Raw genomic sequence first — 56,146 nt, forward strand, 5'->3', positions numbered from 1 at the left:
TTTCAACCTTGGAAATAATCTCTTTACGCATGCTTACCAAAAAGAGAATAATGAATTTATCTCATTAAATATATATTTCCTGGGAAGGGGTCTGGTTAAATGACCTACAACCTGGCAACTTCTCTATATATTACTATGAGATTACTTTATAGTTCCAGGATGCTTGTTAATAAAGCTCCTAAATCATTTTGAAAAGGGAGGGAGAACTATTTACCTTCAGATTAATGAGAGAAACTTAATAAGGACTTCTTTCCCTTATCCAACAAAAATGAAAGAATTTCTTTTCCCTTAAAATGTCACTCCAAGGAAAGGTGGCCTCTTAACCCTTTGGGAAATTATTTCTTGGCCTCTAATAAGCACACTGTTTGCTGACAGCCAATTGTGGAGTTTTAAAGAAAATTGTTCACTAGAAGTAAAGCTGAATTTTACGTCCAAAATGTAGCCTGTGGAAAAAAATGATCCCTGCTGCTGTGGCAGCTCCAGACTTTGCTGCAGAGCAACACAGTGAAAGAGACAAGAGTCTGGGCTCAATTCTCCGGGTAGGCAAATAGCACATCTATTCATTCAAACCACTCTGGTACAATTCTGTCTCCTGCAAAACACAGCCAGTGCTGTAAGAACTGAGGACAGTGATTCGAGCTTGCTGTTTATAACAGGATCTGTAAAAGGAATCTTTGTTATACAATTAAATTGCCACATAACACAAAAACTTTAAATTTGGAGTAGAGTTGACCCTTGAACAACATGAGGGTTAGGGATGCCAACATCCCTCACACAGTCAAAAATCCACATATAATTTTTGACTCCCCCCAAAACTTAACTACTAATAACCTACTGTTGACTGGAAGCTTTACCAGTAACATAAAGTCAATTAACACACATTTTGTATGTTTTATGTATTATATACTTTATTCTTATAATACAGGAAACTAGAGGGGAAAAAATTATAAAGAAAACCATAAGAGAAAATATACTTCAAGTTATTTACTGAAAAAAATCTAAATCTAAGTGGACCCGAGCAGTTCAAACTCGTGTTGTTCAAGGGTCAACTGTGCATGTGGTCTTGCTGTTCATCCATCTTAACTACTCTTCCTTTGCAACTATCAATTCACTTAAGTTACTGATCACACTGTATACCCTGGAAATTTGCTAGAAGTAACGCATCACTGCAAAAAATTTTAAAGATTTGAGAAAGTATATGCATGGAGTGCAACATCATAAGAGTAGTCTTTATTTTATCTAATGATCCTTTCTAAAACAACTGGGAAGTTGGAGTGGAGACATATGGCTTTTGATTATATTTATGCAAACACTTCTTTTTAAAAGCACCATTAACGAATAAACTTTCAGCATCGGAAATATTTACTAACAACTAAACACTGGTTACATTCTTAATACAAAACAATCTTTGACATAACTACAAACATGTATATACTTCGAATATTGGCAAATTGCTTTGAAATGCAATTCTCAGCAAGTTTTTGGTAATTTATTCACAGTTCAGGATTAGAATCATTGGACTTAGATGGCATATGGAAGAAATGACTAATTGGCTCAGTTAACTGAACACTCATTTTAAAGAACAGAAAACGAAAACAAGCAAGGATGATCTAAAATTTCCACTCACCAGAAATATAAACAAATACCAAAAGTTTTAAACAAAAATTCAATCACAGAACAGCTAAAAGCTAACAGGATCATTTCTGTATTCATTCTGAAAACTAGTAAGAAAGATAATACAAGAATTTCCTAAAATGTTCTCATAAGCCATTATTTGTGGTATATTCTATAACACGGAGATCAAGCTATTACAGACCTACAAGTGAATGGCATAACCTTACAGTCTTGCTAGTTAACTATGATTTTACTTAAACCCTAAATATTATTGGTTTGAAGCTAATAATATCAGTCCTATTGGTTGCCAAGTCACAGATCTAAAGATGTGGTCAAATTAATCAAGCTAGGGAAATACTGATATATTTAACAATCTTTAAATATTGTGGGAGAAGACCGATTTAAGGGTTAAAACTTCTACACTTAAGCCTCTAACACTAAAAACAAAGTAAGTAATCTGAAATATGCTTTAATGGGGAAAACACTATCTGGTATTTTGGCATACAAAATATGTGGATGTAAGACTAAAACATCTTTCTTTACCATTGCTTTCAACCTCTTTGGCCTTCACAGATTCATTGGTGAGGTATAAATTTTTTCAACACTTTTCAATGATATTCTGCTTCTTTGGAAAACCACTTGAGTTGTAGCATGCCACAGCTAACATTAATATTTCCCTTTTATTATTACTGTATATCCTAATTTTTAAAAAAAGAGAAAAAAAATTACCCAAAGAACTTTGTTTGTGAAAGCAAATTTTTCAGTTGGTTTTCACTCTTTGAAGAGTTAATAGAAATAAGTGTCTACACCTGAAACTAACATAATATTGTATGTCAACTGTAACTGAAAAATAAAAACTATTAAAAAATAAAACATAAAATAAATTTTAAGTGTCAAAGGAATTAGTATCAAGGAGCAAAAAAGGATCCCTTCTTCTCATCCTAATTAACTCCAGCCAAAGGACCCATATTCAAAGGAATAAGACAATACCATCTCAGAAACGACTAAGATCTGGAGAGAATCTGTATTAGCTCCCTTACCCAACAGCCTCATCTACACATTGCCCTGTGTCAGTTCCTTTTTGAGTAGTACTAGGCTTATTTTTTACTTTGCATTTAATGGATGTCATTCCTTTGAAGACCACGGATACATAGACCTATAGCCTGTGATAATAGCTTACTCTATTAAGTATGTTTCACCTCTTATAAACGTGATACACCTGAAAACTTGGACCATCATTTAAGTGAACAAAATCCACTCACAACATTTAACTACCCAGCTCAACTCCATTTCCTACTCTCATCCTGTGCCTTCCTTTCAATGATCCCGGTCTTCACTAGTGATGACAAGTCCATGGGGGAGAAGTGAGCTTTGCTTTAAACAAGATGTATTTGTTAGTCCCTAGCAGTTACTTGCCCATAATAGGTTGTTGACATAGTTATAACAAATTAAAAAGTTAACATTAAGTTTTCTCCTATCATTTATTCCAATAACTTAGGTGATTAAAGAAAGTAATAATCATTGACTGGGCCACATGTGAAATGCTACACATGGCCTGGGGTAAGGAATTCTCCATTATATATGAGTAAATTTAAACTTTAAATGTACTACATGGAGAAACTTTTATATGAAGAATTCTTTTTGTAGAATATCTTCCTTGAAAACCAGATTTTCTTATCCTACATTACATTAGTTTATACTAGGCATGAACACTTATTAGCAGTTTGCCTCGCTATCGTATCCTTTCTTATGTTCATAATTCATAAAAGAATTTAAATATCACTATATTAAATAGGGTAGGAAGCAAGAAGAAGGGGTATGGAGAAGAAACCATGTTTGGAAAGTATCGTTTCTTTTTTTTTTTTACCACTGACCTTTGATATTTGGTTTAAAATTTATTCTAGCTTGAAGTGTGTGTTTGGCAGAGGAAGAGAGAGATTATGAAAATTAATGATTGATTTCGCATATAAGTTTTCATTTAGAATGCTGACTCAAACTTTAGATCATTAAGAAATGCTACAAACCCATACAAATCATGTGCATAAAATGCTAATATCACATAAGAAATGATACCGTATATACACTAAAACTGGCAGGCCTACACAAAATAATCTTAGAAACACTTAAATATAGCTATAGTAGCTATACATATGATGTGAAGAATAACCCAATTTTACTTTTAAAAACAATCAGGTTTCTAGTCTCCATTTATGAGTCCTTCCAATTACTTCACAATTCTTACCTTCATTTTTGAAAGAGAAGGACTTAACCAAAACATAAACACGCTGTCCTGTCCTATAACCCCCAAGATTTAGCCAAAAAAGCCCCTTGAAGAAATCACAATTTTTTAAGTATCGAATTCATAGTCTACTCTAAATATTTTCAATTATTAATTTCCACATATGACACTAACCAGCTGAAGGCACCTCAATATCACTTTATTTATATCTTCTTCCTAAATTTCAGGGTAGAACACAGAAAATACAAAGAGAAAAATACTTAGGAAGTAATACAGGCATACCTCGTTTTATTGCACTTCATTTTATTATGCTTCACAGGTGTTGTTTTTTTTTTTTACAAATTGAAGGCAAGACCCTCCACAAGCAAAAAGATCACTACTCGCTTTATTGCAATATTCACTTTATTACGGAGGTCTGAAACCCAACCCGCAATATCCCCAAGGTATGCCTGTACTAAATTTGATGCAATCCTTCATTAATTTCAGTGTAAAGCATATTGCTTTTTCTAAGCCTAGCCCACGATATACATTTAGAATCAAATGATTAGTCAAAAGACTTAAAAATCTTCAAACAATTACAAAGAGCTTCCAAACTGGCACAAAGATACTAGTTTTATACAACAAGGCAATGAAGGGAAGTTAAAATTAACTGCAAGAAAATCTTTGGGACAAATTAGAGAGAATTCTGAATATATAATTATTGATTTGAGATATATGATGGCAACTCTGTGTGAAGATTTCAAAGAACAAGATAAAATATGCCATTCAGCAGCAGTCATTAAAAAAACTATAGACTCAGGGAAATAAAAACCACTTTTAGGAGACGAAAAACAAAAAGCAGGATTATCCAACATGTATGTGTCCTGTCTTAAAATTTAAAATCATATTGTCAGTTGTCCACAGCAATTCAAATTTAAAGTCTATGCTATAAAATTGTACAAATGTTTTGTTAAGGGCTTGAGAAAATTAATGCACTACTATACTATTTAGCTTCCTAAGCTACCTTGACCTACAGGTAACAAGCAACAAGTTTAAGAGACTAAGGTTAATCTAACTTAGGTAGAAATTCCACCAAGAAACGTTTTCAGTTTTTAAGTACACAAACAAATTTCAAAATAAATCATAGCATCTTCTCTTTATATATAACTTAACAAAATCTTAATGAAATGTCTAAGTACATTGCTACTGGCTTTAGATCTTTTATTGGTCTAAATGAATAGAAGTATGTAGTAAAACGAATACCAATTACTTTTAAAACACACAATCCAGATTGGACTGGAGGGTCCAGAAATCCAGCACCTAGCATCCTTTAAAGAAAATGAGAGCAAAATCTGCTTCTGATACTGATTTGAATATAGAGTCCATTTTTTAAACTGCCCCACAAATTACCCGAAAAATATGAGGTAATTTCACAAAAATCACAAGTTGAGTGGATTAATTATAACTGATATATAAATAAGGATTTACTTAAAAAAAAAAAAGGCTTAAAGGAGTGATATTTTAAATCAAGGTTTTAAATACAAAAGGTATCTTATGTAGCTTAATCGCGCAGTTTCAGATGTTCCTTATTCTACAGTTACAGATTTGGCAAGATTCCGGGGGAAATCGACCTGCAAAAAGAGAGCGAGATTAAAGAGATTATACAGATTGCAGGGAGAGGGGTTCCTATAAGCAAATTATTTTTGTTTATAAAAACAGAAAACGTGTTCCTTAATCACTTTTATCACAGACTACAAAGAATTAGATTAGAAAATACAGACCCATAATGTGTCTTGAAAAGACCTGAAATCAGTTAGGAAAAAGAATTCTAAAGGAGGCAGTTTAGCACACGAAGAGCTCCCACAGTCCTCTTTAAAGGTGGCAGCCCTCTGCAGGGACAGTAGAAATGTAGAAAAACAGGATGTTTTGGTTGTCATAGTGACTGGGGGACTAGGAATTCTAAAAGTCCTGCAATGTGTGACATAGTCCCAAAGAATTGCCAATAGTTACCCCATTAGGAAACAGAAAGAAAACAGGTGGAGGGTCCCCAAGGAGGTCATCTCCAACAAAGGGGGTCATCGCCAAGGTTCTTTTAAATTCTATGGGTAAGAGTTACAACGTAACCTACAAATCCAGCCATCCAAAGATAACAGGCGACAGATATATATCTGATGGATTTCTCGAATGCTATTGGTAAATATTTAGAAGGAAAACTATCAGAATGTACCCAGGTAAAAAGCCGGCCCAAGATTTCTGCAGTTGTATTCACTTACATCATAGCCTCTCAGCACAGCAAGGTGGAAAGCCAACAGTTGTAAAGGGATCACGCTGAGAATGCCCTGCAAGCAGTCCACTGAGTGGGGCACCTTGATTGTTCTTTTCGTGTTCTTAATGGTCTCGGTATCTTCCTTATCACAAATGACCACTGGGCGTCCCTGGAAAAGAAAAACACGCACAGAATCACTGGTAAGCAAAGGCAGGGCTGTAGCAAATTTTGCACGCCACAATTCACATATGGCCTCAACTGACACCGACTTATTTAAACTCACAACCCTAAGTCAAATTGATCTCACTTATAGTTGGGGAAACAAGAGGCTTTGTGGAAGTCAGTAATTTGTTTGCTCACACAACTAAGAAATATCAGGCTCAGTACAGATGCTCCTTGACTAACCATGAGGTTATGTCTTGATAAACCATCGTAAATTAAAATTATTACATGCTGAAAATGCATTTAATACCTACCCTACCATGCATCGTAGCTTAGCCTAGCCTACCTTAAACATGCTCAGAATACACATTTGTTTACAATTAGGCAAAACCATCCAACACAAAGCCTATTTCACAATAAAGTGTTGAATATCTTGTGTAATTTCTTATGCGTATTGCTTTCACACCATTGTTAAGTTGAAAAATTTTAAGTCAAACCCATTGTTAAGTCAGGAACCATTTGTACTTGAATCCAGGTCTGCCTGCCTTCCAAGTTCATAACTACTATGTTATGACTAGAGATTAACATCTTTTGGAATTTATAAAGAAGGACAAATGATCTGAAGAAAACTCAATTAAGCACAGCACATCAAGTATTAATGTAAAATCTAGTTGTTGTTGTTTTTTAATTATTATTTATGCCTATAGCACCTGGTCTTCCTAGGTGGTCTCCCATCCAAGTACTAAACAAGCTCAACCCTGCTTAGCTTCTGAGATCAGACACGGGTCTTGGTCAGGGTGGCATGGCCGTAGACCATGGACCATGGCTCCACTGGGGCATGAACCCAGGACCTTCTGCGTGTAAAGCAGACATGTTAACTGCTATACTATGGAACCACGTCCCAAAATCTAGTTCTTCTTAATATACAGCTGAAACTTACTGGATTTCATTAACCAATGTCACCATTAAAAAAAAAAAATTTAAAAAAATAAAATAAAATCTAATTCCTCTTGAAATATACATTTAAGAATATTAAATTAAAAGGGTGACTCATACACTAATTGAAGAGGACAAGATTTGGAGACCAAGACCTGTTTTAGCCTTGGTTCTGCCTATTAGAGATCTACAAGCTGGGTCCTGTTGAAACTCTTGAGAATCTCAACTTCCACACATGTAAAATTAAACATGTTTTGTAAGTTACCTCCTGGGCACTGATCTATCACTTTAAATGTTACAAAGTGCAAATAAGCTTTAGTGACCCACATCTCAGACTCCTGAGGTGTCCTCACAGCCGCCTCTGACTTACCTGCCTAGCAACCACCTGCTGAAGAGCATTCTGACACTTGGCATAAGTGTGATCTCTCATGATGATCATGATGACGGGCATCAATTTATCCACCAAAGCCAGAGGACCGTGTTTCAATTCACCAGCGAGGATGCCTTCAGAGTGCATGTAAGTGATTTCTTTGATTTTCTAATAGGAAATAACTAGATTAGTTTTCAGTCTACTTTTCAAAAACCCATTCTTATCTGATGGCTGAAGCCGCTATCTCTATCCAAAAGTATTAAAGGACCACTGATCTGTAAATATAGTTAACATGCTAACAGATCATTATATCAATAAAAACAAGCTGCTGGAAATTTTAAAACTCCACAAGGACTTTTTCAGGATTTTAGATTATTGTGAACATACTCATATTTCTTTGTAACTATTCTATTTGCTTCATGTTTGACTTGAATTAAATTCCACACCTAAAGAACTTAGTCTCTATTTTACTCATATTTGGATAACAAATTAATCCAAGTTACTTGCTAAACCCAAATTATCATGCTAAATTGTACTCTTCTTGATTTTTACTTTTGTTATCGATTAAATGTTATACTTCCTCAAGTAAACAAATCAAAATGCATAAAAACAAAGACACTTTAAAAAGTTCCACCTATTTCATTAAATCTACAAGTGTGACTACGTGCCAGGTCCATAAATCAACAGACTGAAATTATAAGTGAGAAGACTTACTAGTGCCCCTTCAAGACAAGTAGCATAGTGGTAGCCACGTCCCATTATCAAGACCGACTTCTGATGATAAAGTTCTGTTGCCAGTTTCTGAATTTCATCATCCATGCTCAGTACCTCCTTTATCAAATCTGTTAAGAAATAACATTAACAAAATCTATGAAAAAAAGACAATAAACTGAACCAATATAATAACAATAACATATTGGTAGAAACCAACAAATGTGTTTCTATTCTTTTGTGATATCAGTGAGGGATTTTTAAATATAAAAGTGCGAAAGAAAGATTTGTTGACTAAACAGCTACAAGCCATAGCTTCAAGAATAAGAAGAGAATTTCACCCCCTACTGAAGCCCTTAGACAACAAAAGGATAGTATGAGACTATCTTTGTACCAGGCAGTCGCTTCAACCCGAGCAGGATCTCTTTGCGTCTCTCTTGCATGGAGATCCTATCATCACACATCATAAGGGCAAACATCACTAGGGATACAAACTGGCTGGTGTAAGCCTGAAACGCCACAAAAAAGCAGAATTAGTTGCAGCTGCATTTTAAGAACATGGAATTTTTCATTTAAAAAAATAAAAGATGAAAATTCAAAATCCCCATTGGTTTTATAGGTACATATTATCCATTAAAACAAACAAACAAACAGCATTAGAAACAGTAAATGTGAACCAGTTTTTAGGAAAACTGTCATTGTTCTTTTCTGAATTTGAACAAATGACTTAATTTTTATTTCCAGATACAAAATAAAAGTTCCTTACAGTGCACTGGATGCTTATGAAATCTCTAATACCCTTGAGAAAAGAAGATATGCTAAAGGAAGTGAGAGGAGAGGGAATCTGCGTGTAACCAAATTGTTTTTGATATAAGTCAAAAGCAAGGGTTTAAAGTGTTCTCCTTAACATAGGTGCATTACTTTATTGAATTTTTTAAAAAATTGCTCTTTGATTTTTTTTCATTTTTGCTTATTGCCTTTTCTTCACTCCCACTTTTTTTTTTTTTTTTTTACAAAGTTTGGCTAATTTTTTTTTAAGTTCAACTGTATAAAAGTAAATAAAAATAAGAATAATCCTCAATCTTATAGAAATAACTACATTAATAACATGCTATTAATAACATCTGTGAATGCTGCCTTCTAATCTTTATTGTTTTATTTTATATTAAGCAAATTATTCGATTTTATAACTTGCTTTTATTTTCAATTAACATAACAAATACTTGCCCAAGACAGAATACTTTCTTATTTACTAATGTGTAATCTTTTTGCATCTCTTTAGGGCTCAAATGGCCCATCTGTTAAAGGTACACAGTACTTACAAGGAAATCATGAGAATTAAATAAGTGTAAAGCATTCAGCATAATGTCTGACATATAGACAAAAAACAAACTTTTTATTGATGAAAGCTGGAACTAAAAGACCCAGGTAGTTCAAAAATCAAAGATCTTCCTATAGAATTGTGACTATTTTAAAACTTGTAGTCATGCTGCCAAGACTACTTTCATTCTCATTAGCTGTATGTGAATGTAAGATATGACTGTTTTGTCACATTCTGTAAAATACTGAGAATTCTCCTTTTAACAATTTTTCACCATTTAACTGCTGGACAATGGACTCCTATTACTACTTTACCATACGTATCTTAAATCTGAAAAATTACAATTTTATTCATACTTGTTAGCTATTTGTGTCTTCTGAGAATAAACTTCACTGTTCACTTGTTTTTCAACTTGGGCTTTTTTTTTTTTTTTTTTTTTTTTTTAGTTGGCTTTAAGAAGGTGTTTACTGTTACATTTTAAATACTTTCTCCCAGTTTGGTTAACCTTTTATAATGTTCATTGACACAGAAATTTTATTTTTTTAACTTCTATATATTAAGTTTAAACAGTTCTTCCATCCAACATCAATTAAGTATTATTAAATTTTCTTATGTTGTTTTCACTGTTCCTTCTTATTTGACTTTATCTTATCTTTACATTTTTCTTTTTAGTCCATCTGAAATTTTGGTCCAAGGTGTTAACTTTTTTTTTTTTTTTTTTTTTTTTTTGGTAAATATCTAATTTTCTCTTCATTTCACCCCACCCTTTCTCTACTGGTTTGTGACATTTTCCATAGTTTAAGTGCTTTGATGTACTAGAGTTTTGTTGCAAGACTACTGATTCTGTCCCACAGAATCTGTCGTTTCTTTACAAAACTATCTTCCCATCCAGAAATATGGTATTTCATCAATTTGTGTTAGAAATTTAAAAGTCTATGAAGTCATTTAGTTACCATCTCTTCAACAAATATTTATGGAGCACCTTACACATTTCTTGGTAAAGTTATTTTAAAGTATTTTTTTGTAGCTATTGAAAAGAGAACCCTCCTCCAATCACACATACACATATCTTTTCTAAGTAGCCACTGGCAGTTCATAGAGAAATATTTTTGTATATATTTTATATAAAGCACGTTATATAAAGTCTTATTCATTCTAAGTAGTCTGTACTTGATATTCTTAAGCTCTACTGGTAGTCAATAAAAACAATTGCAATTAAGGAGAATTCTGTTTCTTCCTTTCCCATTGTTTTACTTATTTCTTCCTATTAAAGTAGATGGAACTTCTAGACCTGGATAGCAAATACGTTTCATAGAGAGCCAATTCTAACTCACTTGTTGTCACAGTGAAATATCATGTTGAGATAGATTCTAAGGCCAACTTTTTTGCTTCAGAGTAATACAAATAAAATCGTAGGAAGTTTCCAGAAGAACAGCTAAGGCCCTCCAAGATGAAGGTCTTGAAGCTTTCTGTTTTGCAGTTCACTTATTTTTCTCTATTATTTGCCTCCTTCTGCTTTATTAAATTGCTAAACTTTTCTAGTATTTTAAGTTAAATACTTAATTCATTTTCTTTTTGAAGATAAAGTATTTAATGCCATGAATTTACCTTTAATTAATTACTTTGGCCACACTAAATTTTCACCCATATTGTTCACTGTCATTGTTTTTTCTAGTTCTTTTTAAATAGTGGTTCTGATATCTTTTTAACTCATCTATTATTTAGAGGAATGCTTTTATGTTTCAGGCGTTTAAGGTTTTTATTCACACTTTTATTATTAAATCACTAGGATTATTATGGTGTGGTCAGCTACAGTGTTGTGTATGATTTGAACTTCAGGAAATTCTGGGGGTTTTTGTGGATTATACGCTGATTCTCTATTACTCTTCTCTGGATAAGGGATCACTTCATTGGTTAATATTTTCCTGTCATAATGTGAATAATGAGCCTCCTGTATAATAAAATCACAGTCTGCCAATGCTCCTTACCTTTCCAATAGTTAAAGATTTCCGCATTTCTCTTACTGCACTGCCCTGCTATCAGCTACTCAGGCATTCCCTGCCACTTACCTGTCCCTGTGCACCTACGTGTTCTACCCACAGATCGGAATTTTTTTTCCCACAGCACTGAGGTAGATTTGAGTCTCTTGCCTCAGGTCTAATGAGCACATCTATATTCTAAATTCCAGTCCCTCTTAGTTTACTTTTCAATAAACTGATTAATCACAAAATATACTAACAGGACAGAGGGAGTAATCCAGTACATTGGACCCCTGAGATACTTAAACTGTTTCCAATACAAACTGATGACATAATGAATATTCCAGTTTCTCCAGCCCATAACTCAAAATCTTATTCTACAGAGTAATGTTTCTCTATTTGGACTTAAAACATCTTAAAACTGGTTTTCAAGTACGAAGATTAAACAGTAACTTTAATGCAGATATTTTCCCACTGCATTCCTATTACAGCTTAATTTCAACTTCATGTTTTTCATTTCATCGATATGTACCAGAAAAACAATTATAAGAAAAATAAGTTCTACTTCATATTTTGAATTTACTGAGGTTTGAAAGAATGTACCAGAAAAATGTTGACTCTGAATTTTTAAACTTGGTTTTACTTTTTATTCAGCCAAAAATAAAGTTATATTGGTTTATTTTTAAAAATCAACAAAAGTCGGTACTTTGGTAAAATTCTACGCACCTGTAATAACATAAAAATTGCTGAACCTGCACATGTATACCCATCAATTCCTCCGAAAATGTCAAATTGACTATGGTCTGATATTTTGAAAAAGTTAGTAATATCTCTCTAACCCTGACAGTTTTTCAGGCACATTGGGAATTTGCAATCAAGACTATAGAATTCTTGTGCTAGCTCCATCACAGGGTCCAGTGACCTGGATCAATAATAAATTTCTTTGATCACCCATTAACATATAAACTTATATTTACCATTAAGAAATGGTCTATGACTAAACATCCCAAAACTTTTTCAGATTGTCCCAAGTTGCTGAAGAAAACAAATTTTCTTTAGAATCCAAGAATAATTAAAGACAAAATTACTATACTTACTATAATTTTTAAAGGAGTCATTTTTTTAAAGAAATTAAAGTATGTATTTATAAAAAGATTCTTATTTTCTTATGCAAGATGTAACCATTGGGGAAAACTGGGTGAAGAATATATGGAATTCTCTAACTATCTCTGCGACTTCCTATAAATCTGTAGTTATTTCAAAATAAAAAGGGACTTTAAAAAAAAAGTACTCATACAAACAACATGTATAAACCTCAAAAACCTCATGTTAAATGGAAGAAGTCAGACACAAAAGACATATATTACACAATTCCGTTTTTAAGAAATTTCTGGAAAATGATATAACAAGAGAAGACAATAGAAACTGCCTGAGGCTGAATAGTAGGTGTGAGGATTGAATGTAAAGGGACACAGAAACTTTTTCAGGTGAGGAAGTCTTATAAAACTGGATTGTGCTGACAGTTACACAGCCAAATTTACTAAAACTATACACTTAAAAACTGATGTTATAGTATGAAAATTATACTTCAATAAAACTATAGATAAAAAGGAAAATGGTAAAATCTAGGTGATGGGTAGATGGGTATTAATGTAAAATTCTTTTAACTCTGCTGTATGATTGAAAATTATCGTAATAAAATGTTGAGCAAAATTAAAGTTTTCATAAACTATAGAATTAGAAATAAAAAAAGTTGTATTTCTCCTAGCAAGTGACAGTTCAAGAAAGATTTGATAAAAAGCTAAGTCGACAGCGTCCATTCTGTTGATGGATGTACTTATACCATGCTGAAGCCCTTGCTTCACAATGCATTGTGAACAATCCCCGAACCAAACTGTCTTCTGGACACTTCCAAGAATCCACAAGCTGCTGCTTAGGGTGGCTGGTTATTTATTCAGGCATAGAATGGAAACCCAAGCACAAACATCTTACATGTTTTAATTACCACATGGAGAAAATTCAGGTTTCAGCTTTCTGTAAATTACAATGTTAGCAATATCAAAGTAATCAGGAAACAAAAGCCTCACTCAGAGTTTTTACATAAGAATTACAAACTTCCCACACAAAAAAATTCTCTATGAGGGTCTTTAAAAGGAAAAAAAACTCAAACGTGATTATGTGCAAGTTGACATCATTTTCCAAGCACCTTTAATTAGAGTCAAGTCCACCAATACCTAGGCATCTTATCAGGATATCAGCAAGAAATATTAAACTTAAGCAGAAAAACAGACAACCAAAATTTTATAAAGAGTAATACATTTGTGAAAAACACCTTTGTATCTATACAACTTTCTAAGATTCCTATTTTTATTATTATATCTATGCATACCTCAATTTCAAAGAACAAAGTAGTCTCACTAGACCTAAAAATAAATGAAGCTGCTTTTAAATCTCCACTGATGAAACAGATATTGTCCTATAATACTAACTTTTATCCTTTTAAATGGCCAAATTCTACACTAAAGGTGTATACCTCTTTATAAACTTTCAAAGGCAGTATATATATTTTGATTTATTTATTAGAAATCATGATGATGTAAATAAAAATGTCGAAAATTATTAGAATTAAACTGAATGTTTCAAATTTGTTATTTTTCTAAATCTCTACTATATGTAATAAAAAAAAGGGAATGTTATACTTACCATGTAGCAGGAAGGAGGAGTGCAAGTGATGGAGGGGAGTCATCAAAATGGACTTATGTTATATACATTTGTCCCTTTTATATTCTTAAAATGGGGGGAAGGGAGGGGTTAACGAGTGTTATCTATTATTGATCCTTAAATCTTACAATAATTACAACGACTAGTAAACTATGTGGGTTCCATAAGTGCTGACAAATGAAGTACAAGATAGAGATTAGTCTGTTTTCACCAACACTGTGATTCAGTAATCACATGAGCACCAAGCCAAGAATTTACCTTTGTGCTGGCCACGCCAATCTCGGGCCCAGCATTAATGTGAACTCCACAGTCAGTCTCCCTTGATATGGAACTGCCCACTGTGTTTGTGATCCCCACAGTTAAAGCTCCTCTCTCCTTGCAGTACCGGAGACCCATCAGGGTATCTGCTGTCTCACCTGTGTAAAAAGGAAGACACAGAGCGGTTAACATATTCTGTTTCTTAGATGCAGAAACAGCAACTCGACTATACTTTGAACGATATCATTTGTTTCAAATAAAATTTAAAACACACACAACGATCAATAAAACTCTAATGGAATCTTACTTTTTAGGATCATTTCTTTCTCATTGAAAATTCAGTTCTTTGAGTGTAAAGCATTTTAATTTTACTAATTCACAAAGAATTACATAATATCAAAATAAATTTCTATTTGTCAAGTCATCTGCAATACCATTTTATCTCTAAGTACCAGTGTTTGCCAAGATATTATTAGAAAAAATGACTTTAATTTCCTTCAAGTCTTTAAAATTAGCATACCTGACTGACTAATGAAAAAGCAAACATCATCTCGAAAAACTGGCGTGTTTCTATCCAGGAAATCGCTGGCTAGTTCCACCATAACAGGCAACTCAGTCAGCTCTTCAAGAACTTGACGTGTCTGCAGAGAAGAGATGACCTGGTCAAACAACGTTACTTTAGAATCTCTTTTCCACTGGTCTTCTTTGGACTCAATATATAGTTTTCACTTTTTCTGATTATAAAAACGATACCCATTCATTGTTAGAAAATATAAAAATATAAAGTATAAAAAATAATCAAAACCCAACTTCCCAGGAGATAAGCGCTGTCAAAACTTTAATACAAGACTCTTTAGACAGATATCAATATATGTACTATTATAAGCAAATAACCCACGCATATCAAATACTTTCAGAAGCTAAGTGGGAAAAGGACTGTTCTGATTTAGCTTGTTTCTTATCTGTAACTTCCCAATTCCTAACCTTCAAATGGCAATTCATATAATAACAAATCAGTGAGATTTCAAATAAGTAATAACAGATATATAAATACCCAGGGAAAAATTAAACACTTCAAAATACTATGTATTCATAAATAGTACTGTTCCAAAACACAGTCAATACGTTTTAAAAATTTCATTTAAGAAAACTCACTACTTGCAAATTCTGTAGTATGAAAAGTAAAGTAAGGACTAGTGTGCTTCTGCTCAAAGGGCACCCCAACGTTCATCTTACTAAATTTCCATTCTAAATAAATTCCTTTTACTCTAAACATCAGAAAATTTAAAAATGGTAGAATAATTAACTTTTAGGCAGCAAAAATTTTAAGCTCTACAAGTTGCATAGATTTAGTTATTGCAATAACTGTGGAGACAACCTGCTTCTCGAGGCAAGTGGCCCTGCCATTCTGTACCCCCATCCCTGTATTCCTCCTTTGCAGGAGCGAACAACTGCCAAGGTTTCCTTACTTTATATCTCTTTAACTCTCCTGCCACAAATGTAAAATGAATTGTTTTGTTTTAAAACTTTGGTTTGGCACTTTTTAACAACATTATAACATCATGTATGGAAAGTCTTCAAAGATAAAATGTTTCTATTTTTAACTAACCTTTTCTAGTGGTGTATTTTATTTACTAATTATACATAAATAAGTTACTGACACTAAAATGCTAAATGTTTTCCCTCAAACAAATTTAAACCAAACTCCACTCCCACCAGTTTATAATACATTCCTCTCAAATTATGTTCTTCAAAATAAAAATAATATACCCCAACAAAGTAATCTCAAGATATATCTACCCTAATGAATGGCTTGTTCTTTCAGTGGAAGCAACTCTTTTTATATAGAACAACATAGTTTCACCATAAGAGACTAATTTAATGTTAAATTCCAGTGCATGCCACTGCAAAAATCCAGAGACAATAAACATTTTGAAATGCAAGCTATACTTAGAATGATTCGGGATACAGAGTTAATATTAAAAATGCAGCTATGAAAATGTGTCATTCAAGTTTGACTACCTACAAAAGAAACAAAACAAAAACCTAGATAGAATACAATTAATGACATTATTTAATATGATAAACCACAAGGGAATCTGTAATGTTTGTTAACTATAGTAGTCTTGGCATCTACCAAAACAAACAAACAAACCACCATATATCTACTCAAATTTCAAAATTAGAAAATTTAACAGAGCATATAACTTCTGCCCCAAAGTTCAGGCTTACATGAGATAAAACATTTAATCAATTTTTTTATTTCTGAATAAAGAGCTCTTTCAGTAATATATCTAAACACCAAATTAGCCAATCCCTTAATTTACACTAATGTCTTTAATTCATTCTTTTTTTCCATGCTCAAAACCATCACTTTTTATTCTCTTCAATACTACTGAAAAGACTTTCCTTTTCAGTAATTTTTGTTGGCAGGAGTTGCTTCAAAAAAGAGTAAAGCTGGCTGCTGAGATGTAAGGGCTGGGTGACCAGCTAGTTTCACTCACTAGTTAAATGAATGGCTTCCACAAGTGCGGATAATATATATTTATGATGCAACAAATAAAAAATTACTATGACATGAACTTTGGGAATCATCCTAAAAGTAGCCACTGAATGTTTAAGGGCCTTCTGTACTTGTGGGGTTGAAATCAGCAGCACATAAACCATCTCTTCACAAGAAAACTATACATAGACCTGATTTACTGAACTATGAGACCGTTACATTCCTATGCTTCTGCACTGACAACAAATACACATCTCTGATACAGAATTTCAGCTTCCAAAATAATAATTTAAAAAAAGAAGTCTGGCAAATGTGTCTACCAAGTAAAATCCTGATGAGGTTAACACATGGTACCAGCCAGCTGTCTGGGGCAAGTGGACAACGAGAAGCAAAACACAGTGACTGCTCTTGTAGAGGTGGGTATGTGCCCTGGACAACAAGGCCAGGATGGTACAAACTTTCCCACTCTTTGGCTTTCAGGAAGCCAGCTGCAGGCAGTCTACCTATAGCTATCTAAGGGCCTTTCTAAAGCAGACCTTCCATTAATAAATAATTCCAAACAGCTGTTAAAATTTCTCCCCTCAACCTTCTTGATTTTTGTCATGGCAACATGAAAAAATAACATGTTTTCACAGAGGATAGTTTTATATGGTACATTACTGGAGTACTACTTGTCTGCAGATACCTTCTAATATCCAACATAACACAATTAAAAGTTTAAGAAGGCACTTACTGCGACACCAGCATGATAACTTGTTCCACAAGCAATAAGAATCAGACGCCTGCACCTCTGGATCTCCTTAATGTGATCCTTCAAACCGCCCAAATTCACTTGAAATAGAAGTTCACGTATATAATTATTTAGGAAAGAACCATATGAAATAGACAACAATCACTTTTCATGAGTGTCCACCACCAATCTGGGAAACAACACTGCTGTTTTAAAGAATTCGTATTCCTCTCAGGAAGCATACTTCTCTATATTTTTGTAAAGAAAACTAAATAAGTCACAACTTAACTGGTCTCCCCAAACTTGCAATGAACCCTCCCCACATTCTCACACAATTATAGTATTTATCATACTCTAACTTGTTTGGTCATTCTTACAATCATTTCTTTAGAGTAAAAGTTACAGAACAGGTCAGGAAGTGCTGCTGTCTGGAGGTGGGGAAGGCGTTGACTACAAAGGGCACAGGAGCTGTTAGGGTGACAGAACTGTGCTACGTCTCCATTGCTGTGAGGTTAGCATTATGACTGTGTTGTGTCAGTTTGGTGAAACTCACTGAATTATACATTAAGACTAGCGAATTTTATTAGATCTAATTATATCTCGATAAGTCTTCTTGGGGAAAAACTGTCCTAGTTATGTTCATTTCCCCTGTGGTACCCAGGACAGTGCTCTGAACACAATATAAACCCACCCTCTACTCAGGCTTCCCCATCGCAGTAAACGCCTTTCCCATTCCCCTAACGTCAAAGGGGCCTCTAATTCCCATCCCTCCTCCATGTTCACTCCATGACCAAGTCCTGGGAGCTCTACCTTCAAAGCATGCCTCTGATCCCATCACCCTGGTCCAGCACCTCAACCCTGGCTGAGACCAACGTTCTCCTAACTATTCTCTCTTCTATTCTCCACCTCCTAGAGCCTGTTCTCCACACACAGCCAGAATGACTTTATAGAGTGATTCTTTAAAAACATGAATCTGATCTCAAAACCCTCTAATGAGTCTGTCCTTCATCTGCTCTGTCTCTATAGCTATGTAAGTTTTCTTCTAAGGGCGCCTTGTCTGTGGACCTTCTACATAAAGCTAGCTTTCTACCTGTGAGAAATTTTCATTCAACATTCATTCAATTATTGAACTACTATTTCTTGAGCATCCACCAAGTGAATATATGGTCTGAGGCACACTGTGGCTACCAGAGCTCTCAGACAGTTCAGTCTGGCTGAGAAGTCGAATGTGCACACCGGTACAGCATTCTCCTGCATCCAACCCACCATCAGCCTTGTCTACTTTGTCCCTGTTCTTCATCTCTCCACCCTTTTTTCTACCTTAATCGGCTATAACATGAAACCAAGGTATATGTTTTTGCTTTCTTTTTGAATAATTTTAAGTTCTTCCTTTTAAATTTCAGTACTGAGAGGGCATATATTTCTCTATATTAAAAAACTTAGAATTGATCTACCATATGATCCAGCAATCCCTCTAGTGAGTATTTACCCCAAAGACTTGAAAACCCATATCCGAAAAGATATTTACACACCGATCTTCACAGCAGCATTATTTACAATGGTCAGAACATAGAAGTAACCCAAGCGTCCTATGATAGATGACTGGACAAAGAAGCTGTGGTACATATATACAATGGAATATTACTTGGCTATAAGAAGAGATGAAATATTGCCATATGCGACAACATGGATGGAACTCGAGATCATCATGCTAAGTGAAATAAGCCAGACAGAAAAAGTTGAAAAATCACATGATAACACTTATATGTGGGATATAAACCTAAAAGCAACAAATGAACAGAACAAACAAACAGAGTCTCATGGACATGGACTACAGACTAGTGGTTACCAGCAGGTAGGGGGTTGGGAAGGAAAGGGGAGATAGATGGACGGGGTAAAGGGGGTCAAATATGTGGTGAGAGAGAGAAGTCTAACTACGGGAGGTGAACACACAGTGTAAATATATATGCCTTACTGTTGAAGTGTACAGCTGAAATTTATTGGATTTCATTAACCAATGTCACCATAAAAAAAATTAATTAATTTTCAAAAAATTAGTAAAGTGGAAAATAAAATAACAAAACCTTCACTGGCTTCCCAAATAACTTAGAACAGAATCCAAACCCCTTATTACAGCCTTTGAGTGTCCGCATGCCCTGTCCTTGCTTAACCTTGACATAATCTCCTAGCACTTCCCCTCTCACCCAAGCCACTCCAGTCAAACTGGCCTTCTGTCGGTTCCTGCACTACATCAAGCCTGTTTACGTACCTCTTGCCCAGGATGTTCTTCCACAGACCCTGGCATGTATTGAAAAGGTTTGGGAAGAAAGGAGCAACAACAGTAAGAGGTTGAGTCAGGGCTGTGCAAAAGCAAATCAATTTGGCGATGACTCGGTATAAAAGCAGACTATCAGAGAGATTTGCATTTCATACGATGACCAAGAATGGCAGGGAGGTAAGACAGTGAGATTAGCTGGTCACAAGTGTTTCCCTAAAATTAGTCCTAGGAAATCCCCTGCCAGCTGAGGGAAACCTGAGGTAGTTCTGGAAAATGTTGCCCAAGGTTGAAACTGACGATGCTTTGGAGAGAAGCCTAATTCTGATAGGTCAGGCCACAACTACAGGAAGCAACAAAAGTGCCTGGAGGACAGCAGCAGGGATGAAGCACACTAGGAACACCACTGAACACAGGAAGCTGGTCTGGCTCCGTAAATGACCAGTGACGTGACTTTTGGCAAGACACTCCAACTGACAGAACCTCAATTTCCTTAACAACAAAGAAAGACAACAGCTACCCTGTTTATATTACAAAATTTCTACAAGGAACATATTACATAGATAAAAGTGCTTTTTAAAATCATGACTTCTCAAAGCTTGTCTAATCTTCTTCCCTTATAAATCTTTCAACTGATTCGATTTCTATAAAAACCATAAATGGTATTTACTGCTATTCTCCCAGTTCCTTCAGCTCGACTATCTTCAACAACGCTCCTCTCCCCACAGATGTAGGTCCTGGTTCACACTGCTCCTGCTTATCTCCTGGTCCCCACTACCCTCTCCCTCCGCGTCACTTTACCTCAGACATGACAACATCCTAACCGGCGACTGCATCTCAACCACTCACTCCTCCAATGCTGGAGGACTGGTATCCAGTTCACCACAGTAAAGTTATGATCACCCCTAACTTCTAAGTTTCTCTCCTAAGTTTCCTAAAAGCTCTGCACTTTCTACAAAAAGAGGTATCCCAGCCACCCCCACCACATTAGAATGCATTCATGGCCCTCCCTGACAGCTCTTCTCACCTTCTTTCCCAGACTTACTGTTCTTTACTCTTCTTCAAGTACTAGGAGAGGTAGACAAACTAGGCTATGTATTACATCATAAAGAGTTTGCTGGTTTTCCACTATATCCCCTTAGCTAATACTATTCTATCCCACTTCAATGGCTCCATCTCACCTTCATCTATTTAAATCTGCCAAATCCCTTAAACTCACAACTGCCCACTTTGAGCAGCCTTCCTGATCCCAAAGCCCCTGCCCACAAACAGGTTCATTCTTTACCTTCTCTGAATTCAATATTAATCTTTAAACATTTCAACATTAAACTGCGTTTCTAATGCCGTATTTTACTTGTGCTTAATAATATATTTGCTCTCCTTCTAGATTACAAGAACCTCAAGGAGGATACCGTATCAGAAATAACTCCCCTTTAGTCCCTGATACATTTGGCATGGTGCTCTGCACACAGATGTTCAATTCATAATTCAACCTCCAACAAATCTCTCCTGCTGAAAGGGAGTCTGATGCTGCTCAGAAAAGAACAAGATCTAAAGACACCATTTATTCAGAGAAATCATTCTCTATCCATTAGCAGGACTTGGTGTGAAGAAGACACTTAATATTATACTTACGAAACACAGGTTCAGAAAAAGATTTTTGCATACCTGCTAATATTACTCAAAAACTAATTCCTAAAACTGAGAAGCTTAGCCCAAAGCTACTTTGTTAAACTGTTTATTAAACTTGTCATAATAAAGTGCTTTAAAAACCTAACTTAGCAATGTTATGAGCATCTTATAACCACAGGCTGTCGATCTTAAACACATCTCGGCAAGGTGCACAAATCCCTGCGACACAGATCCAGAGAGAATTTCCAGAAATAAGAGCAGAGTTGCACTCTCACCTCTACCTTAAACACACAGCAAGGTAGAGGTTATCCCATAAGGCATCGGGCAAACACCTGGAAAAACCTCTGGGGAAGTTCAGACCTTTACTCATTTATAAGCTGAGAGAGAAAACCCAGATAGGCTAAGCAGAGACACGTAAGTTTCCCAGACAGGGGACCAGGTCTCTCCTTAGAATTCAGTGCACAGGACAGTCTCTGGTACACAGCAGGTGCCAAACGAAGGCTTGCTGAACTGAAAAGAAGTTAAATGTTTTTAATAGTACACTGAAGGACTTTTTTCTCCCAGGAAAAATCAACTTAATATACCTGTAACTGACAATAATTTTCAAATGTGACTTTCTAGTCATTTTTTATATTTTTTAGAATCACTTTATTGAGATGTCACATCTCATTAAATTCACCCTTTAAAAATGTAGAATCAGTGTTTTTTAGTGTATTCAGAGTTGTACAACCATTACCACCATCTAATTTTAGAACATTTTCATCACCCCTCCCGAAAAACCCCAAATCCGCTAGCAGTCACTCTCCTTCCCCCCTCCCTCCTCAGCTCCCTGCAGCCATTAGTTATTATTCACTTTTTCTTAATCATGGTGAAATATACATAACATAAAATTAACATTTTAATTGTTTTTAAGTGTACAAGTCAGTGGCATTGAACATATTCGCACGGTTGTGCAATTATTACCACCATCCATCTCCAGAACCTTTTCATCTTCCCAAAATGAAACTCTACACTCATCAAATAATAACTTCCCATCCCTCCCCTCTCCTTGGTGTCTGGTAACCACTGATCTACCTTTTGTCTCTATGAATCTGATTATTCTAAGTACACCTCGTATCAGCGGAATAATACACGAAGGACTTTCTGACCTCACTGATGGCCAGAGCTGCTCTATAAGGCTATCAAGGACAATGAACTTTCAGGCTGTCTATGTCAACCCCACAGGAGACTTTAAAATAATAAAATAATTCACAGGTAATTACCAGTATAATCATCAAAGTTGACTCTTCCTCTCATTGTGTTCACAACTGACTCTGGCTGCTCAAAAATTTCCTTCTGCATAAATGAACTGAAGTTGCCTAAAATAATATAAATTATATCATTAAAACAAAAATAAACCAAAGAATAAGAAATTTGTACAAAACTAAAAGTCTACCTCCTTTAACATAATCTTAAAGATTAAGAAACAAAAGGTCATGCAATAGGGAACAATATTCATATATGGCATTTTACCCTATATGAAGAAAAATGAGTAAAGAGGAAAAAATCACAGTTATAAACTTCATACTTGAAATATGCAGTTACAGCAAAACAGAGGAGTGGACAAGCGTAAGTTTTGGAGCCAGATCTAGGGTCAATAAAGATTTTATTCTTTACGAGCTAAGTGGCTCTGGGGAAATTTCTTAACGTGTAAAATAAAAACAGCGGCTGCCTCCTAGCATTGCAGTGTGGGTCCATATAGCAAAGACTTGACATATGGCAGCTACAAGATAAATGTTAGCTTTTATCCCCACCACAACCCCACCAGAAAGGAGAAAAACCATAATCTCAATAATCATAATGGTTAAGAGCAGCCAACAATATGCAGGGCTCACTAAGTGAGTTAGGTGCTGATCAAGAGCCCTCCATACATGAGCTCTCTTAATCCCCAAAGCGACCTAATGAGGTAGTGTCCTATTACCCCCATTTTATATATGAGAAAACTGGAGCACAGAGAAAATAAGAGAGGAATGAAGAATAGAAGAGAAACTATGTTTATAAAGTATCTTAAAAATATCAAATACTATTTAAATAATCACTCTTTTTTTAATGTTAGCAACAACAAACCATGAATTAGTGTGAAAGAGAACTATTGTAAAACTAGCAGATAACTTCTCCAGAGAATCATCCCTTTTCCTAGGGTTATCCCTTCATTTATCATGCGGAAGATTTCGCTCGGCACTGTGTTATCAGATTTCTACAACAGAACAGGAAGCAGAATGTATCCTTTCCATTAAGAACACCAAGCTATAACATGACAAAAACTTTTACCCTTCATGATCTGCTGGAGCTCCATCTGGAGGGTTTGCACAGCTCTTCCAGGGTGATCTCCCGCAGTTCGTTTAATTCGATGGATAGAAAGACGGCCGTCCACCACTGCTGCTACATCATCGTCTTCAAGAAAGATGACACGATTGGTGTGTTCTATGACAGCACTGTAAAACATTCAAGGAGATGTTACCATCTATAGTCAAGGATTATTATTACAAATAAAACTATCATTAGGACACAAGGACCAAATTTAAATACGAACTCTATCACCCTGCAATATCACTGATGGCTTTCTGATTATTGATGCCATTCCCTACAAGGGAGTAAGGCTGCGAGTGGTTAAATCACAAAGAAAGCATGGTTGTTTCTTCCTCATTCTATCCATCACCAAGTCCTCCAATTTTAACTCCTAAATTATTTCTCAAAGCTTCCATGTCCACAAAGGACCACAAACCAGTTCAAGCTACCATCAGCTCTTGTCTGGACTACTACAGAAAACTCCTAACTTGTCCGCCCACACTCCCTCTAATCTCCCTCATCCATCCTGTTTCTACCCAAATGGATATCAAAAGGCAACTCTAATCAAGATTTCTCCCTCATCCAAAAAACCACCTGACAGCTTCCCCTTGGCTCTTAGGAAAACAAAATGCCCTACCATGATCTCCTATTACCCCCTGTAGCCTTATCTGCCACAAAACTTCCTCTCTCTACTCCAGCCATGTTCTCGCCCATTCCAAGTGCTCACAGGCTGATCTATCTGCATAGAATGAATATTCTTTCCTCTACCTCCTCACCTAATTAACTCCTAATATCTCCTTAACTCTCACATCAGACATCATTCTCTTAAAGAAATTTACCCATAGGAAAGTGAGTCACTGTTACAAGCATTCTATAGCTCTTATCACAGCTGGAATTCTACATTTGTGTGACTATTGATTAAAATTTGTCTCCTCCATTAAATAAGAGCTCCTTAAGGACAAATAATGGTTTTATTTTAACTCAACATTATCTCCTGAACCCAGCATACGGCTTTGTAAGGGTGTTCAATATGAATGCATGAGTGAATGAAAAAAGACTGAGATGCTTCTGCAATTTCCAGTTTAAGTTATAACTATTAACTCTGTAATAAACCTACTTAATGATGGCAATGACACATCTGAGCACTGACTATACATCTTACACACCTGTAAAAATCTGAAAACACTAAAGCTTGTTTTCCTACTAATATATTCCTTGCAGTTCTAAACTGTATCACTTTTCAATTTTAGATCCCCTTACTTTCATACACAATGAATGACTCAAATACTTGTTGGCAATTTGAGTGATTCCATTTTATTCTCATTACTATTAGTATTTCATTAATATATACATCTATGCATCCCACTGCATTTTCTCTCAGAATCCCTTAGTCTAGTATTAATTCCTTTATAAAAGTGATTATGTTGCCAATTTCTTCTGAACTGAAAAAGTAAGTGTCTACACAGGGCAAAAAGTACAACAGTTTAGCAACTACACTATCATCAGTAGGATACTAAGCCATTCTACTCTCCAATTTAAAATATCTCCTCCCTCCGAAACCTAAGACTCCTAAAGGAAGAGGAAAAAAAAAAATACAAAAGCTATTTTTATGACAGATACTGCAGAAATACAAAGGATCATTCAAGAATACTATGAAAAAACTATATAACACCAAATTTAATGACCTAAAAGAAATGGACCAGTACTTAGAAAAATACAACCTTCCTTAAATGAATCGAGAAGAACTAATACACCAATCAGCAGTATGGAAATTGAAGCAATCATCAAAAACCTACCAAAAAGTAAAAGTCCAGGACCAGATGGCTTCACCAGTGAATTCTACTAAACATTCAAAAGATTTAATACCTATTCTCCTCAAACTCTTCCAAAGAATCGAAGAATAGGCAATACTCCCCAACTCATTTTATGAGTTCAATATTAATCTGATACCAAAACCTGGTAAAAATAACACACACACACACACACACACACACACACACACACACACACAAACTATAGAATAATAACTCTCATGAACACAGATGCAAAAATCCTAAATAAAATACTAGCAAAGTGGAAAAGCGACATATTAAAAAGATTATACACCACAATCAAGTGGGCTTCATCCCAGAGGCACAGGGATGGTTCAACATATGCAAATCAATTAATGTGATAAATCGCATAAATTGAAAAATAAGAATCGACAAGATACAGGATCCATTTATGATCAAAACACTTAACAAAATTGGTATAGAAAGAAAGTAGCTTAACATAATAAAGGCCATATATGACAAACCCTCGGCCAACATTATACTTAATGGTAAAAAACTAAAAACCTTCCAAGATCAGGAACAAGACAAGGCTGTCCACTATCGTCACTGTTATTCAATATAACACTGGAGGTCCAAGCGAGTACAATGAGACAAAAGAAAGACATAAAAGGCATCCAAATAGAAAACGAAGAAGTCAAACTGTCACTACTTGCGGATGACATGATTCTCCATACAGAAAAACCCTAAAGACTCCACAAGTACACTACTAGAAACAATAAGCAAATATAGTAAAGTTTCTGGATACAAAATCAATATTCAAAAATCCATAGCATACCTACACTCTAATAATGAAGTGTCAGAAAAAAAAGTGGGAAAAATAATTCCTTTGCAATTTCACCAAAAAGAATAAAATACCTAGGAATAAATGTAATGAAACATGTGAAAGACCTTTATAGTGAAAACTATAAGACCCTATTAAAAGAAATCGAAGAAGATACAAAGAAATGGAAAGATATTCCGTGTTCTTGGATTGGAAGAATCAACACAGTTAAAATGACCATATTACCTAAAGCATTATACAGATTTAATGAAATCCCAATCAAAATCCCATTGGCATTTTTTTAAAAAAAAGAACAAAAAAATCATCATATTTGTAGGGAAGCACAGAAGACCCCAAACTGTCAGAGCCATCCTGAGAAAAAAAGAACAAAGCTGGAGGTTTCACTCTGCCTGACTTCAAATTATACTACAAGGCTACAGTAATCAAAACGGCATGGTAGTGGCAGAAAAACAGACACACAGACCAATGGAACAGAATTGAGAGTCCAGAAGTAAACCCATATTTATATGGGCTAGTAATTTTTGACAAAAAAAGCCAAAAACATACAGTGGAGAAAGGAAAGCCTCTTTAATAAATGGTGCTGGGAAAACTGGAAAGCCACCTGCAAAACAATGAAACTAGACTGTTGTCTATCACCACACACCAAAATTAATTCAAAATGAATAAGGACCTGAATATAAGACCTAAAACAATAAAATGCATAGAAGAAAACATAGGAACTAAACTCAAAGACCTTGGACTTAAAGAGGATTTTATGAATTTGACCTCAAAGGCAAGGGAAGTAAAAGCCAAAATAAATGAATGGGACTGTATCAAACTAAAAAGTTTCTGCTCAGCAAAAAAAAAAAAAAAAAAAGAAAAGAAAAGTCAATAAGGTAAAGAGAACCATCTGAATGGGAAAATATATTTGCAAGCAACGCTTCTGATAAGGGTCTAATATACAAAATATACAAACAACTCATACAACTCAGTAACAAAAAAAACAAACAACAATCCAATAAAAAAATGGGCAGAGGACCTGAACAGACTCTTCTCCCTAGAGGACATACAAATGGCCAAGAAATATTTGAAAAAATGCTCAACATCGCTAGCTATTAGGGCAATGCAAATCGAAACCACAATGAGCTACCATCTCAAACCTGTTAGAAGAGCTATAATCATCAGGACAAGTAATGACAAGTGCTGGAGAGAATGTGGAGAAAAAGGAACCCTCATACACTTCTGATGGGACTGCAAATTGTTACAGCCACTATGGCAAACAGTATGGAGGTTCCTCAAAAAACTAAGAATTGCTCTACCACATGACCCAGCAATTCCTCTACTGGGTATTTACTCCAAAGATCCCATATCCAAAAAGATACTTGCACACCGATGTTCAGAGCAGCATTATTCACAGTGGCCAGGACATCGAAGCAACCAAAGTGTCCTATTATAGATGACTGGATAAAGAAGCTGTGGTACATATATACAATGAAATATTACTCAGCTATAAAAAGAGATGAAATATTGTCATCTGCGACAACATAGATGGACCTCGAGATAATCATGCTAAGCAAAATAACTCAGACAGAAAAAGGTGAAAATCGCATGATATCACTTATATGTGGGATATAAACCTAAAAGCAACAAATGAACAGGACAAACAGAGACTCATTGACATGGACTATAGACTAGTGGTTACCAGCGGGTAGGGGGTGGGGGAAGAGGGGGAAGGCAGACAGGGTAAAGGGGGTCAAATATTTGGTGAGAGAAATCTAACTATGGGAGGTGAACACATAGTGCAAACATATATATGCCTTACTATTAAAGTGTACAGCTGAAACTTATTGGATTTCATTAACCAATGTCACCATAAAAATAAATAAACTAATAATTAAAAAACAATACAAAAGTTCAGAGTAAATACATTGGAACGAGTCTCAAGGACTATGATCTGTTCTTTGTAAACTGACCTATGTGCTTTGAATTTAGAGAAAAAGTACTCTTAGAACTCCATCCCCAGTCACCTTCACTTCTTTAATTAACAAAGTCCTATACAACATGACTAGATTTATACAAAATGAATTTTGGTTTTCTGTAGCATAAGAAGTTGTACTCTTTGAAATAATTAAAGAAGCTCACCTTGCATCAGAAGCAAAGTAATACTCCACCGCTTTTTCTTCCACAGGGAAAAGGCAAGTTGTGCTGTCCACACGAGAGAGATTGCAGCTTCCTTTCTTATCTTTGCCTAGAGCACAGAGTTAACAGAATCGGCAAACATGTAGAAAACCATGGCCAATATATAAATATACACAATTTTCTACAAAATCAACAAGAAAAAACATAGCGACACAAAAATAATTTCAGTAATTTTTAAATGCCAGGTAGATCACTTTATTTCCATGCATTTAGCCAACAAGAACAGACAAAAAGTGAAGAGTGAAATGGCAACTATCAAAGAGACTGTGGCAGATAACAGGGCTACATTATTAATATTTTTAATGTTATATTTCTTTTCCAGGTGGAAGGCAAATAATTCGTGAATCACTTTTTAATCAAAAGTATGTATAACCTAATCTTAATTCAACTATACAAAACTTGTCTGAATACCTAAACTTATCATAAAAATTAAATTTAAAATATCAAAATTGTGCAATGAAAAATAAAATGATTAATGCATAGTGATTTTTATTATCAAATAACAAAATTTCTCTAGATTTTAACAGTAAATCAGCATAACAGATCAAGATGTAGTCTATAGTAATTGTAATTTAAAAACAAAACAAAGGTACTTATAACTCTATACACAGTATATCATATGTGGCACCTACTAATAAGGAATGAAAATATTACAAACCCACAACCTTTACTTCCTTAAAATTTAGTTTTCTAATATTCCTTTTAAGTCAAACAAATTATAGTCCTTTTGCAATTATAATATTCCGTTAATTCTGGCACTTTATAATTCTCTCACCTCTACTTAATTCATCAAATAGCTGATGTTTTTTTTCCTTTCTGGTCAAACACAACTAAAGTCAACACTGGAAAGCATACTAAAGTTTGACAAATTAGCCAAATACAAGAGGGAAAAATCTACTACTAATTGAAGACCATATAAACATCATAGAGACCAAAAAAAAAAAAAAAAAAAAAAAAAGCACTTTTCTCCAAGATCAAGACATAGGAGACCTTAAAACCTATGGACACCATGGCCAGAGAATACCATAAATATACTTGTAAAAACTTATATTGTGTCAATCCTCTAAAACGCATATGTTTAAAGACCTGGAAATAATTATTCTTAGAAACATACATCCAAAGTTCTCCATAATCCACGATTATTCGGTGTAGTTTAGGCATGAAAACAAAACAGCTCTTCCCATCCAAATTCAACTGTAGAAAAGATGCTACACTTTGAAAAATAAGCACAAGGTAACACCCTAGAAAAGCTAACACTCCAGAAAGATAAAACAGATCCATGTTTGCCAGAGGTTGAGAATGGGGACAAGGGTTAACTACAAAGTGGCAGCTGGAGGAAACTTTTTAGGGGATGGAATTTTTCTGAATCTTGCTTGTCATGGTGGTTACACAACTGTTTGCATTTCACAGAGCTCAGGAAATTGTACATCAAAAAGGGTGAACTTTACTGTATATAAAAAAAGTGAATTTAAGAACAGGTAAAAGGACAGCCCAGCATCTACATTTTTAAAATAAATACTACCAGCTTTGGTTATAAAATGCCCTAATGGGGTTGAGATCACTACATTCTTTCTCCTAATATTGGTTATTTCAAGGTATATTTAATTACAATGTTTACAAGAATGTGAGGTATCATTGCCAATTTAAACGAAAAGAACATTACTATTTGACATCTATATGACTCCTATAATTATAAAATGTCTTTTCATATATTATCTCACTTGATTTGACTTATGTGGAATACAATTATTATGATCCCACTTTATTTGGTCAGCTGGAGAAAACAGTTAAAGCCTAAAACTCAGTCTAGGTTTCTCCCCTTTACACAGCCTCTTTAATAATTGGACATACTTTTTAAATTAAATTCTGCTGACCAGGCGCTGTAGGTGTAATGAGTGAATGAATGAATGAATAAAATCCTGCTGAGCTGCACACCATCTATCTACTAGGAGCTAGAGAGATAAGGGACACTAAAACACATAACCTGATCTCAAAAAAGATCTGTCTCATGATAAATTTTTCCTCCAACTTCTTAAGACCTTAGCCAAAGTCTTTCTATAGTTTCTAAAAGCAGCCTAAATCAATATATAAAGTAACATAGGTAATATATACACTAGCAGAATTGTTAACAGAACTCTGGATCTAAAAATCTGTATTCTTGCTGTTAGACTAATTTTTCTTCTGAAAAGGGAGGGAGGCGGATGAAGAAGATAAGAAACTCTAACATCTCAGAATTGAAGGTTATTTAAGGAAGTAACTTTCTGCTACAGATAAAACAGTGAAAGCAGCCATTATCTAACAATGAATAGGTTTAGAGTACTTGGCTAAACTTTTTTTCAAGAAACCAAGAATTATACAGTAATAACATGGGTTCCAATTACCTGAATTTACTACTCCCAGTCTTTTACATAGAAAGCTTTTAGTAATAAGTAAATGGAAAGAGCAGATCAGGGTTTTTGTGTGTGTGTATCTAATTATAGCAATGAAATGATCCAGAGTTGTATAGCTGAAAGTCCTATAAAAAAATAAACTTAAACATAAATATAAAAAGAACAATAATTCCAAATTAAAACAAAGCTAATCAACGTACTGAATATAAATCTAAAAGGAAAACGTCATGCATAAAATAAAAACCATTCAAACCTGTTAGGCTGAATTATTCAAACTACCACTGAGTTTAATCTCTAATAGCCTAGCACACAATGCTCTTTTCCTAATCTTAGCATCTTATTTATGTTATCCTACATGATTTTAATTAAAAAAAAAAAAAACTTTACAATTTCAATTATTTTTTTCAAATCTGAGACTTTAAAGAAACAAATTACTAAAAGCAGTTTCCTAAATGCCAAAAGCAGACAGGCAAAATATACTCTGCAAATTAGGAAAATGTCAAAATATGTTTCTCCATATAATAAGCACATTTTTAGAGGCCCAGCACATTCATTCACTCCAAGAACAAAGAATTAGTAAAGAATGAACAAAAGAGGATAAGATTCCACCCCATCCATGCAGAGTGCATTTCCCACCTCTTTCTCCCTGTGATCCCCACCGTGTGAATTTTGATCCAAACTGAGTCCTAGCTATGGATATACAACAGAAAAAAATTCTACTCGTCAGAGAAATCACAAAACAAATCCTTTTCATGTCTAGACAGAACTATATATGAGTGGACCTGACCAAAGAAGCATTTATTTCAATTTAAGGAAAACAATTCTTTATATATACTACATTCAATTTACACATTTTCCCTATAGCACAACGTAGGAATACTTTTTACCTGTTCTGTAGAGTATTGGAATGTGATCAGTAGAGAGTTTATGTTCACTTCGTACACCAATCAAGAGAGGGCTACCTCGTCTAGTAGTACAAAATTAAACAGAATTAAACCGTTTTTATAAATAACACATCAATGATATAAAATTTAAATGTGATGATGGAACACTCTTCAAATAAAGTTTAAATTCCCCCTGCAAGCTCAACTTCAGATGTAACAAAAGAATAAGATAAACAGAATTTTTCAAAAATATTCAAACACTATAAGAAACAAATGAAAAGTGAGAGTAAAAAATATCCAATAACAGAGGTCGACAAACTATGACCCACAGGGCAGGTCTGTCTATTTTTACTGGAACACAACCATGCCCATTATTTTACATGTTTTTTTTTTACAGTGGCTTTCATGCTACACCAGCAAAACTGAGTAGCTAGCTGCTACAGAGGCTACATGGCCAAACTCAAAATATATATGATCTGGGCAGTTAAAGAACAGGTGTGCCAACTCCTATTCTATAACAACGCACTAGAATTTTTTTTCCTTTTTAATGTTAAATGAAACCTTTATTTCGATACGTGAACGGTATAGGAACAATTAGTACTTTCTCCTTAGTCAGACTGCTTTTACAGGTAACTCTTACCAAATCTTAGGGCTCCTCACTGTTCTAAAAGACTTCATGATTAGTCTTAAATATCCTAACAAAATAGTGATGGCTAATTATCTAGGGCTCCGTCTAGAACAAATACTTCCAAAAATGTGGATAAAGTTAATGTTTTAGGCCTAAAAGTAGAGAATATTCAATATGCATATTCACAATGTATCAATGGTACCCCAACACAGACAAAAGGCCAATTATAACTACCAAAATGTATTTGGAATTCTGTTAAATGGAAGAGTGGTAAAACAACTGACAATAAAAAACATAAGAAAATACACTCACACGAATATCTCTAAGAAAGGACAAAGCCTTTACAGTGAAGGGTCATTTATAGTACACAGAGAATAAATATATAATTCCAAAGTTTCAAAACACATATATCATTAGTCATTATTAAATTTATATATACCTTGTGCCAACTGCTTGGCCAGGAAAATGAACACTTTTAAATACAAGTGCAAAAGCACCTTCCTATGGAGGGAAAAAAATGCATTAGCAATATATATTATAATCGGTTATCAAATGTGACATGCCTAAAACATACTGGCTCTTTAGCACAGAAATTTTTTGTTTCTGTAGCTGCTCTTTTGCACTAGTTTATAAACGAGTCTAAATTTTAGGTAGACACTTCCTCCTGAGCTTTGGTGTACTCAAAATCCACTTTTGAACCAAGCCTACTCTTTAAATAGTTCCAAAGCAGACCATTTCAAAAGTCACCTTTGTACATGCTACCAACATTTCTCAATAAATACATCATATCTCCCATCTACACATTAGTAAGGGGAGGACAGAAATCCAAAAGGTCCCAAGTTAATATCCAAAACCCATTCTCGGGCTCAGTAATTTTACAGCACTGTTAACTTACACCCTTTTTGACCTATATAGTGGAGATAAATACAATCACAATAATTAATGTGCACACCATACCACCCCCTCAACCCAACCTCCTCAGGTATAGGACCTAAAGAAATCAAAAATGAATAAAGGAGAAACAAAAGGTAAGAGAAGGAAGAAACCACAATAGAACACGAACTCAGTCACACATACAAAGGCTAGGAAAGCTCACTACTCTGCCTTGAGTAAAAGGAACAGGCCTCAGTTTTCTCTATTTTCTTGTCTCTTTTTTGCTGCAGACAACATCAGATTGGATGGAGGTGGGAGGTGAGGGTTGGACCTTCAGAGAGAACTAAAGGGCTTTTAAATGGGAAAACGAGGGTTACAAGTAAGGAAGGAGTGTAGAAATCACTATGCATTTAGACTTTTGTAGATCTTTGATTTTTTAATTAGGGCAATTGGGACAGGATCAAAAAGAATACCACTTTTCTCTTGGGCTGGGAAATAATTTGCTAAAGAGGCACAGAGCCAAGGAAAAGTCCCAATAAGGAAAAATAAAGAGTTGGCTATGCTGACTGAGAGACATGCAGGCATCATCCCAGAATGAAGCATGCATTTCATTGAAGCTACCGTTGTGCTAAGTTATTGACTGGGAAAGAATATCGGAGGAGCAGAAAGCAAGAAAGTGATGAGTCCCCAACTGTGTGTATTCTGTCAATGTTTGTGTGTGGTACATATGGGTTTCTGTGTGTATGTATAGATTTTAGATAAACTGTTTCATTTTATATTGCTTTTAATTCCCATGACACTAAGCTACAGTGAAAGAAGTAGAATCTGAAGTGTGTGTGAGAAGGAGGGGTCAATAAGTCAAACAACAGTCTCTCGAAATTATTCAAGTTGAATAGTTACATATATAAGGGAATAAAAGCCAAAAATACTTAAAAATTAGTGTAGTTCCTGCTTCTCAAACTTAATTTTAAGAGTTCATTATGATTAATGTTGGCAATAATTATCTTTAAAAGTGTGGTTTAATACCAGTTGTTGGATAACTCTCTCCACCAATGTAGTAAAACTGATATCTTGACTTTCCCGATTGTCATACATGTATTTAACAAGCTTGGCAATTGTCTCTGTGTCTGTTTCAGATTCAAAGTCATAGCCTTTGCTCTCCTGTAATTAGAAAGAAAAAAAAAGTTACACATTTAAGGAAGTATTCGTCATATGCAAATCTTTTCTGTAAAATTTTTCTTCAAACAACTTGTTAACCAATTTCTCATCTTTTTTGAACACCATATCCCATTACCCATTGTTCAAAATCAAGGTCACCATCTAATTAAGTGAACCCAAAATAGTAATTGAACACAGACTTATAATTACATAAATCTATATATACCACATAGGAATTAAATAAATTTTAAATAATTAAAATATAATAAAATATAAAACACAAAACATTAACTCTGTAATATATATGCTGATTTCTAATTTAATAATGATATTGTACTGTCCAATACAATAGCTTTTAGGTATATATAGATTTTTAAATTTAGGTTTATTAAAGTGAAATAAAATTTCAAATTTAGCTTCTCAGTCGTACTAACCCAAAAGCCGCATGTGGACAGTGGCTACTATGATTGGACAGTACAGACACAGGTTTCCATCACTGCAGAAAGTTCAAGTGGACAGCCCTGAGGAGGCGTTCATGAAGGTGATCATCATGATCATCACTGTATAACAGACAGCTACACAGGGCATAGAATCTTCAGATAATCTGTCCTTATTCTTCTTACACAGCCCAAAAATGACAAACAAGGCCTCTCACAATGCGAAAGACATTCCCAAAATTCCAATTTTATTTGATCTTCTGGGTAATTCATAACAAAGCCAAATAATTATTTCCTTTTCATGTAAGAAACAAAAATGTTCCACTGTCAACAAAGAAAAGCCCAATAAACCACTAAACCCTTGTAACTGTGTTAGGAATTACTTGATCATAACGCGACAGTAATTATTGCACATCCCAACAAACAACCTCACAGCTTCATTAGAAGTACTGTCAACAGACAAGAAAAAAAATAAAAGGCATCCATGTTGGAAAGGAAGAACCAAAATTCATTATTTGCAGATGACGTGATACCCAATAGAGAGAACTCTAAACATTCCACCAAAAAAAACTATTAGAACTGATAAATGAATTCCATAAAGTAGCAGGATACAAAATACTCAAAATCAGTTGCATTTTTATCCACCAATAATTATCGGAAAGAAAAATTAAGAAAACAATACTATCTATAATTACATCCAAAAAAATCCCTAGGAACAAATTTAACCAAGGAGATAAAAGACCTGTACTTGGAAAACTAGGACACTGGAGAAGGAAATAGAAGATACAAATAAATGGAAGGTTATACCGTGCTCATGGATAGAAGAAATTAACATTGTTAAAGTGTCATTACTACCCAAAGCAATCTAATCTTTTTTAACCACCATACCCTATTCAATGCGATCTCTATCAAAATTCCGATGGCCTTTTTCACAGAACTAGAATAATCCTAAAATTTATATGGAACCACAGAAGACCCCAAATAGCCAAAGCAATCTTGAAAAAGAACAAGGAAGCTGGAAGTATCACACTACCTGATATCAAACTATACTACAAGGCTATATTAATCAAAACAGCAATGGTACTGGTATAAAAACAAACACATAGATCAATGGAACAAAAGAGAGAACCCAGAAATAAATCTACACCTACATGGTCATTTAATCCATGACAAAGGAGGCATAAATACACAATATGGTAAAAACAATCTCTTCAATAAAAGCTGTTGAAAAAACTGGACAGACACATGCGAAATGACACTGTACCACCTTCTTACACCATATACAAGAATAAAGTCTTAGGAATATTTTTTTGAATATGTCTCCTAGGGCAAGGGAAACAAAAGAAAAAATAAACAAATGGGACTACATCAAACTAAACAGTTTTTGCACAGCAAAAGAAACCATCAACAAAATGAAAAGATAACTTACTGGATGGGAGAAGGTATTTGCCAAGGATACATCCGATAAGGCAGGGGTCCCCAAACCCCAGGGCTACAGACTGGTACCAGTCCGTGGCCTGTTAGGGACCCAGGCCGCACAGCAGGAAATGAGTGGCAGGTGAGTGAGTGAAGCTTTATCTGTATTTGTAGCCACTCCCCAGCACCAGTATCACCACCTCAGCTCCACCTCAGATCATCATTCTCATTGGAGCACTAGTCCCTGGTGTCAAAAAGGTTGGGGACCCAATTCCACTTCTGGGTATTTATCCAAAGAAATCTAAAACACTAATTTGAAAAGATATATGCACCCCTATGTTCACTGCAGCATTATTTAAAATAGTCAAGATATAGAAGTAATGTAAATGTCCACTGATAGACAAATAAAAAATATGGTACATATATATATACGATAGAATATTACTCAGCCATAAAAAAATGAAATCTTGCCATTTGTGACAACATAGATGGACCTAGAGGATATTATACTGAGTGAAATAAGTCAGACAGAGAAAGATAAATACCATATGATTTCACTTATATGTGGAATCTAAAAAATAAAACAAACAAACAAAACAGAAACAAATTCAGATACAAAGAACATTTTGATGGTTGCCAGATGGGAGGGGGTTTAGAGGATGGGTGAAAAAGGGGAAGGTATTAAGATGTACAAATTGCCAATTATTACAGTAGTCACAGGAATGTAAACTATAGCATAGGAAATATAGTCGATAACATTATAACTATGTATAATGTCAGATAGATTCTAAACTTATCAGGGTGACCACTTTATAAGTTATATAAATGTCTAATCACTATGTTGTACACCTGAAACTAATATAATATGTCAACTAATTGAAAATTATTAATTTTTGGAAGGAAAGAAAGAAAAGAGAAGAGGAGAGGAGAGAAAAGAGGAAGGAGGGAGGGAGAGAAGGAGGGAAGAAAGAAGGAACGAAGGGAGGAAGGAGAAAGAAAGGGAGTAAGTACTATCAGAAATTAGTGTCTTTCCAGGTCACTTTACTTACCAAAAACTTTTTCAAGTCTTTGTAGTTGGTGATGATTCCATTGTGAATAACAATAAATTCTAAAAGAAATAAAGGCATTGATGAAAAAAGAATTATAAGTCTAGTAAATATTATAAATAGCCATTACTGCTCATAGATTTTTCTCAAGTCAAAAATGTCACACAAGCCGTAGCTCAAGGTATAATCAAGTATTACCTACTTTTCATTATCAGATTATCCTCAGGGAGATCAGCAGCACAGTTTATGTGGCTTAGTGGAAGCACACAGTGCCAAGAAGGTAGGTATAGTGGGGAAATACAATAAACCGGGCTCTAAACTACTAATCAAATGTCACCATGCAAAAGGAGCAAGTTACCTGGGTCTGTGTACTCATTTGCAAAATGAGAGGATTGAACTAAATAACTATTATGCTGGCTTCTTCGTCCATTTGTTCTTATGAACAAAACATTCTTAAGTTTAAAGAAAAAGTCTTTCAAACTAAAACAATCTGACTTACATTAAATGAGTTTGAGAACTAAAGTTAAAAGAAGTTAAAAAGTACAAATGAGCAGTTACAAAATAGTCATAAGGATATAAACATAGTCATAAGGAAATATAGTCAATGATATTATAATAACGATGTATTGTGTTAAGGGGGTACTAGATTTATTGGGGGGACCACTTCATAAGTCATACAAATGTCTAACCACTATGCTGTACATCTGAAACTAACATAAACAATATTGAAAATCAACTATAATTGAAAAACAAACAAAAATTACAAAAGTTAACAGAAAAACCAGTTTTCAATTCCATAAATAAATTTATTTATCTGCGGTCCAGTCAATTCCGAGAATGTCACATTAAATAAATGTTAAAATAGCATTCCAAGATAAAATACATATGACAGTGAAATAATTTTCATTTTTTTTACTAAATAACTTTGAAAAATCAAGAGTTAACAATACTGTTTGCAGCTACTGACAATGTATGTAAAGACTATCAAAATGTGAAATTGTTATTTAAAGTTCGTGTAAGTCAGGAGAGAAATAACCATTAAACTCAATTTTATATTAAATTATAAAAATGTTTTAAAACACTTAAAAATCTGACATTTTGGTCTGATGTTAAATGAGCTTGGACTGATTTATATAATAATTTAATATGATATATATTAAATAATAAAAATAAACATTTTCACTAGATTTTTCAGAAAGATACCACAAAATGCTACAAAAATAAATCTTAAAAATTTGTAATGCTAAAACACAGAGAATCATAAACAGCTAATATCTGACATAAAGTCTTGAATTAAAGCCAAATTCTCAAAATATAATTTTGAGATAAATTTTCAGGAATCTTTTATAAAGGTGTGGTCAGAATGGTCAGAATTAAAAGTTTTGAGAGGCTGTTAGCATTCTAACCTAATTCAATAATTCTATGAAGCGCAGAAACCTAGAAAGGCAGCTTCTGACTTATAAAGTCTTATCTCAAAAGTAGTACACACACACACCACACACATACACCCCACTTTTGTAGGTATTCACTTATTTATAAAAACAGAAAAATAGGCTCTTAAAAAAATGTGTTAAATGGTTATCTCCAGGGAGAGATGGAATAGGAAAATAAAATAGAAACTAGACGTATTTTAACATTCCCTTTTTTACAGGTGTGACCACAGAACTATGCAAATATTTTAAATAGTTTTAAGTAAAATTGATTTTCTAAAGAAAAGCAATCCCTAAAACAAAATAAAATAAAGCATATTAACATAATGCTGTATCTAACAGCACAACCACATAGAGAAGGATTATTCCAAGTGACTGTATAACACAGTAATTTGATTATACAACCTTAGAGAAATATACCCGAAGGACAAAAAAAAATTAATAAGAAAAATTAACAAATAACAGTAAATATACTGTTACAGTAGTGTTGGTATTATGATTGTTTTGTGTATATCATGTGACAGATAAATATGTTGCTGGTGTTAAAAACTATGTTTTTAAGTGTGATTGAAAGGAAATACATAGGTTAATGAGGTTAAGTAAAACCCTTAGAGCCCTGCATTTGAACTGGAAGTGTTAGTGTAAAATTATGTTGTTTGTTTCCTTTAAATTTATACATGTGCACACAAAGAAGTACATACATCTCCGTAAGTACTTCTAGGATCTGGCTTATAGTCTTTTAAGTATCATTTCCACTAAAAGGACCTACGGCTCTCTTAGAGAAATCGTTGATTCCAGGTCTGGGGCAGGATTAGGTGAACATGGAACATTTTGGCCTACCAGAAAATAACAGACTACTGAGCCTAATGGGGTCACATCAAAAGGACACAGGAGCCAACTGAATAAGCTCATCAATGGCCAAGGATGGCAAAATATGTATATCAATACAGATCACTATTTCAGTGTTTTTGAAACAAATTATTTTAAATCCATGAGTTTATAAAATAATAATTTTTAAAGGAACTCATTGTTCATCTTAGAACATCTGAACCACTTCACTATTGAAAAATAATAAATAAAAGGGGGAAAAAATCAAACATTTATCCTGCCTTTTCTATATATTTGATACCTCAGGGTAACCGAGTAGCTGCTATGAAGAAGCTTCTCTTTATAGAAGTGCTCAAGATAATAAGTGAAAAAAAATGGTAGTATTAGACTACTATCACTTTAAAACCACTAAAGAAATGATTAATCTTGGCGATGATCTTCAATGACTGCTAACAATAAAAAAAAAAAAAAAAATCCAATATCATGATAAGAAAAAAAATCCTGAAATGTCCTAAATTAAATTTAGGCCAGAGGCTGGGAAGAAGAGACAGGGAGAGTTAATCAATAAACAGAGGCACAGGCAGAAACGAAAAAAAGACAGCTCACATTCCTGAATGTACGCTGAAACTCTGAACAACTTCTGGAGAGTTATTTCAGTTCTTATCTAGAGAGAATAGCCAACCACCAAGCACCACCTCATCCTGCTTACTCAAACTGTCCAAACTGTTGCCTATGACCAATCCAAAAGCAGGAAACACTTCTTTCTTGCTATATACCTATCCCAAAACTAGCCCCACGTCACCTATTCCCATCTCCTTCTGCTACAGTCAATGTAGATTCTTTCAAAACAACTTACATATTCTCCAAACTCACGGTATAAAAGAGCCCCGTCAATCCCAGGATAATAAACATGTTTGTCCTCTTCTAGCCCTTCTGCTGGTGGGTTAGACTATATGTGCCAGGACCCGGTCCTTTTTCTGGCTAGCATATAGTTCGATAAACTATTTCAGAAAAACTTTCAACCTCGAAGTTCATTGTTTAACAATTACATATCTCCAGATACAAACAAACACCGTACCAATTAATAATAGAAGGGACAGAGAAACATGCTAAATGACCCATAGGATACATTCGAGTAACAAAATCTAGACTGTAGAAAACTCTATAAGACAAACACCAGAATAAACTGCAAGGAAAAAGAGAGAAAGGGAGAAGTCTCTCAAGAAACTTAAGAGATATATCAACACACTAAGTCTTTATGTTTTAGAGATACACACTTAAATATTTACAAACTGAATGCTATGATATCTATTTATTTGTGACATATATGTATGATACCTATTGGTTTCTAAAGTAGCCTAGGTAGTGGGTAGAGATGAACATAACTGATTGTGGATTGATAAATGTTGAAGCTGGGTGATGAATACATCAGGTTCTACATATTCTCTACCTCTGAATATGTTTGAAATTTTCCAGACTACAATAGTAAAAACATAAGGGCTTCCATTCTCCTACCACTGGCCCTCTATAATCATTCCAAAGCATGTAAAATCTGTCCATACCATTATTTTTATCAGAACGCTGGGGATGGCTATTGACAGGACTGGGTTCGCCATGTGTTGCCCAACGGGTATGAGCTATTCCAAGGTGTACGTCAAATTCTATATCCAAATCCATATCCTGTTGTTCTGAAGAAGATAAAATGAAAAAGTCCAATATTAAATCACATGGTAGAGATAGTGCTATAAGCTATATTTAAATATAATTATTATAGTGCTACTCACCTGAAATACACAATTATTAAAACTGAAGATCACACATATGCAAAATAGTAATTACAAGACTTAGAATTAGAAGAGTTAATGCAGCTGAAACATTTAGGGCAAATGGTTCCAATAACAACCAAAAAAAAATGTATTCAAAGAAATAAACTAAATGTGACAACTGGTAAAGCTAGATGAAATACACGAGGGCTTAACGTTCTATTCTTTCAACTTTTCTGGAGGCTTGAAAATTTTCACAGTCAAGAGTTAAGGACAAAAGGAGTTAATGTAACTTTTTAAATCTATATTTAATCCTTGCCCTGAAAAAATTCAGTGTCATTTTAATTAAACATGTAAAATAAATTCATTTTCTCAATACTACACAACCTTGTGACTACAATTTCCTTTGTCCCTGGTAAATGTAAACATATCTCATAATATAAACTGCAATTAAGGAAAGTATCCAAAATCAATGAATAGGTCCTTGTGAACAAAGCAACACTATGAAAATATGGGTAGGAGACTGACGCTCTTTGATCTTGAAAAGCAGCTATCCTAATTCCTTTTCCCCATGAACTCTTCCAAAAAAAAAAAAAAAGACAGTTCTAGTTATTTACTAGTAACACCCTCCTTTTAATTTCCTAAATACAAAATTTATTTGGCTAAAATAGAGCTTATCAGATAACAAAGCTTATCAGAATTAGGTCTAAATTAAGAATAAACTGTTCAGAAGTCTGAATAGGAAAGTCCATGCACTTTAGCACACAGTCTTTGTGGTTTGTATGCTAGCTCATTAGAGGTCATTCTAAAACACAAATCTAATCAAGACATAAGGCTTAAAATCCTTGAATAGACTTCCATTGCTTTAAGAAATGGTCTCCATCCCTACCTGCACATATGAATCGTCCTAAACCCAGCCACAGGGATTTGCAAAAAGATCCTCAACTTCTAACATACAACCAGAGAACCATTTTCTCAAGACAAAGCCCCAACACCTTTTCTTGTCATACAAGGTACTTCACCATCTGTTCCCCATTTACCTTTCCATCCTCATCTCCCACCCCTCTCCAATCACTCCTCAAAGCTTTCAACACACCTTTTAGGTTCTGAAGGCTTCTCACCGCCCTACCACTGTGACCTAAGCCACCATCATCTCTCACCAGAATTACTTCAAGAAAATTCTTACTGGTTTCCCTGTACAATCTTCCATCTGTATAATCTAGTCTTTGCATACTAACCAAAGTGATCTTTTCAAAACAGAAGTTAGATCATGTCACTCCCCTACACAAAACTTTCTAATGGCTTCCCATGACACAAAGAGTAGACTCTATTGTCCTTAAGACGCGACATGACCTAGCCCTCAGCCATCTCTCTAGCTTCATCTCCTGCCACTCACCCTCTCACTGCAGTGCTCTAGACCCACTGACTTTCAGCCATAGGCAGGCCTAGCTCACACAAGGTCTTTGCTCTTGGTGTTCCCTCTGCCTGGAATTCTCTCTTTCAGACAACCACATGGTCTCTGCTCAAATGTCACCTCTACCATATCTTTTCTTCATCGCACTAATTACTACCAAACATCATATATTTGTTTGTTATCTGGCCATCTCATCAAACAGTAAGTTTCATCAAGGCAGGGGGTTTGCCTATGTTGCTCTGTTTTGAACCACAGCTGGTATGTAATAGGCACTCAATATTCATTTTGTTATTGAATCTCACAATACTTTGTGATGTGGGTACTACTGTCTCCATTTTACAGATAAAGAAGCTGAGACTCAAAGAGGTCACAGAATCCGCCTGTCACAGTGTGCATAGGAAACAGGATTTGAACCCAAATCTGGTTGACTCCAGAGCCTAAGATTAAAACCACGATGGTAAACTCTGCTGCACTATTACATTTATGACACATTGTCAACCGGACTTCCATCAGAATTTGAATTCTACAAAAGCTGCAGCCTGCCTTATTACCTTTGAACCCTAAGCACTAAGAGCTATATAGGGCAGATACTCAAATCTTTGTTGGATGGCTCAATCGATGAGTAGATATAATCATCGATGTATTCTTTCCTGACTAACCTGTGTTCTAAAGAATTAAGATGACCTAATAAATGACCTCCAGAAAAGTAAGATACTGTTTATCACTATTTGACAGGCTAATGAAAGCAATGAAAACATCCGACAAGTTTTTTTAGGCTCACTAAATTAAAGCGCCATCTCCCCCACATGCTAACAACACTGGAGAGAGTAACAAGAGTCTGTAAACTGAGTCCATGTCAAGTTCATGGTAACTACCAAACCTATTTATTTCACTGTTGCCATTTAAGAAAAACGTACCCATGTCCCTTATTCATTAAGCTGATAGCTCATTCGATTTCCCAACAGCTCATAACATCTTTTCTATTCTCCTTAAACTCTGATCCTACCTATAGTCCCTCAATGTCCACTTCACTCAGCTTTTTCCCTTCACCTCATAACTGTTTGACTTAGCTTTTCTTTTACCTTTGACTCCTATAAAGGTTAACTTCCTACTTGTGCTTTTCCTACCACCATCACACCCAAGGTTTCTTGCCCTCTATGTACCTTTTCTGTACCTCTTCTTTTTTTTAATAGTTCAAACTTTAAATTTGCTGGCAATGATAAAGACTCAAATACCTACATCCAGAGATAGCAAATGTCAAAATATAGCCATTTGTGTTTTACATCTTTTTTAAGACACGAAATGTAAAAAACCTTTAATTTTCATCACTCTCCAAAATGGCAGCCTTCTTTCATTCTGCCGTTGCCCCAAATGTCAATGTCATCTAATGACAGTACCTAGACTTCCATTTCAATTTCCTCATCTGCAAAATGAGGATGATAACTTTACCTACTTCATGGGTTATGAGAAATAAATGAGTTAACATATGTAAAGCACTTGCAGGAAATAATAAACACCTCGAAAATCCAAATACCCACACCCAGAGTTAACAGAAATTTAACATCTAACCATTTGTACTTTAGATCTTTTTTAAGATCTAAAATGTGAAAAATGTAAATTATGTCTACTTTATACCCTGCCCATCCCATTCTTTCTCAGAGGATCTTCCAGCTGATGGAAAACCTCCCACCCCGCTGCCTTCAAACTTCTACTATGCTAATATACATCCATAAATTATAATATTCTTTTGTGTTTCTTAAAAGGTCCTATACTTTATGTATCTTACTGCAGGTTTCTTTCTTCACTCAACATTAGGTTCCCAGTAATGATCCATGTCCCACACACAAAACCAGACCTGGTGCACTCCTTTCAAAAGCTACATATGGTCATTCTCTATTATTACAACTTATTTTCCCATCCCATTACTGGAAAACATATAGGTTGTTTCTAAATTTTGCTGCAATGAATCTTCTTGTCATGTCTCCTTGTCCATAGTTTCTTTCGAATATATGCCCAAGAGTAGCACGGCCTGGTCACAGGGTATAGGCATCTCCCACAGACACTGCCAGCCTGTTATATAGGATATTTATACCATAGTTTTTGAAGTATAGTTATTTGAATGCCTGCTTTACCCCTAGCTACTCTTACCCATAACACGCACAGAAATAAGTACTGATTTGTTAAACAAGTACTACAAAGCTAAATGTTTGGTTCATGTGAAAAAAAAAAATGACTAAATTCATCATTTTCCTCTTCTACCTGCGCTCCTTCTATAATGATTATTATGGCATCCATTTAAACAGGTACATAAAAAACCTGCTATTTCCTGGGTTTTGCGGAGGATTTTTTAAATCTTTTTTCAGTTGATCTACTTCAAAGTTTTTGTTTTCAAGCTTCCTGTGAAAAAATAAAATGTATAACCATAATGTTATAAACTAAATACTGAGAAGTATATCCTCTTTAATGGAGCATGTATCTCTGGCCAATTACTTTACGTCCAGAGTAAGAAAACTGTGAGGGCAAACATGATACTTACCTGATTATAACAGATCTACTAAAAGGTGAAATGTCCGGACTTACTATACATGCAAAGGAGGCTTTTAGTCCAAATGGAAGATAATCACCAAGTGAAGAAACATGAGTAAGGCAGCACTAAAGACATCTTTTTTCCTGTGAAAGGCCCTTCTCCATGAATTATGACTACTACATTTCAAGGTACTAATCTTATTTGGGACACAGTGTACCTAATTTCCTTCCCTAATTAACATGATCATTTTTGAAGCTCAGGTGCATTTTAAAATCAGTACAGACAGTAACAACAATAACAAAACTACTTTTCTTTCCACCCTTCAACTTTAAGAATCACCAAATGGGCCCCCAAATATGGGAAGAAAGGTAATTTGGTAGGGAAGGGAGAAGGAAGAGAAGGGGTGGAGGGACAAAAGTCAGACTAAGTTACATTACTGTGAACTTCTTCATCCAGTGCTTTTACTTTCCCTTTCTTCTTAATGAGCTGGATTTTGCAGGCATTAGCTTCCCAGTCTTTGTCATTGCCTCCATCAACTCCCACACCTAAATCATCAAGAGGTAGAAGAGCAAGATTTAAAAACTGGCTATTAGATTTAATAAAAATTTTTTATTAAATTTTTTCTCACCTAATTAATTTATTTATCGATTCAACATTATGTGTCAAGAACCATAATGGCTGCTAATGACAAAAACGGAAATAACTCAGTTCCTGTCCTCAAATTTCTAAAAGTCTACTGAAAAGACAGACAAGAAAAGAATAATCACAATACAGTGTAATTTCAGGTTATAATAAAAGTACTACAGGTTGCAACTGGAGTACAGTGGAGAAACACAGAAGATGTGCACCCACTTCAGAAGTGACATCAAGAGAGACTGTCAAGGAATACTCTCTTGAAATTCTACTTAAGTTCCTAAGGAATTTGAAAACGTTACCCTGAAGGTACAGCAAGTAGAAAAATCACATGGCAAAAAGTTCAGAAAACTCTCTTTGGAAATAGCGTAAAGTGTAGAGGACGGACTAGAGGAGAAGAAACGGGAAGAAACCAGCTCTCAGAAATTACAGCTACAGCAAAGCATAAAGGAAGAGGGTCTTGAACTAAACAGTGATAATTCAGATACAGATGGGTGATTCTGAAAAGCAGAAATGACTGAATGGAACATGAGAAAGTGGGTACAGTCTGGGATACCTCCTTAAGCTGTTGACAAAAGGAACACAGAAACGATAGAGTGGAGAGTTGGGTGGAAACTAGAGCACAGTCAGTCAATTCTCAACATGCAAAGTTTATAATATCATGGTTTAATCAGAGAGAAATTTCTAGGGGGCAGTTGGAAATAAAGGATGGCAATTTGGGAAATGCATCTGGATTTTAAGTCACCAACATATAGGAGGTTGATGAGATCACCCACGAAGAAATAAAGAAAAGTAGACCTAGCAAAGTATCCTGAAGAATGTTAATATTTAAGCAACAGGGTAGAAGAAAAAGAGACCCCAAAGCAGAGAGAAAAGAAATAATCAGTATGTAAGGAGGCAAACAAGACGTGTTATCAGAGAAGCTAAGGAAGAAGAGAATTTTAAGAACAAAAGAGTTGACAAAGTGATTTTCCATCAACTAAGGAAAAGTGATAGAAGATAAATGCCCATTACAACTGTCAGTGTTAAGTGTACAGAAAAGCATTAACGCAGTAGGCCTGCACTACGATCCTTAGAAATACCTGCTGGCAAAGTTATTCCTTGGTTGATATCTGGGAACTTAAATTTCAGGGGGGCTCCCACCATCCTAATTAAGAATGGCTCACTGCACCCAAAACGCTGGTGCAACAGTTCTAGGAACTGAAATTTTGGCACATTTTACACAGAGGGAGTCTACGTGCATCTTCCAATGAAAACCTTGGGCTCTGAGTCACCAATGAGCTTTCCTGAGAGACAATATTTCACACATGTTGTCACAACATGCTGGGGGAATTAAGTGCATCATGTGCGACTCCACTGAGAAGTCTTAGAAGCTTGTGCCTGATCTCAAGACTTCGCCCTACGTGCCTTTTCCATCTGCTGATTTTGCTTTATATTCTTCTGTTGTAAAAAATCGTAGTCATGAGTACAACTATATACTAACTCCTTTAGGAAGTCACCAAATCTGAGGGTGGTCACGGGGACCCCCAATAGTTATAGAAAGGAACTAGAATAGAATACAAAGTTGACAGAAAGCTATTTTTATTTGCTTTGTCATTTATTTAAGGTAGAAGACTCTTAGGCAAGTTCATACGCCAAAAGCCTGAAATCTTTAGAGGAAAGATTAATATTAAGGAAAAAATATATATATATAATTTACAGAGTAAGGCCTTTAAGAACTTTGTTCTACCAACCATGAAAATGCCCTAGATGATTTGTTTTTACAGTAACATTCTTAACAAAAGAAGATATCTATAAGAAGCAATACGGTATATAAATGGTAATACTATCAAAATTACATGAACAAACCTTTTAAAAAGACAAAAATTCTTCATATTTTAGATTTATTCAAAACAAAACAGCATTACTAAAGAATCTAGTCACCTAAAACAAATAAACCTCTGTTTACATTCGAGAATCATGCAAAGCCCATTGATATTTTTTTAAAAAGGAAATACCAGCAGAATCATATCCTCTGTACTCCAGTCTCTGAAGGCCTTTGATTAGAGTCTCCAAGATTTCTCGTCTTGTGCGAGGAACATGGTAGTTTAAGTAAGCAAATATACCTGCAAATAAACAAATATTTAATAGAAAATTCTGTCTAAATAAAAATTAACATAATTATGACAAAGTCCTCACTTACATTATTATGTCTAATATATACAAAAATGTGAAGCTAGAGTCCATCTTTAAAAAAGAAATAAATCCTCACTTCAAATTGTCTAAAGACAGTGAAATTTTTCCAAAGGGGAATTTCTCATTTATAAAAGCTTGAAGCAAATATGTCAAAATAAATGTTTATTTTTTTCAAAGCAACTGGCCCGTATAATATGGTTTGTTTCCCAATCAAGTGGCATCTTAAATGAAATACCACATATCAAATTTCAATTCAAAACGTGCCCTTTTTTTGACACAGGAAGCACTACTATTACCAATAATCATTAGTGTCATGTTTGGTTCACTATTGGAACAAAGACATTAGAGTATCTGTTATCATAGGGCAAGTAAAAACAAATGTTGGAGAAGATGCAGAGAAAAAGGAACCCTCACTACTGGAACAAAAAAAAAGGAAAAGAGGAGTAGAAGAAGAAGAAATAGGAGCAAATTTCCTCTTATATAACTGGGCAGGAACTAAAAAGGAAAAAGGTCACACATGCAGAGAAATTTTCTAAGACTAACGGAATAGAGCTGGGAGAAGGAAAAAGGTGATCAACCTAAGTCATGCCTGGTCAGGAAAATGGCAGATAAAGAGGCTGAACCTGACAATTTTATATGCCAGCCCAAGACGGTCCACCTGCTGGAATAGCTGGAAAAGTATAATAGCAAATAACCAGCCTACTAGGCATACAGAGCATGTTCACAAGAGGGGCATTCATAACTCAAAATGGTGCTTATTAGAGTAGAAATCAATAGATTGATCCCCTTTTCAGGTCTTTCAGCTGTTTTATCAAACCTACCAATAAAAAGTTCTGCTTACAGTAACTACAAAAGCCTAAAAATCAACTCTCCACTGCTCTTTGGTAATTGCTCTGATACCACACAAAGCAGTGGTATGGAGTAGAGATGTTCTACTCCCAAATCAACATATGCTTTCAAAGTGTAAGTTTTCTTATTAATGGAATATACTTGGAATAACTAAAGCAGATGCTTGTACCTATAGGCATCATTCTCAGAAAATGGCAGCTTAAATACAATGGCATGAAAGCACTTAAGAGTACCTTGCTTAACAAAATAGTCAGTTATGACCTGAATCACAGACTTGACACACCTGGGTGAAAGTAATTGAGCTGTAAGTAAAGACTATTAAACCTTATTAAAATGAAAATTGAATGCAACTTAGCTGACTAATCAAATTACTAAAGTTCCTATGCCTGGTTGAATTAATGTCCAAAAAAATTTTACTTATATTTTTTCATTTGACAACTTAGTATTTTCAGACCCTAGACATCGAAATTTACCAGTGTTAAGTGTTTAAGTTCATTATCTAAATATTATACTTTCTGAATTAAAACCCATCTACAATGGCACTTAAGTTTCATTAAAAATGTTTTCTTATAACACAAGATAAACAAATTAATTCATTATCATTATCAAATATTCAAATTACTGCAGAATGAACTGTAAAAATCTCTTTCTATCTCCACACAAGGAAGATAACCACCATTATTCTCATACACATTGTCTCAATCTTTAAGTTGTGAATTTTTCTACATACATAAACCTAGATGTTATGGCTTCAGAAGGCTTTTTTCTTTAACATATAAATTTGATGACATTATATACATCATCCTGTACTTTTTCCTCTTAAGATACTGAGATTGCTCTATGACAGTACAACACATCTACACTAGTCTACTTAATGGCTGCATATTAGTCCATAATAATCGTATTTTACCTATTTCCCTTTTAATTGAGGTTTTTCTTCCTCTTTGTAATTACAAACAATGCTGCAATTAAAATGATACACATCAACTAAATATTTAATAAAACACAATCAATACTATTATAATTATGAAGGTCCATTCTACAAGTAGATTCCATTAGAAGATGAAATACTGAGATAACATTTTCTACATTCCTAAAAACACGAAGTAAAAATTATATGGAGTGGTACATCAAGAATTTCAATTATTTACATTTTTTAATTTTTTAAAACATTTTTCCTATTTACAAAATGCTGGTTCAAGTGTTTCCTGCTTTGTTTTAGATTCTGCCACTGGAAGGAGCTCTGTAACACCTTTCTTGCACGTTTAACATTCTGGAACTCAAAGCACTACTTAAATCCTGACATTTGTAGTTATATATTGCTTCACAGTCTACCTATGTCATTATCTGTCCTGGTGATGCACTTCCTGCTCGCAAACCTTCAAATGTGCCATTTCTCTCACTTCCCTCTGATTAATCACATCAGACCACAATTTTTCATCATCCTCCCAAGCCAGCTCTTACTCGTGCACCCCAGAATGCCCCGACAGTGAGGTCCATCCATTTCAAAACCATCTACCCATTTCCGGTCCACTTTCATAATGGCCCTCCCAACCAACTGCTGACCAATCCTGTTACTTCACAGTTTATCTAACCTTCCAACTTTCTACCAGATATCATTCTAAAATTTAGATTCTAGATCACTCTCAAATCCCCACTTACTTCTTCCCAGCTTCTTTCTCATTTTTGGTAGATTTTCATTTTAGAGAAATAAAGTCTTCGTCTTCATCTTGATAGTAAAATACCTACATACTTTTTAAAACTTTCTTTATAAGCTCAAAATAGAGAAATATATTCTACATTACTACTCCCTGAACCAGCCTCCCCTATTCTTAACTGTTGATAAGTTATGGAGAAGAGACTGTTCTATGACGTGACTCTGTCTGTCCCACAAGCTGGACTTGGGCCAGAATGGAGGTTGCTTTTGACACCTGAACCAGAACTTTGTAAATAAGAAAAATATTTTAAACAATTAAAAAACATAAACAATTGAAATTCCTCATTGTGTCATTCTATATCATTTTTGTGTTTTAAGGACTATAGAAAATGTTATCTCAATATTTCATCTTCTAATGAAATCTACCCCCTTACAGACTGTCTGATAATAATTTAAGTTCATTCTGACATAAATCAGCACCCTTGCCTTGCCTCTGGCTATGTGCTGGTTCTGGAACAGGTTGTTGTCTGGATCTGGTCAGTGTCATTTCTGTACCTGGTAGCATTCATATACTACTATCTGTGAGTATTCCCCCACTTCTACCTTCTGGCACCTGCCAAGTGGCTCCATTCCGGCTTGGAGCCACCCAAGACAAGACTCATATGTAAGTTTTCCTTAATAAATTCTATTAATTACCAGACTGGAGTAGCCAAGGCCTCCTTCTTCAGTCTTTCTCTGCCCCCTCCTCACAGAGGTAGATTTTTCAGTCTCGGGGCCTTTCCCTGGGTCGGTGTGTACTAACATAAGTGATTCCTCAACTTTGTAAATACAGAACTTTCTGTTAACATCACAGCCATCACTTCAAATATCTTCAAAACTTTCTAGGTCTCTGAAATGTACAGTCAAAAATTCCCAAACCACAGAAAGAAAACACTATTTGCAGGATGCTATATAAGGATGAGGTGAAAGAAAGGCTCCATAAGAAAAGGTTTAAGAAATACTGAGTTAAACAAAATTAATAGGTTTATTGGTAGATCTTCCTAAAACCTTTAATCTTGCTAATTGCAAAGCTCCAAAAGCAGAATTTCCCAAACTTATGTATTATAAAACTCTTTCCCACCTTTTACTGTTCATTAGCTGCACCTATTAATTTCTCTCTTTCCAGGGAACACAACTGAAGAAATGTTTATTAAACAATTAATTATTTTCTTTAACAACTACTTTATATCCAATATCGTTTCTAAGAATATGTTAACAGTGCTGGTTTTATGATGCCGAGAAGCAAGTCTCAATATATTCCTCAATTACCTCCAAAACCATTAGACAGTATATTTACAAAAAAACTTTTTAAGGATTTCAGGAAACTTTTAAATTACAGGTCCCTAATTGCTTTTAAATATAACCTCATTTATACTCTAACCGAAGCCAAAGGTAAAACGAAATGTATTCTAAAGAACCAAGGATAAGAGGAAGATAAAATAAATTTGGAAAGTAGACACACTATTTGTCTCTGGGAGATTCACAACACTTATTAGCACATCGAAGGTTAAAAAAGCCAGTTAGAGATTGTTTAATCTGTTGCTCCCCAAATTTACTTGATTATAGAATCTTTTTTTGTCTTATCAACAATTACTAATATCCCAATTCAACCTGATAAACATTACAACAGTCTTATCAGTATATCAGATTGAAAAAAGAATCTCACAGAATAGTTAGCCCTCATTCTTCTGCTTTAACATTTTGCAATGTTAAAACGAAATAATCTTTTAGAAAAATCTATTAAATAGGAAGCAGGTAATGAGAAAGTAAATCTCTAAATTTTCCATCTAATCTCATTTCTCATTCAATTTCTGTCTAGAAATTTTATTTCATTAAGATGTGAGAGGAAAATAAACAGTCGACCTTCAGAATTTACATTAGGAAGAAAATAAATTCTGGACTTTATTCCTGGAATAATGCAGAATTCTGGTTTGGGTTAAAAGCAGGACCTCAGAATTGCCTCAAATACTAGTTCTTTATTGTTTATAACCTATCTTTCCTCAGCAATAAAACTGTAGGATGGGGATGTTGGCTAAATGAAAACTTTCAACACCTAGTCTCCATCTTAAAAGCCTCACTTTACCTCTGCACCTTTTCTAAACCAGATCAGATTTTTCCTTTTATAGTACTTTGTCTTCCTTTTTCCGGGATGAAGAAATCACCTGCAATCAGAAAACCAGGTACTTACCTAGGCACACACCTCATCATTCAGGAAGAGTTAATTACCAAATGAAGCAAACTGGGGATTAACCAGTTTGCAAATTCACTACTTCACAGCCCCAAACTAAATTATGCGTTTTGTGTACACGCTACTAACTAGACATAGCAAAAGTATATCTGATTCTAAAGTCAGCTAGACTGTAATAATTTCAGCAAGTGATCTGTGTTTATTTTTTTTTAATCTACTCTAAATTTTAACTTGCTCCTTTTCAGAAGCTGAAATTAGCATAAATAAATACAGGAAAAATATACATTCATGAGAACAAGCCACCTCCTGATCAGTTCTTGCAAAAAGCGGAAAAGAATAAGTTTCCCAGATAGTTTCAATTCTATTAAAGTTATAAATCCCTTAAAAATGTGGTTTTTTTCTTCAAGGGGTAAGGTCAGTTGTAAATTTCAATAAGAAAAGTAACTGACAATGGCCAAGTTAATACCAATTTTAGTGCATATCAATCATTCCAGATATAATTCTAGCAATCTCCTTTAACTAACACTTTTAGGTAATATTAAAACAATTAAGTCTCAAGACATGAAATAAAAGGGCCTAACTTTATGTTTTAACTGTTCTAGGTAAAACATTTGTTAAATGTAAACTAATATTATTCATAGGTAATTGTTTTAAATGGATACATAAATGATGTGTAATCTATCGCCAAGGTCACTTCTGGGCCTCTTCCACCAGAGGGGCCAATCTATGCTCATTCACCAACTTACTGATCAGTAATAGTTTCTGTAGAGAGGGGAGTGGCAGGAGGCAAGATTTGGTGTAATGCCATTCTCGTATCTCTAGTTATACCTCTGTTGTCTATGGGCCTGACCCAAAGAAAGCAATTTAAAATATTTTTAAAGGTAAATCTTAGAATACAAGAATAAGTCAAGAGACCTCACCTGATGTTCCACAGGTTGCCTCATCTGGTGGACTCTTGTGACGATACCTCCCTCCACACCTCGATTCCCTCAACCCTCTCCTTTTCCTATACAATCATTTCTCTTTTCCCTTGGTTCCCTTCTTCGCGCAGAGCCTACCTCTTCGGTCCCCTAGATCCCCTCTAGGACCCGCCCTCCTCTCAGGTGCCGGACTAAGTTCGCCAACGCCCTCCGGCTCGCAGACCCCAGCCCCCGCCCCCAACACCCCTGGCCGACGTGGGACACCCCCCGCCCATCACCCAGACTTCGCACCCTCCACACTCTCGCTCCCACTGGCGCCTCAGGCCTCAGCAGCTCCGGCACGGAACCCCAGCACCACCGAGCAACACGCCCCCCGCCTACGGCCCCTTACCGCACATGATGCAGGAGGCGCGGTCCGCAAAGCGAGTGGCGAGCGGCTGGCAACGTCAGGAGCGCACACGAGCCTGTCTGGCGATCGGCGGGCGTGGGAGCCAGGGAGAACGCCAACACGACTCCCTCTGAGATGCGACAGCCGAGATAAGGACTGCCTGCCTTCACGGCCTCCCGGGCTCAGCAGCAACGGCCTCCTGGCCCCGCCCCTCGGCGCACACCGCGCCGCCGCCGCCGCTGCCAGCAGATACCATTGGACCACGTCCGCGCCGCTCACGCGCAGATCCCGCCTGCCCGCACCGCCCCGCCCCACCCGCCCCACCCGCCCCACCCGCCCCCAAGCCCACGCAGGCGCTGACCTGCTGGAGGCTGAGACGTGGCAGTGGCTCGCGGCTGCATCCGCTTGAGGTTCCTGGAGCCGCCCGATCCCAGGGAGAGCAGCGGGAGGGTCAGCGCCGCTGGGGAGGAAGAAAGTTGGTGGCTGCCCAGGAAGGACGGAAAGATAAGAGCAGAGTGGGATTTGTTAGCAAAGCAAACAGCGTTGGGGCACGCGCCCAGTGCAGTCCAAGGCCCCACGCTCTGGCACCCCACGAAGCGGGGAAAGAGGAGGAGGAAAGCAGAAAGCCTGAGTAGGGGATCTTAAGGGACAAACAAGTGAAGATGGGAAAGAGACATAGGCTAAGAAAACTTGCAAAGAATTTATTGAGATGAGGGGAGAGAGATACCAAAATTCTTGCCTGCAAAGAACCATGCAGGTTCGGCTAGTCTGTCTGGTGACCTACGACAATTCCGTTTCCAATTTAGGCTCTATGTGATATGCTTAGCTTTGGAAAGCCCTCCGCACTCCATCCCCACCCCCACCCACTGCATCTGTAACCTCCAGTTTTTTGCAGAGGGGTGAGGAGGAGGAGCGGAGTGGGAAGACATCTGTTGGCTCACCCGAGAGGACTGTAGGAATTACCTAGATTCGACATCCTTAAATTTGACTCATGAACGATTGATTAATTCTATGAATTAATGTACCATTCCTGCCAAGAGAAACTTAATCAAAGAGAGGTACTGTTTCTGAGAATTTATTCCCTGGGCATTTGCTTTAGGAAGACTTAAATGGTGTCTTCAGGCAAATGTAGATGGTTATAACCATTAATGACTCTAGAATAGAATCAAATAAAAACTTGTATGGCACACGGAACATGGGAATGACATCTGACCACAGATGTCTAATCTTACCTCACACTACTGTTCTTTTCCTACTCCAACTTCCAGCCCTTTTACATTCCAGCAATGCTGGACAGGTTGATTCTCAACTGGGCCAACATTCTCAAATCTTTTGCACACATCGGTTACTCTTCATGGACTCCCCAGCCCATCTCTACTTAAATGCTACTTCTCAGGGAAAACCTTTCCTCTCTCCCCTAGACAGGCTTAAGGACATCCATTTACCTCTCATTCTTTGAGCTGCCTCTTTAAAGCAATACGCTTTGATACTTTATTATTTTTTGTATATTTCCCTACTAGGCTTGAGTTTCTTGAGGCTTGAACAAGTCTTTGCATACCCAACACCTAATAAAAACCCTAGTACAAAGTAAGGGATGAAAAATGCTTTTGAATAATTAAAAAAAAGGTAAATGTCCCTAGCAGAATTGACTTTCTATGGCTGGTTATATGATCAAGTGAGCAAAAGGC

General features: G+C 35.4%; 1 protein-coding gene across 1 annotated transcript; it reads right to left on the reverse strand.

Annotated features, from left to right (window-relative positions):
• Window positions 1-4,031: 4,031 nt before the first annotated feature.
• On the reverse strand, window positions 4,032-54,483 carry GFPT1 (glutamine--fructose-6-phosphate transaminase 1). The gene is made up of 19 exons (XM_016128444.2): window positions 54,462-54,483; window positions 48,240-48,347; window positions 46,047-46,154; window positions 41,468-41,593; window positions 37,651-37,709; window positions 34,617-34,751; window positions 33,157-33,218; window positions 32,093-32,172; window positions 28,759-28,864; window positions 24,007-24,170; window positions 22,959-23,054; window positions 17,793-17,890; window positions 15,077-15,197; window positions 14,557-14,714; window positions 8,672-8,786; window positions 8,281-8,408; window positions 7,567-7,734; window positions 6,106-6,267; window positions 4,032-5,463 (listed from the first exon to the last, which is right to left on the reverse strand). The coding sequence occupies exons 1-19, from the start codon at window positions 54,466-54,468 to the stop codon at window positions 5,419-5,421; spliced, it is 2,046 nt and encodes a 681-aa protein (XP_015983930.1). The 5' UTR covers window positions 54,469-54,483; the 3' UTR covers window positions 4,032-5,418.
• Between the last annotated feature and the right edge of the window lie 1,663 nt (window positions 54,484-56,146).

Source organism: Rousettus aegyptiacus, unplaced genomic scaffold (genome assembly GCF_014176215.1).
Source record: "Rousettus aegyptiacus isolate mRouAeg1 unplaced genomic scaffold, mRouAeg1.p scaffold_m13_p_7, whole genome shotgun sequence".
NCBI classification, from domain to species: domain Eukaryota; kingdom Metazoa; phylum Chordata; class Mammalia; order Chiroptera; family Pteropodidae; genus Rousettus; species Rousettus aegyptiacus.

Bases quoted from the DNA above. Each gene is read 5' to 3' on its own strand.
- GFPT1 (XM_016128444.2), bottom strand. The intron at 32,173-33,156 runs GTATATATAAAT...TTGTACTACTAG, and splicing joins GGCCAAGCAGTTGGCACAAG to ACGAGGTAGCCCTCTCTTGA. The intron at 28,865-32,092 runs GTAAAAAGTATT...TCTGTGCTCTAG, and splicing joins TCCAATACTCTACAGAACAG to GCAAAGATAAGAAAGGAAGC.